The sequence below is a fragment of the Budorcas taxicolor genome, chromosome 3 (assembly GCF_023091745.1).
Source record: "Budorcas taxicolor isolate Tak-1 chromosome 3, Takin1.1, whole genome shotgun sequence".
Lineage (NCBI taxonomy): Eukaryota > Metazoa > Chordata > Mammalia > Artiodactyla > Bovidae > Budorcas > Budorcas taxicolor.
In genome coordinates this window covers 78,164,403-78,218,689 of record NC_068912.1, presented here as the reverse complement: position 1 = coordinate 78,218,689, position 54,287 = coordinate 78,164,403, and the positions used below count along the sequence as shown (strand labels likewise).

Below are 54,287 nucleotides of genomic sequence, written 5' to 3'. Positions count from 1 at the left end.
GTCTACCAGATCTAATCCTTTGAATCTATTCATCATCTCCACTGTATAATCATGAGGAATTTGATTTAGGTCATACCTGAATTGTCTAGTGTTTTCCCTACTTTCTTCAATTTAAGTCTTAATTTTGTGATAAGGAGCTGATTATCTGAGCCACTGTCAGCTCCACATCTTGTTTTTGCTGACTGTATAGAGCTTCTCTATCTTCTGCTGCAAAGAATATAATCAGTCTTATTTCAGTGTTGACTATTGGGTGATCACATGGATCACAGCCTTGTGTAACTCAGTGAAGCTATGAGTGATGTCATGCAGGGCCCCCCAAGATGGACAGGTCATTGTAGAGAGTTCCAACAAAATGTGGTCCACTGAAGAAGGGAATGGCAAACCACTCCAATATTCTTGCCTCAAGAACTCCATGAAAAGTATGAAAAAGGAAAAAGATATGATACTGGAAGATGAGCCTCTAGATTGATAGGTGTCCAATATACTGCTGGGGAAGAGCAGAGAAACAGTTCCAGGAAGAATGAAGAGGCGAGCCCAAAGTGGAAATGATGCTCAGTTGTGGATGTGTCTGGTGGTGAAAGTAGTCTGATGCTGTAAAGAACAACATTGCATAGAAACCTGGAATATTAGGTTCATGAATCAAGGTAAATTGGACATGACCAAGAAGGAGATGACCAAGAGTGAATATCAACATTTTAGCAATCAGTGAACTAAAATGGGCAGGAATGGCCAAATTTAATTCAGATGACCATTGTATCTGCTACTGTTGTTGCAGAAACTAGTACTCAAGAAATCAAGCACCACACTCAGAGAGTTGGAGAACTCAGGTTTATTATGCCAGCAGGCCCAGAGGAGTTAACACTCCAAGCTCTGAGCCCCGGACAAAGGGGTTACAGAGTTTCTGTACATGGACAGGCATGATTAAGTGGGTTTGCATGGGCTAGGGTGATTGCAAAGAGTAGGACAAGGATAAGTGAGATAAGCTCCAGTTTTTAGTATTCTGAGTCCCCACTTTCTGAGACCTACATGATCTAGACTTTGCAAGGAGCAAGCTGAGTTACAGAGGCAGAAAGAGCAGGAGGTTACGTAAAAATTTTAACTTTTTCTCTTCACTGTGGGCAAGAATCCCTTAGAAGAAATGGAGTAGCCATCATAGTCAACAAAAGAGTCTGAAATGCAGCACTTGGATGCAATCTCAAAAATCAACAGAATGATCTTGGTTCATTTCCAAGCAAACCATTCAACATCACAGTAATCCAAGTCTATGTGCCAACCACCAATGCCTAAGCTGAAGTTGAATGGTTCTATGAAGACCTACAAGATCTTCTAGAACTAACACCAAGAAAAGATGTCCTTTTCATTATAAGGGAGTGGAATGCACAAGTAGGAAGTCAAGAAATACCAGGAGTAATGGGCCTTGGAGTACAAAATGAAGTAAAGCAAAGGCTAATTGAGAGTTTTGCCAAGAGAATACATTAGCCATAGCAAACACCCTCTTCCAACAACACAAGAGACAACTCTACACATGAACATCAACAGATGGTCAATACCAAAACCAGTCAGTTTTTATAGGGGTGGGTAATTTCATACTAATGATTGGGAAGAGTATTCCAGCTATTTGGGGGAAGGGGTAGGGGTTGCCAGGAATTGGGCCACTGTCCACTTTTTGACCTTTATGGTAGGACTTGGAACTCTCATGGAGCCTGTGAGTGTGTCATTTAGCTTGCTGGTATGTTACAAAGAGCATACACTGAGGCTCAGTGTCTGGTGGAAGTTGATTCATCTGCCATCTTGGACCTATTTGGTTCTAATCAGTTTATGTTGTGTCCTCAGGCTATTCTACTCTTTTAAACATTGTGCCCTGCCCACTTCCCTACTGTTTCAGAGTTACTCACCCAATGGAATGATTGAGTCAGCAGAATGCACACATTCACCCAGTTTATTGCTCCTCCCCCTGAATTGGGTCAAAGAGAGAAAAATCAGTTCCCTAGTGTTTACAGTCTTTTAACAGATTAGTTCAATGCAGCCAAGACACTTGAACTAATTGCTAATACCCCTAATGAGGCTTCTCATTCTTCCTCAGGAGAGAAAAGTGGGGTAGTGGGTAGGGCAGGAAACCATGGGTATTACCAGAGAGAAGTCCCTCTCTCCACAGGGGAACAAGAAGAGCAGGGAAACAGGAGTTCCTACCTAACTTTCCCTTGCCTTTGATTTAATCATTAACTTACGTTTAATCAGGGGTGTGTCTAGCACCCTTTAGAGAGGATTCAGGTATCAGTGAAGTCCTGCTCCTATATTTATGAGAATGCTCCAACAGTGTACCTTTTTTTGGATTCTCCTGGGAATATCACTTAATAGTGTTAATTTGTGTTCAGAAGGCTCTAAAATATACAGTAATCATTACATAACAGAGAAGAACAAACTGATTCAATATTGGATCCATTCCTTTAGCTCCAACCTTTGCACTCTTTTGCCTGTGCTTAGTCATGCTGGCTCTGCACCTTTGAAGCGGTTATATATAAACTGTTACCTATAACCTGAAGTATACAGGATCAGTTCAGTTCAGTTCAGTCGCTCAGTCATGCCTGACTCTTTGCGACCCCATGAATTGCAGCACGCAAGGCCTCCCTGTCCATAACCAACTCCCAGAGTTCACTCAGACTCACCTCCATCAAGTCAGTGATGCCATCTAGCCATCTCATCCTCTGTCGTCCTCTTCTCTTCCTGCCCCCAATCACTCCCAGCATCAGGGTCTTTTTCAATGAGTCAACTCTTCGCATGAGGTGGCCAGAGTACTGGAGTTTCAGCTTTAGCATCATTCCTTCCAAAAATCCCAGGGCTGATCTCCTTCAGAATGGACTGGTTGGATCTTCTTGCAGTCCAACGGACTCTCAAGAGTCTTCTCCAACACCACAGGTCAAAAGCATCAATTCTTCAGCGCTCAGCCTTCTTCACAGTCCAACTCTCACATCCATACATGACCACAGGAAAAACCATAGTCTTGACTAGACGGACCTTAGTTGGCAAAGTAATGTCTCTGCTTTTGAATGTGCTATCTAAGTTGGTCATAACTTTTCTTCCAAGGAGTAAGTGTCTTTTAATTTCATGGCTGCAATCACCATCTGCAGTGATTTTGGAGCCCAAAAAAATAAAGTCAGCCACTGTTTCCATTGTTTCCCCATCTATTTCCCATGCAGTGATGGGACTGGATTCCATGATCTTCGTTTTCTGAATGTTGAACTTTAAGCCAACTTTTTCACTCTCCTCTTTCACTTTCATCAAGAGGCTTTTGAGTTCCTCTTCACTTTCTGCCCTAAGGGTGGTGTCATCTGCATATCTCAGGTTATTGATATTTCTCCTGCAATCTTGATTCCAGCTTGTGCTTCTACCAGACCAGTGTTTCTCATGATGTACTCTGCATATAAGTTAAATGAGCAGGGTGACAATATACAGTCTTGATGTACTCCTTTTCCTATTTGAAACCAGTCTGTTGTTCCATGTCCAGTTCTAACTGTTGCTTCCTGACCTGCATACAGATTTCTCAAGAGGCAGTTCAGGTGGTCTGGTATTCCCATCTCTTTCAGAATTTTCCATAGTTTATTGTGATCCACACAGTCAAAGGCTTTGGCATAGGCAATTAAGCAGAAATAGATGTTTTTCTGGAACTCTCTTGCTTTTTCCACGATCCAGCAGATGTTGGCATTTTGATCTCTAGTTCCTCTGCCTTTTCTAAAACCAGCTTGAACATCTGGAAGTTCACAGTCCACGTATTGCTGAAGCCTGGCTTGGAGAATTTTAAGCATTACTTTACTAGTGTGTGAGATGAGTGCAGAAGTTTGAGCATTCTTTAGCATTGCCTTTCTTTGGGATTGGAATGAAAACTGACCTTTCCAGTCCTGTGGCCACTGCTGAGTTTTCCAAATTTGCTGGCATATTGAGTGCAGCACTTTCACAGTATCATCTGTCAGGATTTGAAATAGCTCAACTGGAATTCCATCACCTCCACTAGCTTTGTTTGTAGTGATGCTTCCTAAGGCCCACTTGACTTCACATTCCAGGATGTCGGGCTCTAGGTGAGTGATCACACCATCGTGATTATCTGGGTCTTGAAGATCTTTTTTGTACAGTTCTTCTGTGTTTTCTTGCCACCTCTTCTTAATATCTTCTGCTTCTGTTAGGTCCATACCATTTCTGTCCTTTATTGAGCCCATCTTTGCATGAAATGTTCCCTTGGTATCTCTAATTTTCTTGAAGAGATCTCTAGTCTTTCCCATTCTATTGTTTTCCTCTATTTCTTAGCATTGATTGCTGAGGAAGGCTTTCTTATCTCTTCTTGCTATTCTTTGGAACTCTGCATTCAGATGCTTATATCTTTCCTTTTCTCCTTTGTTTTTCACCTCTCTTCTTTTCACAGCTATTTGTAAGGCCTCCCCAGACAGCCATTCTGCTTGTTTGCATTTTTTTCCATGGGGATGGTCTTGATCCCTGTCTCCTGTAATGTCACAAACCTCATTCAATAGGTCATCAGGCACTCTATCTATCAGATCTAGGCCCTTAAATCTATTTCTCACTTTCACTGTATAATCATATGGGATTTGATTTAGGTCATACCTGAATGATCTAGTGGTTTTCCCTACTTTCTTCAATTTGAGTCTTAATTTGGTAATAAGGAGTTCATGATCTGAGCCACAGTCAGCTCCCGGTGTTTTTTTTTTGTTGCCTGTATAGAGCTTCTCCATCTTTGGCTGCAAAGAATATAATCAATCTGATATTGGTGTTGACCATCTGGTGATGTCCATGTGTGGAGTCTTCTCTTGTCTTGTTGGAAGAGGGTGTTTGCTATGACCAGTGTGTTCTCTTGGCAGAACTCTATTAGTCTTTGCCCTGCTTCATTCTGCATTCCAAGGCCAAATTTGCCTGTTACTCCAGGGTTTTCTTGATTTCCTACTTTTGCATTCCAGTTCCCTAGAATGAAAAGGACATCTTTTTTGGGTGTTAGTTCTAAAAGGTTTTGTAGGTCTTCATAGAACCGTTCAACTTCAGCTTCTTCAGCATTACTGGTTGGGGCATAGACTTGGATTACTGTGATATTGAATGGTTTGCCTTGGAAACAAACAGAGATCATTCTGTTGTTTTTGAGATTGCATCCAAGTACTGCATTTCGGATTCTTTGGTTGACCATGATGGCTACTCCATTTCTTCTAAGGGATTCCTGCCCGCAGTAGTACATATAATGGTCATCTGAGTTAAATTCACCCATTCCAGTCCATTTTAGTTCGCTGATTCCTAGAATGTTGACGTTCACTCTTGCCATCTCTTGTTTGACCACTTCCAATTTGCCTTTATTCATGGACCTGACATTCCAGGTACCTATGCAATATTGCTCTTTACAGCATCGGACCTTGCTTCTATCACCAGTCACATCCACAGCTGGGTATTGTTTTTGCTTTGGCTCCATCTCTTCATTCTTTCTGGAGTTATTTCTCCACTGATCTCCAGTAGCGTGTTCGGCACCTACTGACCTGGGGAGTTCCTCTTTCAGTATCCTATCATTTTGCCTTTTCATATTGTTCATGGGATTGTCAACGCAAGAATACTGAAATGGTTTGCCATTCCCTTCTCCAGTGGACCACATTCTATCAGACCTCCCCATTCTCAAGGCTCTGCCTCCCTTGACCTTTAAAGGTGTAACACCTTTCATTCGTATAAAGTTGCAAAACAGAGAATAGCAGTTGTCTTGTTGAAGGTTTATAGAAACTTCATGACCAGACCTGCCCAGACAGCTGCAAGAATAAAGGATTATCACATCTTCTCAGTTTGCAACAAGCAGTCACATCTCCTCCCTTTTTAGTATGAAAAAACCCTGAGTTCTAACTCAGATAAGAGGCAGTTTGGGACATTAGTCTGCCATCTTCTCAGTCTGCTGACTTTCAGAATAAAGTCACTATTCTTTGCCCCAACACTTTCTCAGTTTATTGACCTGTCATGCAGTGAGCAATATGAGTATCCATTAAATTAATTCCGAGACCATGATATGTCAAGATTAAAAATTTCATTTCCTATTTTATTTCACATCTCAAATTATGGCCAGCCCACTGCCCAGTATAAGTCAACAGAGGTACTGTTATGAGATTAATACACTTTACTAATGAAACGCTAACACAGAAATGCTCAATTTTGAATACATCACTCCCCACTCTAAAATTTCTTCTGAGAAATTAAATTCAAAGATTAAAGTCCCAAAGAGATTGTAGTACCCTGACCTTGTTATAGAAACAATTTTACCTTGTCTTAGTGACCAACAATATCAAAAACTTACTTCTTGATCATGTTTCACGAGGACTATGAGTTGGCTGAGGCTCTTCTGGCCTTTGTAGGATTCAACCTCCCTTGTTTCCAAATGTCTTCTCAAGTGGACCCAGATTCAAGGAGTGACCACTGCTTGAGGCATGCTGCTCTCATGGTGGAGGACAGGAGCAAGAAGAGAAAAGCTGAATCTTCTGAGTCACATCTGACAACATTCTATTGGTTAAAGTAAGTCCCATAACCAAGTGCACATCAGTGCAGTAGGGAAATACACTTCAACTACGGTAATCCAAGTCTATGCCCCAACCAGTAATGCTGAAGAAACTGAAGTTGAACAGTTACATGAAGACCTACAAGACCTTCTAGAACTACCACCCAAAAAAGATGTCCTTTTCATTATAGGGGACTGGAATGCAAAAGTAGGAAGTCAAGAGACACCTGGAGTAACAGGCAAATTTGGCCTTGGAGTACAGAATGAAGCACAGCAAAGGCTAATAGAGTTCTGCCAAGAGAACACACTGGTCATAACAAACACCCTCTTCCAACAACACAAGAGATGACTCTACACATGGACATCACCAGATGGTCGACACTGAAATTGCAGCCAAAGATGGAGAAGCTCTATACAGGCAACAAAAAAAAACACCAGGAGCTGGCTGTGGCTCAGATCTTGAACTCTTTATTGCCAAATTCAGACTGAAATTGAAGCAAGTAGGGAAAACCACTAGACCATTCAGGTATGACCTAAATCAAATCCCTTATGACTATACAGTGGAAGTGAGAAATAGATTTAAGGGCCTAGATCTGATAGACTGAGTGCCTGATGAACTATTGATGGAGGTTCATGACGTTGTACAGGAGACAGGAATTAAGACCATCCCCAAGAAAAAGATGCAAAAAAACAAAATGGCTGTCTGAAGAGGCCTTACAAATAGCTGTGAAAAGACGGGAAGCAAAAAGCAAAGGAGAAAAGGAAAGATATACCCATTTGAATGCAGAGTTCCAAAGAACAGCAAGGAGAGATAAGAAAACCTTCCTCAGTGATCAATGCAAAGAAATAGAAAAAAAAAAAAAAAAGAATGGGAAAGACTAGAGATCTCTTCAAGAAAATTAGAGATACCAAGGGAACATTTCATGCAAAGATGGGCTCAATAAAGGACAGAAATGGTATGGACCTAACAGAAGCAGAAGATATTAAGAAGAGGTGGCAAGAAAACACAGAAGAACTGTACAAAAAAGATCTTCAAGACCCAGATAATCACGATGGTGTGATCACTCACCTAGAGCCCAACATCCTGGAATGTGAAGTCAAGTGGGCCTTAGGAAGCATCACTACGAACAAAGCTAGTGGAGGTGATGGAATTCCAGTTGAGCTATTTCAAATCCTGACAGATGATACTGTGAAAGTGCTGCACTCAATATGCCAGCAAATTTGGAAAACTCAGCAGTGGCCACAGGACTGGAAAGGTCAGTTTTCATTCCAATCCCAAAGAAAGGCAATGCCAAAGAATGCTCAAACTACCACACAATTGCACTCATCTCACACACTAGTAAAGTAATGCTTAAAATTCTCCAAGCCAGGCTTCAGCAATACATGGACTGTGAACTTCCAGATGTTCAAGATGGATTCAGAAAATGTAGAGGAACCAGAGATCAAATTGCCAACATCTGATGGATCATTGGAAAAACAAGAGAGTTCTAGAAATACATCTATTTCTGCTTTAGTGCCTACACCAAAGCCTTTGACTGTGTGGATCACAATAAACTGCGGAAAATTCTTCAGTAGATGGGAATACCAGACCACCTGACCTGCCTCTTGAGAAACCTGTATGCAGGCCAGGAAGCAACAGTTAGAACTGGACATGGAACAACAGACTGGTTCCAGATAGGAAAAGGAGTACGTCAAGGCTGTATATTGTCACCCTGCTTATTTAACTTCTATGCAGAGTACATCATGAGAAATTCTGGGCTGGAGGAAGCACAAGCTGGAATCAGGATTGCCGGGAGAAATATCAATAACCTCAGATATGCAGATGATACCATCGTTATGGCAGAAAGTGAAGAAGAACTAAGAGCCTCTTGATGAAAGTGAAAGAGGAGAATGAAGAAGTTGGCTTAAAGCTCAACATTCAGAAAACGAAGATCATGGCATCCGGTCCCATCACTTCATGGGAAATAGATGGGTAAACAGTGGACACAGTGGCTGACTTTATTTTTCTGGGCTCCAAAATCACTGCAGATGGTGATTGCAGCCATGAAATTAAAAGATGCTTGCTCCTTGGAAGGAAAGTTATGGTCAACCTAGACAGCATATTAAATAGCAGAGACATTACTTTGCCAACAAAGGTCTGTCTAGTAAGGCTATGGTTTTTCCAGTGGTCATGTATGCATGTGAGAGTTGGACTATAAAAGAAACCTGAGCACCGAAGAATTGATGCTTTTGAACTGTGGTGTTGGAGAAGACTTCTCAGAGTCCCTTGGACTGCAAGGAGATCCAACCAGTCCATCCTAAAGGAGTGAGTCCTGGGTATTCGTTGGAAGGACTGATGTTGAAGCTGAAACTCCAATACTTCAGCCACCTGATGAGAAGAACTGACTCATTGGCAAAGACCCTAATGCTGGGAAAGATTGAGGGCAGAAGGAGAAGGGGACAACAGAGGATGAGGCTGGTTGGCATCACCGACTCGATAGACATGGGTTTGGGTGGACTCCAGGAGTTGGTGATGGACAGGGAAGCCTGGTGTGCTGTGGTTCATGGGGTCACAAAGAGTCAGACATGACTGAGCAGCTGAAGTGAACTGATGGAGATACATGGAAAAAGTTAGGAGTAAATCAATAACTGTGAACCAATTGGAAATCTTGTAAAGAAATATTAAAAATATTTGCCTTTATGAATTAAAAATCTCCAACCTCTACTTCTCTCCCATCTTTCTTACATTCTCTTCTGCCCCATCTCTCTGACTTCTGCACTCCTCTGCTTTTAAGGGATCATGTGATTATATTAAGCCTACCAACAATTCTGAATAATCTCCATATTTGAGGTCAGATGTTTAATAACCTTAAATCTATCTTCAAAGTCCTTTCACAGTTGTATCTAGTTTAGTGTTTCAAAAACAAAGGTTGGGAATCTTGGACAGACATCTTTGAAATTCTACTTACCACACTGGCTTCAATAGTGAAGTAAGAAAAGTTATTTGTGAACTCATCTAGTCCTGGGGCATGTCACTGCATTCTAGGAAATTAGTTTATTCAAATTATCCATTTCTAGAGGTCAATTCTGAGCATTTCTTTCTTGATAGGAAATCAATCCATTTTTATTTTTTATATTTTCAAATGTGTTGGCATAAATCTGCGTGTAATATTTCTTATGATTCTTTTGCTTGCTTCTGTATCTATGGTTATAGGAGCATAAACTAATCAAACTGATCACATGGACCACAGCCTTGTCAAACTCAATGAAACTATGAGCCATGCTTTGTAGGGCCACCCAAGACAGACGGGTCATGGTGGAGAGTTCTGATAAAACAAGGTTCACTGGTGAAGGGAATGGCAAACCACTTCAGTATTCTTGCCTTGAGAACCCCATGAACAGTATGAAAAGGCAAAAAGAAAGGACACTGAAAGATGAACTCCCCAGGTCGGTAGGGGCCCAATATGCTACTGGAGAAGACTGGAGAAATAATTCCACTTATTTCTGGAGAAAGAATGAGGAGATGGAGCCAAAGTGAAAACAACACCCAGTTGTTGACGTGACTGTTGATGGAAGTAGAGTTCGATGCAGTAAAGAACAATATTGCATAGGAACCTGGAATGTTAGGTCTATGCATCAAGGTAAACTGGAAGTGGTCAAACAGGAGATGGCAAGAGTGAAACATCAACATTTTAGGAATCAGTGAATTAAAATGGACTGGAATAGGCAAATTTAATTCAGATGACCATTATATCTACTACTGTGGGCAAGAATCCCTTGGAAGAAATGGAGTAGCCCTCATAGTCAACAAAAGAGTCCTAAATGCAGTACTCGGGTGCAGTCTCAAAAATGACAAAATGATCTCTGTTCGTTTCCAAGGCAAAGCATTCAATACCACAGTAATCCAAGCCTATGCTCCAACCACTAATATCAAAGAAGCTGAAACAGAACAGTTCTATGAAGACCTACAAGACTTTCCAGAAGTAACACCCAAAAAAGATGTCATTTTCATCATAGGGAACTGGAAAGTAAAAGTAGGAAGTCAAGAGATACCTGGAGTAACAGGCAAGTTTGGCTGTGGAGTACAAAATGAAGCAGGGCAAAAGCTAACAGAGTTTTGCCGAGAGAATACACTGGTCATAGAAAACACTCTCTTCCAACAATACAAGAGGTGACTCTACAGACGGACATCACCAAATGGTCAATACAGAAATCAGATTGATTGTATTCTTTGCAGTCAAAGATGGAGAAGCTCTATACATTCAGCAAAAACAAGACCGGGAGCTGACTGTGGCTCAGATCTTGAACTCCTTATTGCAAAATTTAGACTGAAATTGAAGAAAGTATGGAAAACCCCTAGACCATCCAGGTATGACTTAAATCAAATTCCCTATGATTATACAGTGGAAGTGACAAATAGATTCAAGGGTTTAGATCTGATAGAGTGCCTGAAGAACTATGGATGGAGGTTCATGGCATTGTACAGGAACAATCAAGTCCATCCCAAGAAAAAAAAATACAAAAAGGCAAAATGGTTATCTGAGGAGGCCTTACAATAGCTGAGAAAAGAAAAAAAGCAAAAGGCAAAGGAGAAAAGGAAAGATATACCCATTTGAATACAGAGTTTCAAAGAATAGAAGGAGAGATAAGAAAGCCTTCCTCAGTGATCAATGCAAAGAAATAGAGGAAAACAATAGAATGGGAAAGACTAGCAGTCTCTTCAAGAAAATTAGAGATATCAAGGGAATATTTCATGCAAAGGACAGAAATAGTATGTACCTAACAGAATCAGAAGATATTAAGAAGAGATGGTAAGAATACACAGAAGAACTGTACAAAAAAGATCTTCATGACCCAGATAACCACGGTGGTGTGATCATTCACCTAGAGCCAGACAACCTGGAATGTGAAGTCAAGTGGGCCTTACAAAGCATCACTACAAATAATGCTAGTGGAGGTGATGGAATTCCAGTTGAGCTATTTCAAATCCTGAAAGATAATGCTATGAAAGTGCTGCACTCAATATGCCAGCAAATTTGGAAAACTCAGCAGTGGCCACAGGACTGGAAAGGTCAGTTTTCATTCCAATCCCAAAGAAAAGCAATGCCAAAGAGTGTTCAAACTACCACACAATTGCACTCATCTCACAAGCTAACAAAGTAATGCTCAAAATTCTCCAAGCCAGGCCTCAGTGGTATGTGAACCAAGAACTTCCAGATGTTCAAGCTGGTTTTAGAAAAGTCAGAGGAACCAGAGATCAAATTGCCAATATCCACTGCATCATAGAAAAAGTGAGAGACTGCCAGAAAAACATCTATTTCTGCTTTATTGACTATGCCAAAGCCTTTGACTGTGTGGATCACAACAAACTGTGGAAAATTATTAAAGTGATAGGAATACCAGGCCTCCTGACCTGCCTCCTGAGAAATATGTATGCAGGCCAAGAAGCAACACTTAGAACTGGACATCGAACAATGGACTGGTTCCAAATTGGGAAGGGAGTTCATCAAGGCTGTATATTGTCACCCTGCTTATTTAGTCTATACACAGATTACATTAAGTGAAATGCCCGGCTGGATGAGGCACAAGCTGGAATCTAGATTGAAGGGAGGAAAATCAAAATAACCTCAGATATGCAGATAACACCACCCTTATGTCAGAAAGCAAAGAGGAACTGAAGAGCCTCTTGATGAAAGTAAAAGAGGAGAGTGGAGTGAAAAATGTGGCTTAAAGCTCAGCATTCAAAAAACTAAGATTGTTGAGGTCCTTTAATGAACCAGAACCTGGTGGTCAGGTGTCGACGATAACAAAGTAAGAGAGAGAAAGAGGCTGATATTCCTTGGTTTACACAGAAAACCAATAAAGCCCTTTGACACAGGGCTTGCACTGCTACACGTAGGCATCAGGCGCCCTCTTGAGGCGGGTAAAGGCACAGTGTGCCTTCTCGGGAGGGTCTTAGAAGCCCAGGCAAGAAAGTGAGCTCAGTGGGCCTCTGCGCTCCAAAGAATTAGCCTGAGAGAGAGAGACAGAGAAAGAAAGAAAGATACAAGGACCCAAGCTCTGATGAAGTGAAGGTGTTTTATTCAACATAGTGTGGGTATATATACTGTCTTACAAGGTAGCTATTTTCAGCAGAGATAAAAATCAGAAGTCCAGACTTACAAATTATCATAAGGCAATCCATATCAAAGAGAGAGGGTTGTAAATAATCACTTTTACCATATGGTTCATAAAAAGGAAGAGGGTCGTAAATAGTTACTTATCACTGTATGGAAAAACTAACGAAGGTAATGCATGTGTTCCTGAGCCCATGGGAGTAGCTTGCTGCTCCACTTAATTCATGAATATTCAGGAATTAATAAGGGACAGAGGATTCATGACAGATCCAAAACAGCATACAGGAAGCCTCCCGTTAAATGCTTCCTGACATAAGATCATGCCATCCAGTCCCATCACTTTATGCAAATAGATGGGGAAACATGAAAACAGTGTCAGACTTCATTTTCTTGGGCTCCAAAATCACTGCAGATGGTGACTGCAGCCATGAAAGTAAAAGATGCTTGCTCCTTGGAAGAAAAGCTATGACCAACCTAGAGAGCATATTAAAAAATGGAGACTTTATTTTGCCAACAAAGGTCCATCTAGTCAAAGCTGTGGTTTTTCCAGTAGTCATGTATGGATGTGAGAGTTGGACCATAAGGAAAGCTGAGTGCCAAAGAATTAATGCTTTTGAACTGTGGTGTTGGAGAAGACTCTTGAGAGTCCCTTGGACAGCAAGGAGATCCAACCAGTCCATCTTAAAGGAGATCAGTCCTGGGTGTTCACTGGAAGGACTGATGTTGAAGCTGAAACTCCAATACTTAGGCCACCTGATGTGAAGAACTGACTCATTTGAAAAGACTCTGATGCTGGGAAAGATTGAAGGCAGGAGGAGAAGGGGACTACAGAGGATGAGGTAGCTGGATGGCATCACCAACTTGTTGGACATGAGTTTGAGCAAGCTCCAGGAGTTCATAATGAACAGGGAGGCCTGGTGTGCTGCATTCCATAGGGTCACAAAGAGTCGGACATGACTGAGTGACGGAACTAAATCTCTATGGTTGTTTCTTTTCTCCTTCATAATTATATTCCTTTTTTTGCTCCTTTCTCTTAAATCAGGTTTGAGAATAGCTTATCCATTTTAGTGTGTTTTATTTTTTAAAACAGTAGAAATTATTTATTTATTTATATATCTTTCATTTATGGCTGTGCTGGCTTTTAGTTGCTGTGTGGGGTTTCCCTAGTTGTGGTGAGTGGGGGATACTCTCTAGTTGTGGTGCAGAGGCATTTCATTGCAGTGGCTTCTTTTGTGAAGTACGGGCTCTAGGGCACTCAGGCTCAGTAGTTGCCACTCCCAGGCTCTAGAGCATAGCCTCAGTAGTTGTGGTACATGGGCTCAGCTTCTCCATGGCAGGCATGATCCTCCTGGATCAAGGATGGAACCCATGTCTCCTATATTGGCAGGCAGATTCTTTACCACTGAGTCACCAGAAAAGTCTCATTTTAGTGTATTTTAAAAACAAACACACAAAACAATAACTTTTACTCTTATTTACCCTTTTATATTTTATTTTTTAATGTGTTTTCTATTTTCCAAAATAAGAACCTTGGGATCCTTTTCATTGAAATCTTTTCATTAAGAAAACGGATGTAAAAAGGAAGAAAGAAGAAAAATAATAAAAGGAAGAAGAAGAAGAAGAAAGGAGGAGATGAGAGAGGAAAGAAAAACAAGAAATTTAACTTTTATTTTAAGCTATTGTGCTATAAAGTTTGAAATGAAGTGGCTTCTTTTTCATTATTTTTTACTTTATAGTTTGAGTTTTGTTTTCTTCTTTATCCTTTATTTTTAAGCAGTTAATATATTTGGATTCTGTTTCATTTTGATTGTTTTTTATTGAGTTATTTTTTTTTAAAGTTCTCTACATTTGTTAAAAAGAAAAAAAAGTGTTTCTATGTAGCCCTGCACATAATTCATTTTCTATGGATAAGCTCAAAAATTTATTTTCTCTGTTTCAGAAAAACAAAGAAACTAGAATCTATATTCATTACATTAATTTTATTAATTGCATTATATAATTACTCTGTATCTATACTTTTTTTGTTTTACCTGTTTAACTCTTAAAGAAGGGATTAATGTCTTCCACAATAATTTTATTTTTATTACATTCTCCTGAGACTTCTAATAGCTTTTGTTTTCTATAACTAGCTGTTTTGTTGTTTGGTACATATATAGTGCACCAAAGATGCTGTTATATCTTTACAGATAGTGTGTTTCTATTATTACAGAAGCTATAAGGCCCTTCTTTGTCACATTTATTGTTTCTAATCTTAAATTTTAACATGTGGTATTAATAATTCCACTGCAGCTTCTCTTTATTTCATTAGTCTGGTATCTCTGTCTCCATTCCTTTATTTTCAAGCTTCTTTTTATCGCTTTAACTATATTTCTTACAAACAGAATATATTCATCCCTTTGTATCAAGGGGATTGGTTTCGGGACCTCCCACAGATACCAAAACCTATGGATGCTCGACTTCCTTATATAAAATGGGGTAGTATTTGTGTAAAACCTATGTACATCCTCCCATACACATTAAATCATCTCTAGATTACTTACAATACCTAATACAATGTAAATGCTATGTAAATAGCTGCTGGTGCTAGGCAAGTTCAAGTTTTGATTTTTGGAACTTTTCAGAATTTTAAGACTTTCTATTTGCTGTTGGTTGAATTCACAGATGTAAAACCTATGTATACATAGAGCTGATTGTATAATTAAGTGTTATTTTTTAAAACTCAGTCTGAGAGTCTCTGTTTTTTAAAGGGAAAATTCAGGCATTTCCCTGGTGGCACAGTAGATAAGAATCTGTCTGCCAGTGCAGGGGACATGGGTTCGATCCCTGGTCTGGGAAGATTTCACGTGCTTCAGAGCAACTAAGCCCATGTGCCACAACTGCTGAGCCCATACAGCAACTACAGAAACCTGAATGCCTAGAGTCAGGGCTCTGCAACAAGAGAAGCCTACCGCAATGAAGCCTTCACACTTCGACGAAGAGTAGCCCCTCCATACTGCAACTAGTGTGGCCAAAAATAAATGAGTAAATTTTAAAAGAATAAAGGGAAAATTCAAGCAATTCAAATGTAGTATGACAGATATTTGATACCAATATTTTATGATTTTGTATCATGTTCTTTTTCATTTTTCTTATATTTTATAAATTGCATTTCCCCTCATTTTGGAAGTTTTCTTATATTTTTTACTCAATTAATAGTTACCTACTCTATCAATTCAGATTGTGATTGAGAGTCATACATACAACCAGTATTTTGTGTGTGTGTGATATACTTGAATCTACTTTAGTGCTTTTTATTATTTTTTTAATCAAATTAACCCTGTCTCCTCCAGAATCTTAATCTGTTCTAGTTATTTCATAACTGGAAGCTAAATGAGCTGGACTTGGCAGGATGAGCAAACAGGAAAAAAACTGCTTTTTTTCAAATTTTTTCTCACTGCTAATCCTACAAAATTACTATGTTTGTTTATTCCTCCCCATCCCTAGGTGAAACCTCTGTCAGTTCTCAGGCCCTTTTCCCTGTTATGTCCTGTCTGGATGGCCACCATCTGCTTGCTGTGACCCTTTAGATGGGTTGCTATTTTTCTTATATGGCTCAGAGAAGCTTAGGTCTGTTAATGGCAGTATTTAGTGACCACAGCTGTGTAAATGGTAGAAGGCAAAGTCCTTCTCATTATGGGCTGGTACTATAAAAGCAAGCAGAATATAACCCTCTGCTGAGGCACCTGAAGGAAAAATTCTCTGAGTTCTAGGTTTTTTCATAGGTTTAGTGTTTTCTTCTTAGTCTCCTGGGCACCAACGAGACCAGGAACACTTACAGAGAACCAGAGACAATCTTTCCCTGGGGTAATCTACAGATTCCAACTGCCAGCCAGTCCCTAGACACAGCACAATTTCCATTATTGCCTTCGAACTCAGAGACTGGTCTCCAGAGCCATATTCAGATCTCAGCATTAGAACAGAAACCTTGTCTAAACTTGCACCCCACTTCTTGCAGATCCCGGCATCTGTTTGGCTAAGGAGATAATTGATTAAAGCTGAGAGTGGAAGAGAAAGGTGGTGAGCTTATGTCACCATCTTCCCACAACCCACTGCTCCCAGCTGTCCAGCTATTTCAGTGGCCAATCCTCGGTGAGATGGAATTTGTAAATTAAGTTAGTGCCCTTCTAAAGAATAAAACTCACATGCTGCAGCAGACACTTCCAGAAATAACATACAAAATCCTCAGTTATAATTTAAGTCTGCTGCTGCTGCTGCTGCTGCTAAGTCGCTTCAGTCGTGTCCGACTCTATGCAACCCCACAGATGGCAGCCCACCAGGCACCCCGTCCCTGGGATTCTCCAGGCAAGAACCCTGGAGTGGGTTGCCATTTCCTTCTCCAATGCATGAAAGTGAAAAGTGAAAGTGAAGTCGCTCAGTCGTGTCCGACTCTTAGCGACCCCATGGACATAGCCTACCAGGCTCCTCCATCCATGGGATTTTCCAGGCAAGAGTACTGGAGTGGGGTGCCATTGCCTTCTCCTAATTTAAGTCTATTTTGGGCTAAAGTCTGAAGACTGACGGTAGTTAGGTTTAGACTCTAATTTAGAAAAGGTTATAGTAAGAGACCTTTGGGAACATCTTTTAAGAAGTTATACTTAGACTAAGAGCAGGGGAAAGGATGGGCTTCCCTGGTGGCTCAGATGGTAAAGAATTTGCCTGCAATGCAGGAGACCAGGGTTCGATCCCTGGGTTGGGAAGATTCGCAGGAGAAGGGAATGGCGATGCACTCCAGTATTCTTGCCTGGAAAATTCTAAGGACAGAGGAGCCTGGCGGGCTATGGTCCACGGGGTCACAAAGATTCGGGCACAACTGAGCAACTAACACACTTACATTAAAAATAGGAGAAAGGATGGGAATAAAAGGGGAATTTTAAATAAACGCTTACCATACTCAAGAGATTCCATACTGTTTATTTATTTAATCTTTAAAGTGAAAGTGAAAGTCGTTTTTTCGTATCCGACTTTTTGTGATCCTGTGGACTATACAGTTCATGGAATTGTCCAGGCCAAAATGCTGGAGTGGATAGCCTTTCTCTTCTCCAGGGATCTTCCCAACCCAGTGATCAAACCCAGGTCTCCTGCGTTGTAGGCGGATTCTTTACCAGCTGAGCCACATAGGAAGCCCAATCTTTAAAATAATCATACTGTACAACAAGGTATTGTCCTCATCTTAAGGCAGGAATATAGAAAAGTGAGACTCAGATAGTTGACATTATTTGCCCAAGTTGACTCATAACTGCCCAGATTCAGGGTCTATACCTGTTTGTCTTGTACTGAATATCAGGAAACCCTACCATCATTACTTGTGATATTACTAGGTATATTTTCTATTTCTTGTCATTTTTACTGTTAGTGGCTAAGAGTCTGTATTTTCTCTTCTGAGACTGCAGGGTAATTAGGGAAACTATTCTGCTTTGCAGTAAGCCGTCGGGATTACTGCAGTGAAAATGGTGGTGGGGTGGAGATACGGGGAGAATGGATAAAGCAAGCAAAGAGAGCAAGGTCAATCCCTGTTTTCTGAAAAGAAAGATGACTTCATGACTTTGAGCTGCAGCTGCTCCTGCTTCTCCCCTCCACCAGTAACCAAAAGAAAGGTAATTAGCCAGGAAAATTTTGTGTGTTCCTGCTCCATTACTTCCTACATAACTGAACCCACCACCTTATCTTGAATCCTTATACTCTTGTTCTTCCCTCATTTACAGAGTCTTCAGTTCACATTCTCTTTCCTCCATCTTCATTTTCTCTCCTTGTCATCCTATTTGAGAGCCAAAATTTGCTTCTACTCGTGAAGAGATGGCCAAGATTACCATTGATGACACACAATAAGGAAAACCTCCAGTCAGTGGAAACAGAGACACCGAACAAGTTCACTTCCTCACTCTTGAAAGTTTCCGAAAGACCTCCAAAACCTTCCTTTAACTGAAATGCTTCTAATTAACCTACTTCTCAAGTGCTAACAGTTAAGACTTTAAAAAAGAAAAGTCCTTTAAACAAGCAGATAACCAGTGAACTCCTGAAATGCGACTTCTTTCTGAGTTCTGCTTTTTTACTGAGAAGTTAGTGAATAAATAGAATAGCAACTGATTTAAAATTTTCAATCTTTTATAGGATTTACTACCAAAATTATTTACTTACTAAGGATCAGTTGTGCTTTTAAATTGTTTAACAATTCAGAAAAAAGTCAAAGTCACACTTGATAAAGGCATTATATAGTAAAGAAGTTTCAACCTTTACTAACAAAAAGATATTTGAAATTTTGCAAAGCCTTTTAATTTCATGAATTGCTAATGTTATATTGTAATAGTTTCCATCAATTATCCAAAATGCTTTTATACAATTAATTCCACATCTGTCAAGTTAATGGTATATTGTTTTATTTGATATCCAGTTATGGAACAAAGTTTTTGATGTTATTTGGCTTCCAATAGCAAATATCCACAGTCAGTCTATACCATTCTAGGTCCTGAATCATACTTAACTGTAGGAACGCTGATGACTGAGGAATCTAATTGAGATAAGAGAAATTCCTGCACTAGTTCCTCTTGGTGATCATTATTTCCTAATTTTATCCTCTTATTTACTAAAAATATTATACCGCTTGTTGGTTTGTAATTTCAACTTCTATGTTTTGTTCTCTTCTACCATCCACTAGAATATTACCATTTAGACAAGAATTTTTTCTATGATCTTCTAACTTCGTTATTTGCTTCTTGTTACCCTCAGAATGCTGAATAAACAATACTTTATGAGGTGCTTATTTTTTACCCGACAAGTTTAACAAATCATCCAGTGGTGTTACATTATTTATTTTATGGACTTTGAGTATATTTCGTGAAGGCTTTGAGTAATATTTGACAGGTGAGGCACTGAATTCACTCATTGGTTTTACTGTAGAAAACATTTTTTCAAATTTTCCAGTTTTAGCACTCATTTCTTGAATAACAGTTTTATCAAGGAAACCCACAAATTTTTTTGTTAAGCTGGAAAATGTTTGTGAAAAATTATAGAGTTTATCCCAAGGTATGTTTTCGAATGTCTGCTTCCTAGTTTTCTTCCTTAGTTTATCATCTACAACCCTATGGCTGACTTCTAAAGATATTGCTGGTATATCTTTCTTCTGTGTTGTAGGCAGAGTTCTTTGGGTTTTGGAAGGAGTAATAGATTGATCTCTAGCTACAGATTTAAGCATTTCACAATTTCTTTCTAAAACAACATTTGATCTTTCATATGGGGAACCATTTCCATTTTCCATAGAATGGGGAGGAAGCCTATTTTTTGTCAAAAGTAACATTTGTATGTATCCAGCCTCATGGAAAATTATGGGATTTGTATCATTTTTCCCCTGTGGATTAAAGAAAAGAGTCTTTGTTATCTGTCTATTGAGGTAAGAAGGCTAAGTAGTTTTTAAAACATAAAATGGCAAAATATTGTAAAAGTAACTACATAGAAGTTTTTAATATAAGCAATAACAATATTTAAACATAACAAAAAGATGTTCTTGTATGTTATATACTTCCTTCTCTTAGTACTCTGTTGCAGTGTTAGGGGTAAAATCTGAACTTCTGGCCTCCTAAAATTCTTTTTGAAATAGCGTGAGATGTAAAGAAATGTTTGGTGCTGTCACTGGGAAATATGATATTTGGTAGCATGGAACATTGTCCTGGCATTTCTTAGGTTTCCATGTCCAGAAATAAGCAGCATACCAAACAATAGATTGAGTCAAAGATCAAAAGAAACTGATTACATAACTGATTACAAGCCAAAATTACAAAGTCTGAATATCCTAATAAATTCAGAAAGTGTAAAATTTTCTTTAAAAGACTTACATTTGTTATTGTATCCCAACATATAGCACAATTTAGCACAATAAAAAGTGCTCAATATATTATATCTGTGAAATAAAAGAGCCAAAGTAGTAGATTGACTTAAAAATAGACTATTTTTATCACAGTAGTAGCAAAATCTGTATGTATGATCTACTCACTGAACTGTCTTACACATTTCCATTATAAGGTAAAAAATATTAAATCTACAGATTACTCATCAAATATAAATATTACCAGTATTTAGTTTGTAAACTTTAAGTCAATGATTGCTACTTTTCTTTTAGAAATACAATTAACAAAGTAAGAAATTGATGATCATCTAATTGTATATTATTGACCTTAGTGTGAAAGGCATATTAATGCTTATGATTACTGAAAAAAATGACAAAAGATCTAGTTTTTTAATCCACCGGTGATGCCAATGTTACCTATTTAGCCATAGTAGTAGAGGTTTGTCAAATTTTTGTCTGTCCAGTACCTTAGGAAACGTACCCTTGCATACAGCTTCAGTCCCTAAGTCTGTCTGACTCTTTGTGACCCCAAGGACTGCAATCCACCAGGTTCTTCTGTCCATGGGATTTCCGAGGGAAGAATATTGGAGTGAGTTGCCATTTCCTTCTCCAGGGGATCTTCCTGACCCAGGGATCAAACTCTAATCTCCTGTATTGAAGGCAGATTCTTTACCACTGAGCCACCAGGGAATTCCAATGTACCCTTGCTGCTGCTGCTGCTGCTGCTAAGTCACTTCAGTCATGTCCAACTCTGTGCGACCCCATAGATGGCAGCCTACTAGGCTCCTCAGTCCCTGGGATTCTTCAGGCAAGAACACTGGAGTGGGCTGCCATTTCCTTCTCCAATGCATGAAAGTGAAAAGTGAAAGCGAAATCACTCAGTCATGTCTGACTCTTTGCATGACACCATGGACTATAGCCTACCAGGCTCCTCCGTCCATTGGATTTTCCAGGCAAGAGTACTGGGAGTGGGTTGCTATTGCCTTTAGGTAGAGGCAAAAACTTGCTTTATCAGCTTCCCTTAGGGTTAGGGTATAGGCATGTGCCCTAGGCTCTGCCACTTGGATACACTAAAGACAGTCTTCAGTTCAGAAAAAGCAAGCACTGTGAAAAACAGGCATTGCAAAAACTATTCTAGTGAGGCTGGTGGTAGATATAGCTAGCTGAAAGGCAGCAGTGGGCAAAGATCTTGGAAGCAGTGTCTACTGCCCAGCATCAGAATTGTAAACTTCTTTTGTCTGTGACGAGAGCATGGGCCCCAGTAGAGCAAGCTGCGGCTGTAACAGGGTGAGTCCTGATTGGATAGCTTTCCAGCCATATTGTCTGTCCAGCATTCCTAGAGACTCTGAGCTACCAAATCAGCTTTAATAAATTGCTTCTTCTGGTTGAAATATAATAGATTGATAGAAAAGTGAAATATAATCAAGTCATTTAAAAAAAACACCATCTTTGTTTTATATTTCTTTTATAATCAAGAAAATTTGATAAATCCTTCATAAAAGAAAAACACAAAATTTTCAGCTGGTGCCAAGGAATCCCCTGGTTTGGAATGGGGGTTCTAAAAAGAATATTAAGAATCCATGTTGTTGTCACTTCAGAATATGAAGCCAAGAGGTAAGAAGAATTTATCAAAGATTCTGGTCACTAGGATACGATATGTCTACAAGAAGTAATGATACATAATTTTACTGAACAGTAGTATAAATAGATGTTTTTATTACCGTGTGAGAAGTTACTGTCTTTACCAGACTAACGTCGATTATCTTGGCATCTGGCTTTATCAGTTCATCCTCAAAGCACAATGGCAGCATGCTTTTGTGTCTTACTGAATACTCATTTAGTTGATCATTTCTGATGGCTTCATTTTCTTTTGTACTAAAATCATTGAAGTCAGAAGAAGATTTTATTCTGAAAATGAGTAAAAGTTCAGCATAAATGTTTATAGGACTGGTTTCAGCTGATCACTTCTTGTCTACCTATCCCATTCCTCAAAATAACTGCTGCTAACATCTCCCTCAGATCCCCCTGCCATACTGTCAACCTGATAAGACCATCATTTGCTGCTTGGTTTGTGTTGGAAAAAGCAAAAGCAGGGGTGGAAGCAAGACAATAATACGTGTGCCTCTTTGGTTTCTGAGTGGGGAGGAAGTACATTATGTAGGTTGAGGAGACCAGCAAAGGAAGACAGGTATATTTGCTACATCTTTTGTTGAGATTCTGGGACAATAGTTCTTTTCCAGGAGCTTCCTGCCAACACAGGGTCACCTTAGCTTTATTATCAGGATAAAATGGTGTGGTCAGGCAGAGGGAAGATATAGCTTTCATTCCAGATCTCCATGGGTCCACAAGTGACATGAACACTCAGATTAGGCTTGACAACAAGCTTACTATCACAGTGGTAAGCCACAGCAAAGGCTTCCCTGGGGTGAGGTATAAATAGACAGTCTAAGAACAGATGAAGACACAACAGAAACTCACTGAGTTCTACTGTTCTAATGAGATCTGAGAGTGGACCCTATCTAAGTTCAGAGAGAATAGGCTGTAAGTTCATGGACCACAAGTGTCAGTAGCCACAGAACATCTAGAAATGAGGCCAGCAGTCCAAAGGCACTGACCAAGATCGTTGGCCAAATACCTTTTTCTCAATGTCACAAAGTCCAGTGAGTCCCTCACTCAGATACCATCATAGAAAGAAACAGAAGAGCTGTTTAAACCTAAAGTGGCTGTTGGCTGTGAATTTTTGCTACAATAACATAATCTTCTGAGTGACCAACCAATTCAAGTGATTCCCTAGGTTTGTTTTTTTTTTTCCAGTTTGAGCTGAAATTTTAAAAGATTTTCATAAAAGGTATATATGTATATGGTATTTACAAAATATTTTGTATAAAATATTTTACATTGAAAAATAACATGCAAAGTACTTGGTTTCATGCTTGATCTATAGTAGCTATTTAGTAAAAACAAATAAACAAAATAGAACTGGAAAAGACTGAGATCAAGAATCTAATGTTTGGCTAAGACAGATCAAACATAAAACAGAGCTTGGAGATTTTTGTTGAAGAAAGGCATTCCTGAATTTGCAAATCTCTCTAATATGTAAACACATCATTAGTCAGTGACAGTGAAAGCTGCTCAGTTGTGTCCAACTCTTTGTGACCCCACGAACTATATAGTCGATGGAATTCTCCAGGCCAGAATACTGGAGTGGGTAGCCGTTCCTTTCCTCAGGGGATCTTCCCAATGCAGGGATTGAACCCAGGTCTCCCACTTTGCAGGCTGATTCTTTACCAGCTGAGCCACCAGGGAAGCCCAGGAGGAAGCCTCAGATGGTTAAATACGTGGTACAGAGAGAGGTCATTTAGCGTATGCAAACAGTCAAATCTTGCCACCTGGCATGAATAAAGTGTCCAAGATTGAACTCTTCCAAATATGACTGCTGGCCACTCTAGCATTTCTCTACTTTCTTAAATATGTTCCCAGACACACATGCTGTAAGCAGTAAATTCAGCTTTTTCTCTTGCTCTCACGTAGCTTGTATTCTATGCAATGTTTCCCTATCTCTTTGTTCAGTACACTGGGATAAACACTTGAGGACACTCATAGCTTGGCTACCATAGAGCCACCTGAGCAATCTTTAAGTGCCTTAAGTATTTCAGCACACCTATAACTGAGCACAACAAATTGCCACAGTATATTAAAGTCAGTTCATTCAGTCTGTTCTGTTTTCTTCTTTACACCAATTATCTCCATGTTGGATATCTTTTTTTCTTCTGTTAATATACTATCTTGTCTAATCCAATCATATTTTTATTCTTTCATATTGCATTGCATGCGATTTTCCTAAACTTGCTCTTTAGATCCACAGGTTGGCTTACTCCATGTTTATTCTACTCCACGACTTTTAATATATCTGTCAGTTCTGCATCATCACTACCTATTTCCTTAAAAATATTGTTAACTCTGATAGCACCATTTCAAACTCAGCAATTATCTTTTGTATTTTCAAATCTTATTTCATAGGGTCTTTATTTTCTTTGATTTCTTGAGCACATGAAGCAATTATTGTCTAACTCTTCTCCCATTTCATGGGTTACAATTCTGTCAAAATGTAGCCATTAGCCTTATTTTAAATGATTTCCTTTGTTTGTTGCAGAATTGTTGATAGGGGCCATGTTTTGTTTTTATTTTTTTTCATCTACTTTAATCTGGCCTTGTTATTATCCCCTGAATAATAGGGGTACATTTTCTTGGGATGTTCTCCCTGTTCACCTGAGTATTATTAAATTCTCTCCTTAAAAATTACCAGATAAATCCAGATAGTTTTACTTCACATTATCAGTTTGGGCATTCAGCTGTCTGAATAAACTGGTGAAGGAGGCGGAGCCCTGAAAATTCATGAGGAAATTTTCCTGTGCGCTGTATGTTTTGTGAAACCTCTTCAGTGACTCTGATATGGTAGTAGTGGTGGGTTCTCTGTCCATGCACAGGTGAGGTGCCACTGAGTTCCAGGTTTTTACCTCTCTCTTGGGGTACGCAACTCAGTCTGGTGAGGAATTCAATCAAAGGATGGCCGCATGGCTCTTGGACTGTTGGATGGGGACTTTTTTTTTTTTTTTTTAGACAGTAGCTAAGTGGCTATTACTCACGCTTGCAAAGATGATTCCTAAAAAATTGTATCTGGTCTCTTCTGTTACCAATCCTCCTTTCAAGACCTTGTTCCTCCAAGTTAGGAGGTTTTCTCCCTAACTGAGAACATCTAAAGGTATCTTAAAAATACTACTAACACAGACTTGGAGTGCTGTGATTAGCAGTGAGGAAAGGGATCCCAAAGGGAACGATTTCCCATATTCATATGATTCATCATTGTTTATAAACCTTTTTCTTTGAGTGTGTGTGTGTGTGTGTGTGTGCGTGTGTGTGTGTGTGTGTGTGGTAGGAGTGGGAGCTGAGTAGGGGAATGATGCTTAACAGAAGTATTTTCAGAATATTTTCTACTGGCTCCTTCAATATTTCCCCCCTCCTTTTTTATAGAACAGGAATTGTGCATTGACTTCTGTAGTCTTTCCAGACTTTTATATATAATACATAGCAGATTTTCTTTGAGTTTGAGATAAACTGTCCTAGTTTCAAGTAAATGAATTTTTCTTCTCTATTTTTCTTCTTTTTGTTACTTACTTTAGCCAGGATAAACCTGTATGTAGGTTACCAACTTTCCCAGAAGTCTTAATTTGGAACTTTGATAAAAGAATACAACACTTCTTCTGTAGAGAGACTCAATAAATTTCATAAAGGGAAATTTCATTTGCTGAAAGAGTAGAACAGTCTGCCACTGCTGTTAGGAACACTTCAGAGAGAATGTGATATCTCAGTAGGATCTTAAAGGATAAGTGGTAAACAGAGGATTGCCTACTTAAGACCTCCCCCCTCACCACTTTTTTTTGTTTGTTTTGCTTACAGAACTCTGATACTATTCATTTTTCTCCAAGCAACCCTATACTTCAAGGGAAGTTGGGCTCCTTTCTAAATCAATAGAATGAATCTTGAATACTCTAAGGCCGTGCTTTTCAAAATGTAACCTACAACCCATCAATTTAGATACTAAATCAATTTAGCATCTCCTGATCAACATATTAAAAAGTAGAAGAGAGTGTGTCACATAGATCCTTAGTAGTAACTATTCAAAGCACTAAAATACTGCAATCAATTTCAACTAGTAGAAAGACAAATAATTAGGGATCTGTGAATCTGAATCTTCTGCTCCATAGATAAAGACATCAATCTTTGTAATATAAAAAATATTAATATTTCATACTGTGGATCATACTAAAAGCAGATAATGATTTATTGGGTTTTAATTTTTATTTTTAAAAACTTTTTATTTTGTATTGGGGGTATAGGCAATTAACTATGTTGTGATAGCTTCAGGTTAACAGTGAAGGGACTCAGCCACATGTATACATGTATCCATTCTTCCCCAAACTCCCTGATTTATTGGTTTTTAGGTATGGGTGCATGAAGATTTTCTAGCCAAGGAGACACCAGAGGAGGTCTTCTGGAGGGCGTTGGAGAGCATTTTCCTCATTCTTACAAAAGGGTCAAAGAGCTTATGTCTTTTTCATTGGGTGTTGTTTCCAGTTTTGTTGAATAATAGTCACCATCTTATATGGCAAGGCTGTAGGACATTTTCTATTTATAAGATATAGACATCTTATCTAGCAAGGCTAGAAGGACAGACTACTTGGTGAGACAATTGAGGGAGGATTGAGAAGCTGCATATGAGATGACATCACTAAATACCTGAGTTAACCTGGAGCTGCCTTACTGATGGACTTCTTGCTATCTGAGACAATTCAAGATAAACAGGACTCCATCAGGTGGAGAAGTATGTTCTAAGCATAGAGAATAGAATGGGTCAAATCACAGCGACTGGAACAGACTATTTCTTCATTGTGATTAGAATCAGTAAAGGACAGAATACATGGCTGGAAAGATATTATATGTCATACTCAGGAATCTAGACTTTACCATTTTTGTAATAGAGAGTCTTCAGATGTTATTAAGCAGAAAAATAATGTGTTATATGATTAGACACTGCTATTTCTTGGTTAAAGGTTTCTTAATGTTTATATCTTAAAGTTAGATGCAGTTAAGTTTCAGTTATTTCAATATAAGCACACAATATCTATACCTGTAATTAGAGTCTTCTTCCTTCTTATATGCATTAGACTGATTGCTGGGTACAGAAGAAAAGACTGTAGAACACAATGTTCTTCTACACTGGTGTCTATGCTGTGAATATAATTCCTGGAAGGGCTTAGCATATTCTGTCTACACATGAAGAAAAGGAGAAACTGTTTTAGAAATTATTTTTCCATGTCTATATTGATAAATAATTTTTACTTGATTATTCACATTTGATATATTTAACTATGATAACAAATAGCTGTATGTACTAAGTTGCTTCAGTCTGTCCAACTCTTTGTAACCCCATGGACTGTAGCCAGCCATGCTCCTCTGTCTATGGAGTTTTTCAGGCAAGAATACTGGAGTGGGTTGCCATTTCCTATTCCAGGGGATCTTCCTGACCCAGAGATCGAACTTGTGTCTCCTAAGTCTTCTGCATTAGCAGGCGGATTCTTTACCACTTAGCCAGCTGGGATATATATACATATTTGAGTAGTGCTGGGCACTCTCAAGTACTATATAGATTTTTACTATTATTATTATTTGCCACAAGAAAAAAGAAAGGCAACTAGGAATTCCAGAAAAAGTACACAAGACAGTCAAGGTCTAAACATAAGGGAAACTAATGGCATTATTTTTAGTAACTGATGGAGAATAAGAAAAGAGAGCCTATTGTGTTTACATTGTACTCAATGAGAAGAAACACAATCCTAGCACATTACTTTATTCTACAATAAGCAATTTTAAAATTATAATAATAAGTGCTGATTATAGTATTTTTAGGTTTAGAATTAACCTACAGGCAAAATATAAAGGCTTAATCAGAGTTGAAAAATGAATATAATCATGAATCTCAAAATATAAGAATAAATATACACTTGACCTAGGGAAGATGATGTGGAGGAAAGGCTAAAACTGCTAAGATCTTTCATGTGATGTGCAAGAGGAATCAGGAGTTATTGATTATAGTTAATAGGAAAGAAGAACATATTTAGATATACTATTTCAAGGTACAAAAGTTAAAATAGAAGAAGCAGAAAAGTAACTATCATAGATCCAAAAGAGAAAAGAGGGAGAGAGGTGAGATGCAGAGCAGTATAAATAAGCTAATTCAAATTTCTGTCTTTGATTATGGAGTAAACACTGCTTAAAGTGAAGTTGCTCAGTCGTGTCTGACTCTTCGCGACCCCATGGACTATAGCCTACCAGGCTTCTCCATCCATGGGATTTTCCAGGCAAGGGTACTTGAGTGGATTGCCATTTCCTTCTCCAGGGGATCTTCCTGACCCAGGAATCAAACCCGGGTCTCCTGCATTGCAGGCAGACGCTTTACCCTCTGAGCCACCAGGGAAGCCCCGATACTGCTTAAAATTGGTAAATAAAAAAATAGCAGTAGAAGCTCATTCTTTAGAATTATAGTTAATCATAAGAGGAATTGAAACCGCCAAAGATTAAACTTGATTGCTTCTGCAAAGAGGAAATTAGAACAGGAAGAATGGGTGGAAGGACTTAGTGCTCTTGTTAGCCACATGTCAATAAGGATAAAACTAATAATCCAGACACTGTATTTTATCAATATTTTTTAAAATTATAAAAAGTACTAACTATCCAACAAAATGATAATTTGCTATTAATTATGGTGCAAAGTATGTATTTCTTCATGTTTCATTCTCCATATTTGCAATAAATTGTGTTAATAATAATTAACACCTAAGAGACTCTTAGGTGTTAATTGATGACTCTTTGATGATTCTCTGTATTAATTTCTCTTTCTAATAAAACCTGAATGATTTCCAGGCATGCTCAATGGCCACTTTATAGGATGCCCGTGTACCTCTGCTCAAGCAGTCAGCGAGAGTCAATAGTGTTGTTACTACAGACCTAGAGAACACACTTGGGGCTGTCAAGAGGGAGAGGTGTGGGGGAGGGATGAATTGGGAGTTTGGGCTTAGCAAATGCAAACTATTATATGTAGAATAGGGCTTCCTAGGTGGTTCAGTGGGTAAAGAATCTGTCTACAATACAGGAGAGGTGGGTTCCATCCCTGGGTCAGGAAGATCCCCTTGAAGAGGGAATGGCAACCCACTCCAGTATTCTTGCCTGGAGAATCCCAAGGACAGAGGAGCCTGGCAGGCTACAGTGCATAGGTTCACAAAGTGTCAGTCACAACTGAAGCAAATAAGCATGCAAGCACCCACATATGTAGACTGGATAACATCAAAGTCCTACTGTGTGGCACAGAGAACCATATTCAATATCTTGTGATAAACCATAATGCAAAAGAATATGAAAAAGAATGTACATGTATGTATAACTGAATCACTTGGTTATACAGCAGCAATTAACACAACATTGAAAACTAACTATACTTCAGTAAAACAAATTAAAAAAAATTTTCCCAATAGAATTGTTTCTAAACCTAATATAATCATCATTATTATAATTATGTGAGCTAAATAACTATAACAAAAATGGTCTTGGCTACATATCAAAAGGTTAACAAATGGATATATATTTTTACATTCTAAATTAAAATAGTTAAGTTATGTATGTATAGTTTTCTATGAGGCCCTGTCTTAACAGACTTTATGATAAATGCTAGTACTTCACACATTCAATAAACACTTTTTACTGTATTGCCTGTACAACAAATATATTATTTTCTTTATAATTTCCATATTTAAAGTTTTACATAATGTAAGAGGTGAAATCATTTAAAATTTTGTCCTTCTGAATCTTAAAATTCATTTGAATTTCAGATTTGTAGAAAAATGCATAAAACTATTAGAGATAATCTGTATTTCTATTAAATAACTGTAAGTATACAAATTAAACCTACCTCAGGTATATCCTTAAGATAATGAAAAGATCTGTTAGATCTTGATTTTAGATATTCTTCTGCTGGCTCTAAAGAAACAAATCCAAACATAAATGATATTTCTATATTATTAGATTACTTCTAATTTAACTCAACAAACCATTTTCTCTACTTGTAAATTTTTTTGGAAATGGAGTTTGTTAGAGCTAAATATATTCTAGAATAATTTGCGTTTAAAACAAATTTCTATTATCAGAATATAACTTTCAGTTACTTACTGTTACATAATAAAGCTCTATTTTCTTAGAAAAAACTGATTTCTAAATAAATGATCTCTTGGAAATGAACAGAGATCATTCTGTCGTTTTTGAGATCGCGTCCAAGTACTGCATTTCGGACTCTTTTGTTGACCGTGATGGCTACTCCATTTCTTCTAAGGGATTCCTGCTCTCAGTAGTAGATATGAGAGTCATCTGAGTTAAATTCACCATTCCAGTCCATTTTAGTTCACTGATTCCTAGAATGTCGACATTCACTCTTGCCGTCTCCTGTTTGACCACTTCCAATTTGCCTAGATCATGGACCTAACGTTCCAGGTTCCTATGCAATATTGCTCTTTACAGCATCTGACCTTACTTCTATCACCAGTTGCATCCACAACTGGGTATTCTTTTTGCTTTTGCTCCATCCCTTCATTCTTTCTGGAGTTATTTCTCCACTGATCTCCTGTAGCGTATTGGGCACCTACTGACCTGGGGAGTTCCTCTTTCAGTATCCTATCATTTTGCCTTTTCATACTGTTCATGGGATTCTCAAGGCAAGAATACTGAAGTGGTTTGCCATTCCCTTCTCCAGTGGACCACATTCTGTCAGACCTCCACCATGATTCGTCCATCTTGGGTGGCCCCACACAGCATGGTTTACTTAACTTATATGCAGAGTACATCATGAGAAATGCTGGGCTGGAAGAAGCACAAGCTGGAATCAAGATTTCTGGGAGAAATATCAATAACCTCAAATATGCAGATGATATCACCCTTATGGCAGAAGGTGAAGAGAAACTCAAAAGCCTCTTGATGAAAGTGAAAGAGGAGAGTGAAAAAGTTGGCTTAAAGCTCAACATTCAGAAAATGAAAATCATGGCAACTGGTCCCATCAGTTCATGAGAAATAGATGGGGAAACAGTGTCAGACTTTACTTTGGGGGGCTCCAAAATCACTGCAGATGGTGATTGTAGCCATGAAATTAAAAGATGCTTATTCCTTGGAAGGAAAGTTATGACCAACCTAGATAGCATATTCAAAAGCAGAGACATTACTTTGCCAACAAAGGTCCGTCTAGTCAAGGCTATGGTTTTTCCAGTGGTCATAAATGGATATGAGAGTTGGACTGTGAAGAAAGCTGAGCATCGAAGAATTGATGCTTTTGAACTGTGGTGCTGGAGAAGACTCTTGAGAGTCCCTTGGACTGCAAAGAGATCCAACCAGTCCATCCTAATGGAGATCAGTCCTGGGTGTTCATTGGAAGGACTGATGCTGAGGCTGAAACTCCAATACTTTGGCTACCTCATGCGAAGAGTTGACTCATTGAAAAAAACCCTGATGCTGGGAGGGATTGGGGGCAGGAGGAGTAGGGGACGACAGAGGATGAGATGGCTGGATGGCATCACTGACTCGATGGACGTGAGTCTGAGTGAACTCCAGGAGTTGGTGATGGACAGGGAGGACTGGCGTGCTGTGATTCATGGGGTTGCAAAGAGTCAGACACGACTGAGCAACTGAACTGAACTGAAGAGATAAGGGTAGAATGCCCGTGATTAGATTAATGTTCTCTCTCCACCATGTGAGAATAAAGCAAGAAGGTGACTATCTGAAAACCAAAAAGGTTCTCACCAGACCGGACTCTACTGGCACCCTGATCTGAAACTTCCATCCTCCAGAACTGTGAGAAATAAACGTTTGTTGTTTTAAGTCTCTCAGTTTACAGTAGTCTGCTATAGTAGCCTGAATAAAGAGAGAATTGGGGACTGAGAGATACTGTAACAAATACCGAAAAATATAAAAGCACCTTTGGAACTGGCTAGTGGGGTAGAGGTTGAAACAGTTCTGAGGTGCATCCTTCAGTTCAGTCGCTCAGTCGTGTCCGACTCTTTGCGACCCCATGAATCACAGCACGCCAGGCCTCCCTGTCCATCACCAACTCCCGGAGTTCACTCAGACTCGCGTCCATCGAGTCAGTGATGCCATCCAGCCATCTCATCCTCTGTCGTCCCCTTCTCCTCCTGCCCCCAAATCCCTCCCAGCATCAAAGTCTTTTTCAATGGGTTAACTCTTTGCATGAGGTGGCCAAAGTATTGGAGTTTCAGCTTTAGCATCATTCCTTCCAAAGAAATCCCAGGGTTGATCTCCTTCAGAATGGACTGGTTGGATCTCCTTGCAGTCCAAGGGACTCTCAAGAGTCTTCTCCAACACCACAGTTCAAAAGCATCAATTCTTCGGCGCTCAGCCTTCTTCACAGTCCAACTCTCACATCCATACTAGAAGAAGCCAATACATCCGTGAAGAGATTTTAAAGGCAATTCTGGTAAGAAATCAGAAAGAGAGAAGAGAGCTGTAGAGAAGGCTTCCATTTTTAATAGAAAATACATGAATTACCAACCGCAGAAATGTTGGTAGAAATATGGATGGTAAAGGCCATTCTGACGGGGTGTTAGACAGAAATGAGGAACACTGGAGAAAAGGTAATCTTTGTTAAAAAGTGGCAAAGAACTCGGCTGAATTATGTTTCTATTGTAGTTTTTTGTGGAAAGTAGAGCTTGTGAGTGATGAAATTGGATAGCTGAGATTTCTAAGCAAAGTGTTAAATAAGAGTCTTGGTTTTTCCTGGCTGCCTGAAGTAAAATGGAAGACAAGAAAAATGAACTGGAGGCAAAATCGTTAAGCAAAAGGAACCAGAACTTACAAATTTAGAAAATTCTCATATTACAAAAGTGAGAAAGCATGCTCAAAAGAGAACATTAAGGATGTGGTTCACATTTGATAGTTAAGGAGATTAGCATGGGGTGAAACATGAACCTGATCAAATATCCCAGCAAAGACACTGCCAGTTTGAAATGAAACGGATAAAGACAGGATAAAATGAAGGAAGGCTGTCAGACTTCTTGGCTTTTACAGGATAGGACCACAGAGCAATCCACTGCAAATATATGTTGTTCCTTAAGACAAGGGAAGAAAGCTTATGAAGGTGACTCAGAGATCATCAGGCCAGCCTCAGTTTCTGCCTGCCAAACCCTTGGGAGGAGGCCAACACTACCACTAGATAAAGTCCTGGGGATAGAATTCTGGCCTACCAGAGTCCGAGTGGGGTAGTGGGAGAGATGCGACCCTCCTCTACCCAGCAGAGTTTTGAGAGCAGGACCTCTGCCCTGGTTGCTCAGGAAAGCAGAACATGAAGCCAAACAGGATTATTCTTGAGCCTTAGTATCTCAAAGTTTGTCTTACTGGGTTTCAAACTTTTTTTGGCTCTAACACCCCTTTCTTCTTTCCTATTTCTCCCTTTTGGTTTGAGAATATCTATCCCATTCCTGTCCCATCTTGTATTTTGGAAGCACATAATTTGTTTGATTCCACAGGTTCAAGCTGGAGAGGATTTTCCTTTAGGAGCAATCATACTGAGTCTCCCCACAGCTGATTTAGAAGATATTTAGGTGAGACTTTGGACTTCAGTAATAACACAAAACTCAGTATGGCAGTAAAATAATCAACATGTTCTAAGATTCTTTTCTTGTTCAGGAGGGTAACACTATAGATTGAAAGGATGAACACTGTAATTTCTAGGATAATCATTTACAGAATAGAAAAAGAGTACATAATTTCCAAATTAGTAAAGGAGAAAAGTTGAAATTTAAAAAACTCAGTCCTAAATAAGACATAAGAGGACCAAAAAAGAATCAACAAGAGAGACAGAAAGAACAAAATAAGATGGCAGATTTAAATCCAAAGATATGAGTAGTTACAATAAGTGCAAATGGACTAAGTGCTCCATTTCAAAACCAAAGATTACAGAGTAGATTTAAAAATCTAACAATGTGATGTTTACAAGAGATGTCTCTTATATAAGAGAGAGAACATAATGTTACAGAAATCATGGTAACAAGATGATGGAAAAGGTATATCATGTAAATGTTAGCCAAAAGAAAGCAGGGGTAACTATAGTGATTTTTTATAATAAGATAATCTCTTCATAATTTCAAAAGATTCCATTCACTAGAAATATGTAATAATTCTAAAATTTTATACAATTAATAAGACAGCCAGAATAATATTAAAGATCTTTAAAGCAAAATTTGATAACACTACAAGGAAAAGTCAATAAGTCTGAAACTTCTTGGCAACTGACAGAACAAGCAAGCAGAAAAATCATTAAGGATATAGAAGAGTTGAAAAACACAATGAAGAAATTTGACCTAAAAGACATATATAGAAAACTGCACCAAATAGCTGCAGAATATATATTATTTTCAAGCACATACTGAACATTTCCAACAATTGACCATGTACTGGGTGAAAATGCAAGTGTTAACTAATTACACAGGACTGAAATTCTATGGAGTATATCCTCAAACTGCAGTGTAATTGTGCTGAAAACTTATAACCAAAAGATAATTAGAAAAGCCTCATATATTTTGAATTAAGATATAACTTCTAAATAACTAATGGGTCAGAAGAAGAAATCATAATGGAAAACAAAAAAATCATGATACTATTGAAGAACAAGGTGGGAAGACTTGCTTTACCTGATATTAAGGGTTATTTTAAGCTATAGAAATTAATGTTGTATGGTATTGATATTGAAATGGATAAATAATTTAATGAAACAGAATAAGAGCTCCAGAACAGAGTCCAGAGCATTAGAGAAAGAATAACCTTTATAATATCATGCTGGGATAGCTGGGTATTCACAAGAACAAAAACTAAATTTGACCCTTGGGATGTGCGTGCATGCTCAGTTGTATCTGACTCTTTGCAACCCCCTGGATTGTAGCCTGCCAGGCTCTTTTGTCCATGGGATTTCCCAGGCAAGAATACTGGAATGGGTTGCCATTTCCTCTTCCAGGGTATCTTCTTGACCCGGTGACTGGACCCAGTGATTAAACCTGTGTCTCTTGCATCTCCTGCATTGGTAGGCATATTCTTTACTACTGTACCACCTGGGATTCCAGATTTGACCTTTACTTCACTCAAAATGTAATTCCAGGTAGAGTTTAGACTTACAGGTAAAAGTGGCAAAAGATATTCAGGACCACAAAGTAGGAAAAGATTTCTTTGATATGGAACAAAAAGTACTTATCAAACAGAGAAAGATTTTGTATTTTTGACCTTATTAAAGTAGAAGAATTTCCGTTCATGAAAAAGATAACATGAAGAGAAAGAAAAGAAAACTCACAGAAAAGATGAATATATTCACAATACACAAAACCAATATATTTTCTATATTCTCAAATCTTCTATAAAGAAATTTTATTATGTTCCAAAAAAAAAAAACCAACAACAAAGAATGAGTAAAAACAATATATTTAAAATTCAAGGAGAAAAGAGCAAAAGGCTAAATTTAAAATAAGCTAAAACTTGGATGATTTCCAAAAGCATAAATCCAATTTGTCAATAGTTTATGAAAAAATTTTCAAACTTATTAGTAGTCACAGAAATGCAAATAAACCATAATGGTATACTATTAAATACCTAGTAGATTGCTAAAATGAAAAACTGGCAATTTCAAGTGTTAGAAAGCAGGACAAAAAGAACCCTCACAAACCTGATGAGAACATAAGTTGGTAAAAACACTTACCATCATCCAATATATGATGGAAAGTAGTCATCATCTATTGTTGAAGATAAGCATCACCGGTAATGTAGACTCTGGATATACACTCTCAAGAAACTTTTACACAAATGCAGTAAGGATGCATAAAAAAATATTCATTTCAGCATTGCAATGACAAAGTAAATCCCCAAATTTCAAGAGTGACATGGATAAACAGTGATGTAGTTGTGCAATGGAATACTTAACAACAATGAAAATGAACGAACCATACCTCCACACAACAAGGTGAATGAATGTTACAAACAATGCTAAGAAGAAAGAAAAAGAAAATACAAATGAATGCATATGGCATGATTACAGTTATCAGGTAGTTAGAATAGGAAACAGGAGTCCAAAATGGCGGTGGCTAAAAGACAAGGAGGGGAAAAGCCTGCGAAAATAGAACACAGGAAGGTCCGAGGACTGAGGACCGGAGTGAGGACTTCAGATAGAACAAACAGCACTCCTGGCTGGCCCAATTTGCGTAGGGCAGGCCCAGGAGGAGGAAACAACATAAAAGGAGGAGCTCTCCGCGCGCACTCTCTGTCTCTCTTTCCCTCTCCCTCCTTCTCTCTCTCTTTCTCTCCCTCCCCCGCGTGCTGGCGTGCTCCTCCACTCTCTTCTCTCCCGCGTCTTTGGGTTGGCATGCCCTCATGCTTCGAGGATGGATTCTCCTGCTCTCTTCTACATAAAATAGAGCTGTAACACTGATTTGTCTAAGAGCTATAACATAGTTCGTCCAAGACCCGAGAGCTGTGACGCGCCGAGGCCTTTGATGTCCGTCACTCCAAGTCTTTGTTGTGGCGAGACAGAACCGAGAAGAATACACTCGCCTGACACATTCATGTACAGTAAAAACCAAGCAAACTATATTTTGCAGAGATTCAAAAAAATAGATGGTAAAAATGTAAAGAAAAGGAAGTGATGACCACAGAAATCAAGACAGTAGTAAACCCCCAGGGACAAGGAAGGCAAAAGGGATTTGGAAAAGGTCAAATGGTTTTATGGAATGTTGGCAATGGTCTATTTCTTGACTTGTAATATGGTTATATAGGTGTTTGTTTTTATAATTGATTGTTATACTGAATATTTTATGCTATATTCACTTTTTATAATGTATGCTATTTTATAACTTAAAATGGTTTAACAAAAAAAGAAGGAAATTGATTAGAAAGAAGGGAAGAATGAAAGAAGAAATACCTGTCAGCAATCTACTATAGCTGACACACAAAAATGATGATTTGGATTACAGTGGTGATAGAAGAAACAGTGAAAATAGATTAATTCAAGATGAGTTAGAATGAAAAGAACCTGTTGATGTATTGAACTTCGGAGAGGACAGAAAGGGGAGATGAAGTATGGCTTCTAGGCTTTATTATTTTGTTTTATTTTTAAAAGATTTTTTTTTATTTTTAAAAGATTTTTTATGGGGGTCATTTTTTTTAAAGCATTTATTGAATTTGTTACAATATTGTTTCTGTTCTATGTTTTAGTTTTTTGGCTGTGAGGCATGTGTCTTAGCACCCCGACCAGGTATCAGACTTTCACTCCCTGCACTGGAAGGCGAAGTCTTAACCACTGAACCACTAGGGAGGGCCTGGCTTCTAGGCTTTAGACTGGAGTCACTTGTTGCACTTCGATCAAAGTACTGAGAATGGAATGCTGTTGAGGGGCACGGGGAATAGGAGAAAGTTTTCAAGGACAGTTAGGATAAGGAATCATGAGACCAGTTCTGGATATTAGGTTTAAGATGTAGTGAGAAGTTTAAGTGGAGATATCAAATATGCAGAGTTCAGTATAGGCATCTGTTCTTCAGGGGATTAGTCTGGACTGAGATACAAATGAAGGATTTAATGGTATTTCTATGGTATTTTAAACTATAAGACTAGATTAGATTACCTAAGAGGAGACAGTGTAGAAACAGGCTCAAGATTGAGCTCTCAGCAAATACAGTACCTTAAGGATGGAGAAGAGAAATTTAGAAGAGACACTGAGAAGAGGTGAGATAGCAGAAAAACAGAGTTTTAAGGAGGGAGTGGCGGACTAACTACACTGGTATTGAGAAGTGGAAGAGAACGAAAGCAAAAATGCTTTGGATTTAGCAACATGGAGATCACTTGTACCCTTATTCAGGGTCGCTCCAGTAGGATGGTAAGCAACATGGAGATCACCTGCACCCTTATTCAGGGTCGCTCCAGTAGGATGGTAGAGGCAAAAAAACAAATTGAACAAAAATGGAAGGAGTAGAGACAGTACATAGAAACAAATCTTCTGAGGAATCAGATTAAAAAGAGTAACAGAAATGAGGCAAATGGGACAACGTGGAAGCAAGGCATCTCAGTCAAGGTTGTTGATGAAAAAGACACAATTAGACGTTTTTCTGACAATGTCAGAGAAAGAACATCAAAGATGACATAAAACACCCAAATTCTCTGAGGAACTAAAATGCTGGTTCCTAGCTTACAGATTCCTTAAGTTTTTAGGAAAGTGAATTCTTTTACAATACCTATAAAGTAAGTTTCTACTAAGCAAGATGTCCAGACTTGAGTGATTTTTTAAAAAACAATAAGAAAATTCAGGATTGAGTTGAAAGGAAATCCAAAGATTTTCTTTCTAGCAAAATAAGCATAAAAATATGAATTTTTTGTGAATTGTACAAATTACCTATTCTGATATCTATCATCTCTTTCTCCTAGGAAATCTTTCTTCATAGCTCACTGAAATCTTTCACAAGCATTTTCAAGCAAATGCTTTCAACAGAAGCATCAAATTGTAAGAACTTATAAGACAAATTATAAGAACTATAAGACAAATTAACAAATAATAAAGTAGTAAATAAAATCATTCAATACATCAAAAGAGAGGCAAATATGTTATACAAAACATTACCTATTGACTTGATTTCCTGAGTTTTTATATTTGTTGGCAAAAAGGATGATCTTAAATTTGAGTTTTGAAAGTCACTTTTTTTAGGTTCAGGCATATTTTTGAAGGAGACATACCTAAAAGAAAGAAAATTAATCTAAATTAAAATAATCAGAAAACTTATAAAATAACTTTAAAAATACATCTGAAGAAATGTGGTCAAGTCACATACAGTGTAAAAGATTGGGACTGATTAAGCAGAAACTGAAAATATTAGTAAGAAAGAAGTAGAGAAAACTGCTGGTGTTACAGGATTGAGGGCACTCAGGAAACTACTGTTCAAAAGCTATATTGACCCTTTTAGAAAAATGCCTTAGAAATGCGTTAAATATTAGGAACACTGCCAATTCTAGTCAAGTAGTGGGATATGGATTTAGGGTCAGTTCAGTTTCCAGAACAGTATACCAGATAGGATCACGACATCTGTTTACTGTGAACAAAAACTTTTCTCCTCTAAATTCTTTGACTATTGATAGTATGTAAGGAAGTTAATACTACCATATAATTCATGGTAATTCTGCCCTTTAAATACTATGACTTAAACCTCGGACACTCATCTTTAATTTATATCATCTAGACCTCCACCTTTAAGTATTATCTATAGATCGTTATTCTCCAGATTGTAGTACAGACCCCAAACTCTTCCCTGAATTCCAGATTGATGAATCCAGCTGCTTCACGACTTCTTCAGTTAGATGTCTTATGGGAATTTCAAACTTCTACTCAAAACCAAATGTTTGCTTTCACTTCCTTTCCAATCTGTTTCTCACCCAGGTTTTCTTAAGTCCATTCAACCAGAGGGTTAGGCCAAAATTCTGCACTCAAGTTTGTTCCTGTTTGTTTTAAAATTTTTATTGGAGTATAGTTGCTTTACAATTTTGGGTTAGTGTCTATTGTACAGCAAAGTGAATCAGCCAAACACATACTTGTGTGTGCGTGCTCAGTTTCTTCAGTCACGTCTGACTCTTTGCAACCCCATGGACCGTAGCCCGCCAGGCTCCGCTGTCCGTGGGATTTTTCCTGACAAGAATACTGAAGTGAGTTGCCATGCCCTCCTCCAGGGGATCTTCCTGACTGAGTGATTGAACCCTCCTCTCCTGTGTCTCCTGCATTTCAGGAGGATTCTTTACCATGGAGCCACTGGGGAAGCCCGACTATACGTATACCCACTCTTTTCTTGGATTGACTTCCCATTTGGGTCACCAAAGACCATTGAGTAGAGTTCCATAGGCTATACAGTATGTTCTCACTAGTTATCTACATTATACACAGGGTCATATTGTATATATGTCAACCTCAATCTTGCAATTCTTCCCACCACCCTCCTTCCCCCTTGGTATCCTTATATTTGATTTCTACATCTGTGAATCTATTTCTGCTTCATAAATAAGATGGTCTATACCAGTTCTTTCAGATTTCAAGTGTATTCTGCAGTCATCTTTGCCTTCTGTTTCTCTCATTCCCCGTTCCTGATATCTCAACAAATCTAACTGGATCTTTCTTTGAAACACATTCCAAATCGAACAGCTTCTTTCCTCATCACTTCTGTACTAGTTTCAAGGCCCCTTCATGTCTCATCTGAACTACTTCTCCACATCTCTTAGCCTTCTTCTGTCTGCCCTCTCTGCTATCTCTCTTGCGCCCAGTGGTCCCAATACAACCCATGGTGACATCCATAAAATGTAAATGAGATTGTCATTTCCCTCCTACCATTTCCTCTCACACTGAAATAAAATTCAAAATTCTCACTGCAAGACAGAAACTTTCCTCAATTCTTATATTTCTAAGTGGAACAGCTTCCACTGAATGCCCCTTCAGGCCTCTCTGTGCATCCCTTCACCCCTCCCCTCAACATGGAATCACAGTGAGTTTTTTGGCTGCCTGGTTTAAGAAAAGGAACTTGAGCTCCTACTTCAGGACCTTGGCCCTTGCTCTGTCCTCTGCTTATAGTATTCTTCCCCTAAATATTGAGAGGCTTACTCATCCAAATCATAAGTGATATATTTCATAAGTCTCTACTCAAATTTCCACCTTTCCAGAAAGGTCTTTTTTCATCCTCTCCCATCTAAAGTAATCCCTATCAATCCTAATTCCCTTAATTTACTGTATTTTTCTTCATAGCATTTGTCACCAGTAAATTTACATTATATATTGATTTATTTATTTAGTTTGTTATCTATCTTCCCACCTTATCCTAGAATGTAAACTGAGGGTAGGGTCTTTGTTTAGGTCACTGTTGTATTCCTAGCACCCAGGAGAGTGACTGGCACATAGTACCTGTGTAATAAGTATTTGTTGAATGTATAAATTGTTTTGGTAAATTTTCATTGAACTTTCTTAAAATCTTATAACTTCCAGTGAGTTTTCAGTTTATTCTCTTTAGGATTTTCAGTAAACAATCATTTAATCTTTATAGAATAATTCATCTGTTCCTTTCAAAACATTTAAATTTGTATCTCGTGTTCTTATGTAAAAATATCATTGACAAATAATTCCACAATAGTTAGGTATACTAGTAAGAATGGGCTAGTAAGAATTCTAATTAGAATCAGAAATCCAATTTCTAATTTAAATGGGACTGTATCAAGTATTCCACCCTAATAGTGTTGACTGTGTTGTTAAGGAGATGGTTTTTTTTATCCTTATCTAACAAAGGCATTTTTTCGAATACATCTGCAGAATATATTGTTTAGTTGCTAAATCATGTCCAGTTCTTTGTGACCCATGAACTGTAGAACAACAGACCTCCCTGTCGGGAAGGGAGGAAGGGAGGAGAGAGAAGGGGATGAATTCCAGACTCTCTCATTCACTCCCACACGGTAGTTCTGGGGAGATCCATCTGCGATAGTGGACGTGGCTATTTTTCCCCTTTTCCTGCCCCCTCCCAGCTCTGATTCCCAATGTCTGATCCCTTGCACAAATAGAACCTTCTGCTGGATGAAATAAAAGCAAACTAAGGGGCTTCAAAAACATGGATAATAAAATGTAGAAAATAATGAGGAAATGATGTGTTTTCAGTATTTGTTTTAATATGTCATTGAATTTTTAGTTTACATATTTAATTTAAATAATGACTGTAGTTAACAATGATCTCACAAAATCCCTGCAAATTCAACACTCAGCTCTAAGGAATTGGTGGGAGCTGGCTCTATCACAACAGTGTTGCCCTAACAGAGGGAAAAAAAAAAGATTAAAAGAGGGAAGAGGAGGAGATGTGGGGAAGGAAGACCACACCCACCCCCACTTACAGGTTAGGACAGAAAGAATCAAATTGCTGGCCATACCCTTTTCATTTCAGGTTCTCTAATGTCACTAGACTTACATATGTGCGAAGGGAAAGCCTTGACTAATATGTAAGATCAAAATACTAAACTGCACAAACGTTTAATAACCAAAAATGGTCAGAATGAAATGGAGAAATATAAAACTGCTTTATATGGTCCTGAGTTGAGAAGAGACAATGAAACAGTTAATATTTTATTTTAGATTTTTTAAAAGTCTATATTTATAAGTGAAATACTGTAATGGTTTTATATTCTCATGGTCAGACTTGAGGATCAAAGTTATCTTTATGAGAAGAATTGGAAGTATTTCATCTTTGTCTATGCTCAGAAACCATTTAAATAGTTCTTTGAAGAAACTCACCCTTGACACAGCTTCAAGGTAGTGCTTTGGTAAAAGACAGTTTTCTGATAGCTTTCTCAAATTTTTCTAGCTATTGATTTATTTATGTTTTCTTCTTGTTGTTAATTTTATTTTCACCATTTATAGTTTCGCAGATCATCCATTACCAGATTCATCTTTCAAAGCAGCATAGTTAAAACATGTGCTCAGTTGCTTCAGTCATGTCCAACTCTTTGCATCCAACATGGACTGTAGCCTGCCAGGCTCCTCTGTCCATGGGATTCTCCAGGCAAGAATACTGGAGTGGGTTGCCATGCCGTCCTCAGAGGATCTTCTGGACCCAGGAATCAAACCTGTGTCTCCTGCATCTCCTGCATTGCAGGCAGATTTTTTACCCACTGAGCCACTGGGAAGCAATGTACTCATAATTATCTTAATTTCTTCTACATCCGTGTTTATAGCTCTTCCTTTCCCATTACTAGTACTGTGCCTTTTTATTGTCTTGTTTTTCCTTTCAATTTCTCAAATTATGGTCATTTTAACATTCTTTGGGGGAGGTCTTAAACATGCTAATTTTGCAAAATACTCTTAAAGATTCAAAGTGCTTATGAGAGGAAAGCAGGTTTGGTGGAATTCCTGGGAGATGACTTTTATTTACTTATTTATTTATTGGTCCTTTAGTAAATGCACAGTTAATTAATAAAAAAAAACTGAACTAAGTGCTAGATACTTGTAAGATAAACTTTATATAAACTCTGTCCTCAATTAATCATGTCATTTTTAGCTTACACAGTCCCTTATCATGTTGTTCTCTTTCTTACTTAAAATTTTATTATATGGATTAATTTTGTGGACTTAGTTTATGCATAACTAAATTATAAATCCTGCTACCTAGAAGCAGGTAGACTTATAGGATAGATAAAATAGCTATGAAATAGGTTCCTTCTAAGCTCAGAGGCACCTGGATAAGAATACTCTATTAGTCACTGAGGAATGAGCCACAATTTTGTTTACTACTGAGTTTAAGAGAAGCAACAAGATTTCTGTCATTCTACCCCTAGCTCCTTCCCTCCAAGTAGGTGTGAAGAGCTGTGAAAAAATCAGAGATTTGACCCTACTTACAAAGTAACAAGTGGGCCTGATACAATTTCATCTCTTTTGGAAGACATGAGACTCCTGGGTCAGAGACCATTTATCACACACAGCAGTAGGAGTGGTATCTTCTGCATTAATTCTCTGAGCCCCAGTTCCACAGGGCAATAAGCAGAAGGCCAGATGATATCAGCACACACACTGGGTTATGTTACAGGAATGGAACCTTGAATTTAGGGAACCCAGATCTTTTTAATGGGCAGTAATGTTCCTGCTCTTGCTCAGAAGAGGGCACTTTCTTTGTCTTCCAAGGCTATCTGCTATATCACCGTCCTAGAAAAGACAGGAACAAAGGCAGCCCCAGTGCTTTTGCTCACAAATGTACAGAAATACAAGACACCTGTGGAGAGTTTTCCCAACAGTAGAAAGAAGGAATGGAGGGGATAAGAGTCTAGGAATTAAACTTGTGTTCCTAGTACTGTGTTCTCAAAAAAAAAATGAGGAATTGGACTTGGAGTTATAAATGTGGTAGGTGACTTCACTAGCATAAAATTATAAATCTGTTTTTTGTAAGTTGTATTGGTTTGGGGCTATGTGCATTTTTAAAAGATTCAACCCTTCCCCTCCCCCTTTTTGTCTTATAGTTAGAAAAATCCCCTGTGAAATTATATCCTGTTGCAGTTGAGCTAAAGGGAACACAGGTGAAGGCCTTGATTTGTGCTGCCTGGGCTGGAATTAAAGGAAGGCTGTTGCACGGGCCTGGAATGGAGCGTGGAGTGGCACTGGCACACCAAAGAAAACCAGAGAAGGGCACAGTTCCGACGGAAGCCTGGCAGCTGAGCTAAGCCTGCCTCTTCTCAACTGGAAATCTCTTAGGGAACACTTGCCTGGCAATTCTTTGGAATGCCTTGTGTTTTTATAGAGTAGCCATTTTGAGATGGAAATCCAGAGTTTCATTCAGGCACCATAGAGAAATTTCAAATACATTTTTGTGTAATAAAGATACTGTTTGGATCTTTATATTATTCATACTTAATTTAAATTTGGATAAAAATATTTCTCCAAGTAGGTTCCTCAGGGAGAAGAAATAAGCAGATTACATTCTAAAGTCTTTCAAGTCCAAAAACTTGTCTCTGTTTTGTTCTCAAATATAAATGATGATTCACCCAAATAGCAGATTCCTGGATTGCCATTCTGTTTAAAAGTTGGAAAGGTTTTACTGTTTTCTAGCCTCAGAGATACAGATGAGACATGAATCTTATTTGCTGTCTTTTCCTTTGTAATTAACTGCTATTTTCTCTCCTGTCTGAAATTGAGTAATTTTACCATAAGTCTAGTACTTGCTAAAGCTTTAGATGTGAAAATTCAAGTCTGTCTTAAATGACACTTTTTTCTTATAATTCTTTTATTTCCTTACCATCTGTTTCTTGCTCTCCTGATTTAGGTATGTATATTTTCATGTTGAGTATCCTAAGACTGTACCTACACGGCTCTTTTTAACCTGATTTTCATTTTGTGGCAGGGGGCTTGGGGGGCGGTATTTTTATAAGATTGTGTCTTTATTTGATCATCTAGATTATCGATGCAGTCTTCATCTGTATTCTATTTTTAATTTCTGTACTCAGTTTTTAATTTAAAAAGTCTCTTTTTCTAAATCCCCTTTCCGCCTGTTTGAGAGAGATTCTCTAAAGGCTCCTCTGTTTCCTCCCTTAAATGTGTTTCATTAGGAGTCACCTGTTAATGAGAGTTTAGTTTTATCTCCCTCCTTCATATGAGTCCCCTTAAATGGCCTGTGGTTCTTTACTCATTTCAGTGAGTGTGGGTTCCTGCAGCAACTATGAAGGTCAAGCTATTTGGGGCTCAGGTAGCATCAGGCAGTGAGAGAGAAGATTCTTTTGCAGTGGATCAGTGGCAAACAATCCCCATCTTCTTAATCTCCAGGCTAATGTCACACAGAGTATAAGACATGTATATTGAATTAAGGAAGACAGAATTTGACTGATTAAGTTTCTTTATAGGCTATAATCGTATTCTCTGTTCATATTTCATTATCTTTCCTGTATAGCAAGTTTATCCTTCTATCATAAAAATACTTTAAAAAGGAATATTCTTTTGGATTTATTTTTAGGAAAGTAATTCTTCTAATGAGAAGCCCTTATTAATCTAACGAAAAAGTATTCTTAATATGTCTACTTGCCCCTAACTTGTTTCCTAGTTCTTAGCACTTAATAAGTGGTAAATTTACCATTTTCACTTGAGAATCCAGTATGGAAGAGATCACTTTTTTTCTCTTTTAAAACTTATGTTCCAGGTAATTTTTAAAAAAGACTTTTGTTAAAATAAGTATGGCTCTTTTGTAAGAGGTCCAATTTTGAAAAGTTGCAAAGAAGAGTAGCTTTGGTGTTTGCTGACAAGTCTTAAAGACCATAGACAAATGAAAGGCAGAAGACAGAGATTTTCAAATTATTATAAAACTCTCTGCCTATCAGTAAAATCATCCCAGGAATGTCTTTCCAGCAAATCTTGGGTGTTTGTGGCTATCACCTTTATCAGTTCCCATTTATACAAGAAAAATGCAGAAATCTTGAGCTAATAGTAACACGGAAAAGATCTCTCTGGGAGTAAGAGTAACTGAGAAAGCAGCCCTATGAATTTTAATGATTCTCAATCCTAGCTTTTCTCAGAATCATCTGAGAAACCTTAAAAATAGTAATGCCTGGGCCCTACTCCAAACTAATTAAAGTTGAATCCAATTATTTTAGAGCTCCTTGGCTAATATGCAGATGGGTTAAAAACCACTGCTCTGAAAACAAAACTCAACTACAGTTCAACCCTGTTTCATCTAGGTGGTCGTAACACCAGGTTGAGTGTTGCTATGATATCCATCAATTCAAGAAGAAGCATGGAGTTTCTTGACCAGCATGATTACCCTGGGGGCACAGCTAGAGCAGGGTGGTCCCTGTGCCAACAGCATCAGTGTCACCTGGAGACTTAACCAGACATGCAAATTATCAGGCCCCAGCCCAGACCTACAGAATCAAAAACTCTGCCAGTGGGGCCCCACAATCTGTATTTAACGATTCCTCCATGTCTGAAAGGCCACAGTAGTACTTCTTGTTAGTGTCCACAGAGGTTACCTGGGGAATCTTGTTAACTGCAGCTTTGGTTTGGGATGAGGTCAGAAAATTCGGTATTTCAAACAAGTTGCCAGGTGATACCAATGCTGCTGGATGGAAGATAGTACTTTGAATAGCAGTAGACTAGAGGTCAAAAATGAAAAAGGCATGCAGTTGGTAGGAATTACTCTGGTACTGGTGGGTCATGATTATGATGTAAGGTTCAGGCTGAGCTGAAATCTGTGTGAATCAGATCTGACATGTTGGCTCATGTAGGAGTGAGGTTTGTGAACCCTGGTAGAGTTTGGTATCCTGTTATAATTAATGTAACTTATAAGACCAGGGGGCTTCCTAGATGGCTCAGTGACAAAGAATCTGCCTGCCAATGTTGGAGCCGCAAGAGACACAGGTTCGATCCCTGAGTTGGAAAGATCCCCTGGAGGAGGAAATGGCAACCCACTCCAGTATTCTTGCCTGGAGAATCCCATGGACAGAGGAGACTGGTTAGCCACAGTCCGTGGTGTCCCTAACAGTCAGACACAATTGAGCATAGTGAAAGCTGCTCAGTCGTGTCCGACTCTTGGTGACTCCATGGACTCTACAGTCCATGGAATTCTCCAGGCCAGAATACTGGAGTGGGTAGCCTTTCCCTTCTCCAGGGGATCGTCCCAATCCAGGGATCAAACTCAGGTCTCCCATATTGCAGGTGGATTCTTTACCCGCTGAGCCAACAGGGAAGCCCACAACTGAGCATACATACACACATGAGACCAGGAGCTGCGTCTACAGATTTTAAACCTGGGCAATATAGTCAAGGTGATCAGCATATCATTGTTGATCTGAGGGAAAAACTTGCCCCCTTATACTCTGTTATTTAAGTAATCATTCTGCTACGGCTGAAAAAGGACTTGTTGCAAGATGACTTGTTTCCTGGAAGAGGCAGTTTTTGAAGATACTGTGAATTCTAACAGGTAAGGTTCTCTGAGGAGCTCTCATAGTTTTTAATAACTTCTTTTACTACCTATTGATATTTCTAGAATCCAAGTATGCACTTTCCAGTTTAAGCCTTTCAATGGTTCTTCACTGAAGGAAATTGTCCAGAGTTCTTCACCTGGCTCATAAAGCCCTTGGTAATCTGGCCTTTATTTACCCTTTTAGCCCAATGTCTTACCAGTCTGTCTCTAGTCTCTGCCTCATATCCCTTTCAAGTCTAGTAACACTAAACTACTTCTGGTTCCTCAAATTAGCTGCACTTTTCTTTACCGCTGGCTGACCCTTTGTCCATGTTCTTGCCTTGGCCTGGAATCTCTTTCTTTTAAATCTTGATGCCTCTTAACTAACTCTCTGGGTCTCACCTGAGGGGCCCCTTCCTCTATAAACTTTCACTGATTCTCACATTAGGAATCTCTGTAGCAACTGGTGCTTGCCTGTTCACTTATCTGAATCGCCACTAATGAGGTATATTTCACAGTTGCTGTCACTCAGCATAGCAGTCACTCAGTCAACACTTGTAGAATAAAGTTAATAAATTAAATTACTGTAGTATGTGATAGCAGCACTCCTATTAAAAATTAAAATGAAGTTATTTATAAGAAATTTTTATTTGAACTTGTTTTAGGGCCAATTCAAGCAAGAGTGACAGCACACAATCACTACATGAGAAAAATTATTTGAAAAGAGGAAAATGTGAGAAGTAGTCTTAGAAGGAAATCTCGGAGCCTAGATATACTGCCAGTTGGGCTTATCTAGATGTACTAGATCCTCTCAATTTCTTCAACCAAATTTTCTTTCTTTTGACCTGGGTTACATCCTAATTCTGATGTAAATTGTTTTGATTTTCCCATACTTTTTTTTTTTTTTGCTTGTGTGCTAGTTTTGGTCCTCTGAGCACTGATCAAACAAAATGTACTTGGTCTTTGAATCTTGAAACTATGTGCCAGTTTGTTTTTATAATTTAGACACTGATTTCAAACTTCAAGTTAGCCAGACTTAAACAATTCTATTGATATTATCACTAAAGAAAGTATCAATGATGCCTTTATAAACTATAATCTACAGACAGGAAAGGGAAAGCAATGGTATCATCCTGGAAAATGCTGCCGTAAGACACATTGCACATTATCTTTAAATGTATCTAATGGGTCATTGGCCATATATTATACTATCACATAATGGCTTACATATATATAATAAAAATATAAATATATACATATATAAAATATTTATAATGATATAATACATAATATATAATAAGATATATTATTCTTCCCTTCTCTACATGCCCAACTTCTATTTAATGCAACTTTTTCTATACATTATTAAAATATTCTATTTTAACATGGATAGATCTATAAATGATTTTGAAGTAAAAGTTTTGGCCATATCTACATAAAAACAAAGTAGTAGTGAAAGAAGTTTGTGATAAAGCTAAAGGATATAAATCATTAATATTTATTTGTGCTAGAAGCAAACTATTTTGTGACCCCATGGACACATGGGGTAGCCCTCCAGGCTACTCTTTCAGTGGGATTTCCCAGGCAAGAATTCTAGAGTGGGTTGCCATTTCCGTCACCAGGGGATCTTCCCAACCCATGGATCACACCCATGTCTCCTGCATGACAGGTGGATTCTTTACCACTGAGCCACTGGGGAAGCCCACCAGAAAGCTGAGTTACTACAGAATAAAAATAAATGAGGTAATAGCAGTATTGATACTACCACAAATGCCCAATTGATTTGAAGTCTTATTGATTCTATATCTTACTATTTCTTTTGTCTTGGGTCTCCTCCACATTTCTAGTGCATAGAAAAATTATACCTGATTACATACATGCATAGTGCCAGTGAAAGACCAATTATTACATATTCAGGCTACCCCTTGTAAGTACACAGAGAAACTGCCTTACTTAGTTTTCTAGGAATATCTTTTTTTTTGCAGTATATTGGTTGAAGCTTGAAATAAATCCTGATATTAACTTGGAGTGATATAATAAAGCTCAAGAAGTCTTTCTTTAAACATTTAGAATTATAATTACTATGTACAATTATCATCTACAATGGTGAAATATTATAATAAATATTTTATAAACTACTATTCAGAATACTAATCTAGCATACTATAATTCATAACCATTATGAAATATACCTATATTGACAATGCTTACATTTAATATGGACAGCACAATCTAAGTCAATAAAAATAATGCTTTAAAACTTCAGACTGAAAGTTTCAGGTAGTTATAATGGTAACCTTTTTGGTTTTTTAGTGCCGTATGATCTGTCTTTTGTGATCTTTGAGTTTGTCTTAGATATGGAGGTAGCAATATCCTTTTCAAGTTCCAACTGGAAATCAAACGTCAGGGGTATCACTGAAATCTTTCTCTTTACTTGACTCTGAAGGCAGTTTTTCTGCAACAAATCCAAAATATAACACAGTGAAAAAAATGAGTACATTTCATATGAGGAAAATCCTGTATGGAAAGGACAAAATTAATCTCACTTTATACATGCACCCTCATGCACAGAATTCATGTGGCAGGCAACAAAGGAAAAACAATGCAAACTGAAAATTGGAGGCCTTGTGTACAAACTCTTTTCTTATGTATTAAGTGAGGGTGTTGGGCTAGATGCTCATGAAGGTTCCCTCTGAAGTTTAGAATTCTAAAGTTCCAAATTTAAGAATGACCTATATATTCAGCAAAGACAATTATTAATCCGTAGAGTTATTGGAGCCATAGCAAGCAGGTCCCTCCAACCCACTTCTCTCCCTGGAGCCGCATACATGGTGGAGCCAGAGCCAGAAATTGAGTTAAGAAAGCAATCAAAAGAGAATTCCGTTCAAGTATTTACACAGATGGATTGAGGAGCAAAAAGGGTGAAGCTAAAGAGTGAGTTAAGGAGCTGAAAATCTTCTCTAAAAAGCTCTCTCAGAGAACTGCACAGAGGAATAAAGAAATAATAACTTGAAAAGGAAATCATAGGATATGAGCACTTTGGTTTCTGCCAGTGAGGGATTAAGTGCTACAGGAATCAGCCTTCTGCTATAAACAACTAGAAAACCAGATAAAGTATATGAAAACAACTACAATCAGGCATTAGGAAACAGGCAGAGCAGGACCATGATCCCTGAGGAAAGAGAAACAAATGAGGTCAACCCTACAATAGCCTAGCTTTTTCTTGAAGGCCATTTCCAGACTGAGGCACAGGGAGGGGGAACTCAAACCAAACCTTGTGGCTCTAACCTGGTTGATCCTGAGAGACAGACACTGCCCTGGCAGACGCACACTTGGGCATTCACCCCAAAGAAATATAACTTACATTCATACAAAATCCTGTACACAAATATTCATAGCAGCTTTACTTCAGCTTATTTTTTTAGCAGCCTTATTTTTAAAAGCAAAATACTGAAAACAATGAAATATCCTTCAGTGGGTAAGCAATTGAAACTCTGTACATTCATATAGCGGAATACTACTCAGCAATAAATTTTACATATGATTTACCATTAAAAAAAACACTATTACTTCATGCAAAAACTTAATGGACCTCAAGAGCATAGTGAAATAGTCAATCTCAAAATTTTACACACTGAATAGTTTCATTTATATAACATTCTCAAGATTATAAAACTATAGATATGAAGAATAGATTGGTCATTGCTGGGGATAGAGACAGAATTGGGATGGGGGAATGGCCTTTCCTGGTGGCTCAGTGGTAAAGAATCTGCCTGCAATGCAGGAGATGCAAAAGACGTGGGTTCAGTCCCTAGGTTGGGAAGATCCCCTAGAGGAGGAAATCGCAACCCGTTCCAGTACTCTTGCCTGGAAGATTCCATGGACAGAGGAGCCTGGCAGGCTACAGTCCACAGGGTCACAAAGAGTTGGACACAACTTAGTGACTAAACAATAACAACAAGTGGATCCAAATACAAAGAAGTAACATGAGGGAGTACTTTTATAGGATGGAGGTATAATATGCTTTGATTATGGTAGTTTTTACAATCTGTAATGTGATAAAATTGCATAAAACTATAGATACAAATGAATAAAGGTTAAAAAATGGAGATGATGGGTAAAGTCTGTAGTCTGGTTAACAGTAATACACCAGTATCAATGTTGGATGTGACTCATACTGGTTTTGGCTAGTGAACTACAACTATGTAAGATGTCACTTTTGGGGGTCAACTGAGGAAAGGTACATGGAACTATTTGTACTATTTCTGTAACTTTGTGTGTGTGTGTTATTTGCTTAGTTGTGTTCGACTCTTTGCAACCCCATAGACTGCAGCCCACCAGGCCTCTCTGTCCATGGGATTCTCCAGGCAAGAACATTGGAGTGGGTTGCCATTTCCTTCTCCAAAAGGAACTATAGAAAGAAAGAAAGTGAAGTCGCTCAGTTGTGTCCGACTCTTTGTGACCCCACGGACTGCAGCCCACCAGGCTCCTCCATCCATGGAATTGAGTCTACGATTATTTCAAAATAAAAGATTTTAAAAAATAAAGAAGCAATTACCAAACTGATTTATATACTGTATTTCATTTTTTTGTCAATAAAGAGAGATAATCTATCTTCACAAATATATGTGTATGTAAATATGTACCTGTGTATTTATATTACAGATATTTGTAAGTAAAGATTAATGTATGTATACAGTCATACATTCATATTTGTATATCTTTGTAAGACTACAAAAGATGTAGATGGATAAACCTCAACTGCTAAAAGGAGTCTGCCTCAGAGGAAAGGATTAGAGGAAAGAGGCTAAAAACTATTAATATTTCTTTATATCATTTTCCTTATGTACAATTTTCTTTATATATATCTATATATATTGCTTAACTTGTTTCCAAAAATATAATTTGAAAACTAAGAAAATATTTTTTAAATGCCTTCATATACTTTTAAAAGAACTTCAAGAGAATTTTCTGTCAGTCACATGAATTAAGCATAGTTACACAAAATGAGAAAATACATGGAAATGCTTTGTGCAAAGGAGGCTCCTGGAAAAGTAGGACTATTATTACTAATTATAACTTAACCTGTTAGGTATAAAGAAACTTTGTGACAAATTTAATAGATTTATCTCTGATTATACTTTTAAAGTAAATTACAATTCATTTAAAATAAAAAATTAAAAGCAATAAACTTTGGGGTGTCAAAGTCTAACAGTTTTGCTTTAGTTAAGTTACACTTGGTTTGGTATTTCAAAATTTTGATAGCTATCACAGAAAAAATGTATTCCATTTTTCCATATTCCTCTACTTTATTTTCTGAATGAAAGGAGATAATTATGAAATATTTAAAAAAATTATTATTCAAACATTAATGCTTTCGTTTTCAGGTTTGCAAATACGTTTATTCACTTAAGAGTTTCTCTCTGTGGTGTCCTCCTTGATTTCGCAAACTCCATTGCTCTTTATATATACTTCATTTATCCACATTGTTATATTATCTTACAAGTGTTTTTGTAATCAAATTAAATTGCTCACATGTAAAAACTCTGGTGTTTCAGAACTGTATTATTTATTAATATCTTACATTTAATTTTATAAGAGTCTCACTCTTTGGGGTCTTCCCTGTTGGGTCAGTGGTAAAGAATCCCCCTGCAGTGCAGGAGACATTGAATCCCTGGATAGGGAAGATCCCCTGGAGAAGGAAATGGCCACCTACTCCAGGATTCTTGCCTGGGAAATCCCATAGACAGAGGAGCCTGGCAGGCTACAGTCCATAGGGTTCCAAAAGAGTCGGACATGACTTAGCAGTTAAACAACAAACACTTTTCAGTTTATTTTTTAAGAACTTTATTTCTAACTTGGTAGCTGTATCAAATATTTTCTTCCTTTTAATGAACCAACTGAACATGTTTTTACGTTTAACATATAAGTAAAAACTACAGTAGTCACATTAAAAAATTTTTATTTATTTATCTGCACTGGGTCTTAGTCGTGGTATGTGGGGTCTTTAGTTGTGGCACGTGAAAACTTAGTTGTAGCATGTGGGATCTAGTTCCCTGATCAGGGATTGAACCCATGGTCCCTGCATTGGGAGCATAGAGTCTTAGTCACTAAACCACCTGGGAAGTCCCAGGAGTAGTCACATTTACTATTTGACTGCTTAGGATTAAAGGAAAAAAAAAAAAACAACAGGTTAGATGCATCATAACCAAACATTACAGCTGGCTGGAAGTTATCTTGTATATTTAATCAATTCTTTATAGTATTACATAAACGACTCTCTTAACTAATACAATTATTACCTTTAAAAAAATTAATCTGTAGCCCATTCACATTTGAAATGATAACCTTTTAATGATTAAAATTTAGTGAATTTTAGCTCTTATTTTACAAACCTTTGCTCTTGTGGCCAAGAGGGTCTTTGCTTGCTCATCAAGAATATCCAACTTCTCTAAGACTCTTTCTGCCATTGTCAGTCAGTAAATTCCTATTTAAAAGGAAGGGGGGGGGGGGGAGGAATAAATCTCCAAAACAAAATTAAACATATAATTAATTATTTAGGCCCAAATTAAGAGACACACATTTCCAAAACTGTTTTAGGTAAAGAAAAGAATACAGTTCTTTTCTAGATCATGGAACAAATCACACAATTGTAGAAGTACTCAAATGGTTTAGACAGAAACTCATATGCTGGGAATTCCCAGAAGCATGTGGGCCCCAGGAAT

General features: G+C 38.0%; 1 protein-coding gene across 1 annotated transcript; it reads right to left on the bottom strand.

The window, feature by feature from the left end:
- Nucleotides 1-19,405: 19,405 nt before the first annotated feature.
- On the bottom strand, nt 19,406-54,032 carry C3H1orf141 (chromosome 3 C1orf141 homolog). Its single transcript, XM_052638145.1, has 7 exons — nt 53,958-54,032; nt 49,860-50,017; nt 38,742-38,854; nt 30,012-30,079; nt 27,177-27,316; nt 22,210-22,396; nt 19,406-19,993 (listed from the first exon to the last, which is right to left on the bottom strand). Exons 1-7 carry the CDS (start codon nt 54,030-54,032, stop codon nt 19,406-19,408), a joined length of 1,329 nt encoding a protein of 442 aa, XP_052494105.1.
- Between the last annotated feature and the right edge of the window lie 255 nt (nt 54,033-54,287).

Coding starts and splice junctions, on each gene's coding strand:
- C3H1orf141 (XM_052638145.1), bottom strand. CDS start 54,032: ATGGCAGAAAGAGTCTTAGAGAAGTTGGATATTCTTGATGAGCAAGCA. Junction 30,080..38,741: donor TCAGGAAATCAAGTCAATAG/GTAATGTTTTGT, acceptor TTGTTTCTTTAG/AGCCAGCAGAAGAATATCTA. Junction 27,317..30,011: donor ATCTTAAGGATATACCTGAG/GTAGGTTTAATT, acceptor CTTCATGTGTAG/ACAGAATATGCTAAGCCCTT.